Source organism: Macaca nemestrina, chromosome X, assembly GCF_043159975.1.
Source record: "Macaca nemestrina isolate mMacNem1 chromosome X, mMacNem.hap1, whole genome shotgun sequence".
In the NCBI taxonomy this organism is placed as follows: domain Eukaryota; kingdom Metazoa; phylum Chordata; class Mammalia; order Primates; family Cercopithecidae; genus Macaca; species Macaca nemestrina.
This window is the reverse complement of record NC_092145.1, coordinates 40,473,616-40,545,704: the sequence shown is the minus strand read 5'-3', so window position 1 is coordinate 40,545,704 and position 72,089 is coordinate 40,473,616. Positions and strand designations below refer to the sequence as shown.

General features: G+C 38.3%; 1 protein-coding gene and 1 non-coding gene across 10 annotated transcripts; one reads left to right on the top strand and one right to left on the bottom strand.

The window, feature by feature from the left end:
• Window positions 1–26,385: 26,385 nt before the first annotated feature.
• On the bottom strand, window positions 26,386–64,762 carry LOC105490493 (interleukin 13 receptor subunit alpha 2). Of its 9 annotated transcripts, XM_011756210.3 has the most exons (12): window positions 64,625–64,762; window positions 42,478–42,605; window positions 40,155–40,343; window positions 39,837–39,963; window positions 38,408–38,559; window positions 37,174–37,327; window positions 36,523–36,643; window positions 33,177–33,361; window positions 31,999–32,144; window positions 30,426–30,570; window positions 27,687–27,805; window positions 26,386–26,531 (listed from the first exon to the last, which is right to left on the bottom strand). In XM_011756210.3, the coding sequence occupies exons 4-12, from the start codon at window positions 39,928–39,930 to the stop codon at window positions 26,481–26,483; spliced, it is 1,167 nt and encodes a 388-aa protein (XP_011754512.1). In that variant the 5' UTR covers window positions 39,931–39,963; window positions 40,155–40,343; window positions 42,478–42,605; window positions 64,625–64,762; the 3' UTR covers window positions 26,386–26,480. The 9 variants fall into 9 exon arrangements, with proteins under 9 accessions (XP_011754512.1, XP_011754511.1, XP_070944533.1 ...); XM_011756209.3 differs by lacking the exon at window positions 42,478–42,605; XM_071088432.1 differs by lacking the exon at window positions 42,478–42,605 and having other exon boundaries at window positions 40,293–40,343.
• Window positions 54,842–54,950, top strand: LOC112428157 (U6 spliceosomal RNA). The gene has a single exon (XR_003020054.1). It is a non-coding gene; the product is annotated as a U6 spliceosomal RNA (small nuclear RNA).
• Window positions 64,763–72,089: the final 7,327 nt, after the last annotated feature.

Below are 72,089 nucleotides of genomic sequence, written 5' to 3'. Positions count from 1 at the left end.
AGGATTTGGGTCAGTGCTAAAGATCCTGAAAATGATAAAAATGCAATAATTAATCTCACTGATTCAGACAATTTATCTCTGATTTCAAGACACTGAAAAATAAAAGTCACTTCCATGGAAAAATAGAACTCATTTTAGGTGTTTCAACATGGAGTCTAATACAAGGAGTTGGTTAAACGGGCAGTGGACAATTCAAAAAGCAAAAAGAGGAACACAGAGGTGGCAGAAGATTGGCAGAGCTGGGCCTCAGACCTCTGAGGAGGGAACACTGCCCAAATGAGTACATCTAAGGGACACAGGGAGGCTGGTTCTAGAGCACTCAAAGAAGGTGAAGACTGGAACCCACTGCTGCTGCTTCAGTGAAGGGTCATTCGTAGAGTAGTGTTGACAAGAACAGCAGGCAAAACTGAAAGGAGCAAGTCTGTTGTCCCTTTTCACTGTCCTTCTCTAGTTCCCTCTTTTGTCACAACCTAATAGAGAGCAAGCAAAGATAAAATGTGATTTGTAGATTTCATCTCTAGCATCACAAGGAATGTAGAAGTGTAGATCAGGGGACAGCAGCTTAATAACTGACCTACATTCCAACCGAGGGTGATAAGGAGAGGTAGGTAAAGGTCACATTCATTCTGTGATACATCTTCTGGCTCTGGACCTGGAGAGGGAGCGGAAAGGGAAGGGGGTAGAGAAATGGATTATGTGGTCTCAAAGTCACTATTATTTTACCTTGGATTGTTTCTTCTCATCATTTAATCATGAAGGTCCTCCAGCCTTAGCAAGTTTTCGGGAACACAACATGAATCCTAACTGGGAACAATGATTTCCAAAACTGTTTCCAGGAGTTTTTTTCCATGAAGGCCAGTGTAGAGAAAACCGTAGTCTTTGGAATGTGAGGAAACCAAGCATGAAGCCCTGTACCCTTCTATTCTTCCAGGATCATTCTGAGGGCAGAGGAACACTGTGAAGATAGAAGAAGAGGAAGAAGCTCCCTGCTCAGCCTCAAATAGGCAGATCTGAACCCACTGGCCTGAAGGCCCAGCAAATTTAAGGGTACCAGATACTCAGAGAACAACATATAAAGCCTGGGCATTAGAAAAATAACACTTAATTCTCCATCACTTTCCTCATGTGAATGCAATTACAAAGGGCCAATTGTTGACAAGTTTGTGTTGGTTAAGATGATTTGCCAAATGCCAGAACAAGGAAGTCTGAATTCCTTTGTGTAATCAAAAATTAGCTCTCCTCCTAAATGAATACCTTATTTGAAGCCAATAGAGAGAAACAAGAATGTTTAAGGCACAAAAGGGTAATGTCGGAAACTTCTTTCATAATTAAAAATATGCAAGGATTATTCATTTACATAAAAGAATGTATGGGTCGCTTTGCCACAAAATTGTATTATGGCAAACAAACTATACACTGGTAACTACTGGAGTTCTCAATGATATTTCACAGACTACCTACCAACTGGTCCATATCCTCACCAATTCCAGTAACTCATTTGGGAACATTTGAAAGACAGAAGGTGCTACATCTTCAGGTACTGGATTTACCACCAACACCAGCAGATACTCCCTCCCAGAGACTCTTGACATTGATTGACTCTTATATAGCTCTTGATAAGTCTAGGTCCAGTTAGCTCAATAACCCCACAGAATACACCTGGAGATGAGTTATATTGAAATGAGAATTTAAAGTACTTGAGGTCATTAAAAGTTGCTTTGAATATTTCAGTTCAGATGAGAGAGGCAAAAGGGGAATGGAGGCAAGATGGTTTTCCACGCTGGAGAGAAAAATGTGGGAAGTGTTCCCATTTTTTCTATTCAGAAGGGAAAATAAATCATTTAAAAAATGTTTTAACATTAGGTACTCATGGACATAAAGCTGACAACAATAGATATTGGGAACTAATAAAGTGGGGAGGGAGGGAGGGGGGGAGGGAGGGAGGGAGGGAGCAAATGTTGAAAAACTAACTGTTGGGTACTATGCTCACCACCTGGGTGACACAATCATTCATACCCCAAACATCAGCATCATGTAATATACCCATGTAACAAACCTCTATCGTACCCCTGAATCTAAAAAAAATGTTGAAATTATTTTTTAAACAGTGTTTTAAGTGAAGAAACTGTTTGAAGGTTAGTCCCCTTGCCAAATTGCTTTTACACTGTATTATTGATTTTATGATGATCATTTTGTCCCATTAAGCTTTTCAACTGAACATCAGGAGCCATGCTTTTCACAGGAAACCCTTCAAAGCCTATTCCAGGAAAGGTCACACTCTGTTACCTTCCCCAAAGTTGCTGTGAAAGGAGGAAAGACGAAGGAATCCACTATATACTGACCAAGAAGGGCATGTTGCAGTGCTCCGATGAGCAGCAAGAATATGATGGGCCTCAGAATAAAGCTATGGTCTGAGATTATAAACTAATAAAAACATTTAAAGCCAACAGACTCAGAGAGGTAATCTATCTTACTGGTTAAAATCATAGGTACCTGGATAGTATGGGTTGATAGGTGCAGCAAACCACCATGGCACATGTATGCCTATGTAACAAACCTGCTGGTTCTGCACATGTATCCCAGAACTTGAAGTAAAATTTTAAAAAAATTGTAATCTCCATGTGTCGAGGGAGGGACCTGGTGGGAGGTGATTGGATTATGGGGGCAGTTTCCCCCATGCAGTTTTCATGACAGTGAGTGAGTTCTCATGAGATCTGATAGTTTAAAAGCGTGTGGTGGTCCCCCCACCTCCTGCCACCGTGTAAAATGTACCTTGCTTCCCCCTTCGACATCTGTCATAATTGTAAGTTTCCTGAGGCCTCCCCGGCCATGCAGAACTGTGAGTTAATTATACCTCTTTTATTTATAAATTAAAAAAAAAAAGAACAGAGCTTAAATCATAGCTTAAATCTTAAATCTTATCCCCTTCACTTTTTTCTGAATGACCTTCTTAAGCTCTCTAACCTTCAGTTTCTCTATTTGTGAAATGGTATAATCCATATGCTGGCACTATCTATGTACAACATCTCTTTTTTCCCCCTGTTCCAACTCTAAAGCAGGACACAGATTTGAGGCAAGATGGAGTAAGTTTGCAAAATAAAATATTCCCCCCCCAAACTCCATTAGATGTCTTTTTCCAAGTCTAACATCTCACAGCCAGTAGGTCTTCTTTTATGCTTATCCTTCCCAGTTTTGACTTCTCTTTCCAGCATCATTATTATTCTCTTTCTATCCTTTTCTTAGGCAGAGTGAAGTATCTCTGTCTAGGGTCTTCCAAACTCTCATACCCACACTTTGTTTGCTACTGAGCAAACAAAGCACCTATCAGTTATTAGTAGGCCCCTTTATTAAAGGGCAGCAACAGATAATACTTCACATTTTTGCAGTCACATGTGGATAATTAGAGTAACTAACTAAAAAGAGTTATTGTGGGATTAAATGTGATAATGAATCTAAAGTGATTTGCACAGTGGCATTTAAGTGTTAACCAAATGTTACCTGTTGCTGTGGTTATTATTTTGGTCATTATTATTTAGTTTATGGACTCTTTCATTGAGCATACTTCTCCTTTGTTAGTGCAAATGATATGCGTCACAAATTTGTTTAATATTGTTGCTGCCTTGGCATTCATTTTTAGGTCTGACGTAGGTTGTTCAAACCTGGTAGTACTCTGTCACCTCTGGCCTAGTTAAAATTCCCCGTCTCCGTGTGGTTGTTTGCAATACAACTCAATATTTCCTCATGTCATGAATGCCAAACAACATACCTCACAGTTGTTGACCACAGTAAGATCTAATGGTCAACATCAGAGTCTTGTAAATAAGTTCCTCCTTCCATGAGTGTTTTCCTTAAACTTGCCAACGCACGACCTCCGCAGCAAAGCCTGCTAGATTACAGCCAAGGACCTTAATAAAGACCCAGTCCCACAGGTTCTCTGTCACTCTCTTTCACTCCTCACCCATTGGTTGCGCTCACTGCTGCCTCAGGACTTCCTGTCCACTTCCTGTAGGTACCCCTCATCTTTCTGGGATGTGTGAATAATAAATTTCTTCGGTGCCATCCATTTTGGTTGCACTTCCTTATTCTCTCCCAACTGACAAACCCCCTGAACCCAACACCCTCCTTCACCACTATCAGGGCTTTCCTAGAGAGTGACACTCTCAAGAGAGAGACCTCAAGACCAAATTAGAAAAGAAATTTTAAAAGTATGATGGAAAGAAAGTACTTAAGTTTTAGTAAAAAAAAATATTTTTTTAAGAAAAACACAAACTCAACAAATGTGATCCTGTATTTTTAAGGGAGGTCCACTTGGCCTGGACATTTGTGTTTTCTTTCCTTCCTAAATATTTGCAATTCAGTGGTAATCAAGTAGCAAAGTGGCTCAAGCACCATTCCCTATCTAGTGTTCTGGGGGAAAGGACATCATTATACATTTTTTGAGAGAAATAAAATGAAAGAATACTTATTGGGCTCTTACATTGTGATGAATAAAGTACTAAATACTATGATTGTTTAATACTCGAGAAAACTCTATGAAGTAAGTGGTATTATTCTCCCATTTGAAATCGTAGTCTCCAAGATAATAATAAATCCTAAGTTTGTTCCTTGGTTTGGATAAAACACCACCAAACCCAGACCAGCCACAAAATCCCAACTATGACCAAATATCTCAAACTAGAAGAAAGAGAAAAAACTTTTCAAGGGTATATACAGTGTTTCAAAACATCTTGAAATCTGAAGTCTTTATAAAGCAATTTTCCTCATTTGTCAAAGGTTTTGCTTTGTCATAGACACCTTGTCACGGCTGTCATATTGTCAAAAATAAATAAAAGAACATCCTAGATGCTATCGTTGCCTCCCTTGATCTTTATCTATTTGCATCCATGGAAAATAGAGGGGCTGAGTGACTGAAGCCCCTCTGCCAGGAGTGCACAATTGTTAGTAAAACGATGTCTGTATCTCAGCCAGATTTCTCATTCTTCATCGCTTTTCTCTCCAACTAACTACCCCGCACCCTAGGCTTTGCCTGGTCAGGGACTTACAGTTCGCTACTTTCTTTTTAAACCAGCATGAAGAAAGGTGCCTAGAGAGGGTTGCTTTCACACTCTCACTCAGACCATTTTCTCAGCACCAATCCATTCCAACGTATGCCCAGGAGCACCTCTTTCACACAGCTCTTAGGAGAAGTAGAAGCATCAGGTTTTAAGTATGAAGGAGAGGGGAGTTAGATTTTGGAGTGGATGAATTTGGGGTACCTGTGAGGCATGTTTGGACTCGGGTCAGAGCTCTGGGTCAAAGACACAGTAATGAAAGGTGGTACCCAAAGCCAAAACAGAATGGATGAGGATATAAACGAAGAAAGGGAAGCATAAAAATTAAGACAAAGGGAGAGGAGGGAAGGGGTGTTGTTCATAACAGACCTCTGGGGTCTGACTACTTAGCAACAGCAAGGGTAAGAGAAGATTTGTTAGGGAAGTAAGCAAAGAACAAACTGCCCATCTATTTATTTAGCTCTGTGTCTGCAAGCTGTTGGTTTGTCAGTACTTGAGGAGGTAGGCATATGAACTCTACCATCAATGGTATATTTTGTATTGTTTCATATACTGACTGTTGTCTCACTTCTAAATACTTTTTTTTAATGCTTGGGGACTCCGAAGGACAGCTTTTCATTCAGCTTCAGATTGAATCACAAATTTTTGGTTAAGCAGGCAGTAAACGAATCTAAGCCTTCATGTGCCCAGGACACACAAATGCCTCCCGTTAATGCCTATATCCTGCTAAGTGATAATTCAGTCCTCAGAGTTAACATAACCTCATTTGAACAGGGCTTGCGAGCCATTCATATATCTCATACTGTTTTGTTCCTGGAATAGTCTCTTGAGAGATGTAACTAACTGTGGTCTAAAAGAGTGGTTCAAATAAATTTGGAAAGGTTGAATTCTGTAATCTGAGAGTCACAAAACATTAGTATAATAATGGCTCTGCCAAGTCCACAGTTAAAAAATAAAAATAAATAAATAAATATAATAAATAAATATAAATATAAAAATAGAAATAAAATAAAAAATGTAACTTCACTTAACTCAGAATTTTCCCTGGTTTTTTGATCCCAGAACCCTTTCCCCATGGAATACTTACATCTGGAGGAACAAAGTTCTATAGACCACATGTAGGTGTTTTATTAATCCAAAGACCCCTTTCTAACATGGACTACAAAATCCATCTTACAACTGGGGAAAGTAGTCTGCATTTAAAACTGTTCTCGTTTTTGTGGGAATTGCTACATGGTACATCCCATTAAATAATATGGTCAGTGGTATATACTGGCCAGAGAACTGAGGAGGGGTGGAGGAAAGTTCGTGTTATGGAAGAGAGCAAACTTCACTGGCCCATATTGGAATACGGCCTTTGCCTTTGGCCTCATTAACACTGTGCTCTCCCCAAATAGCCAAAGCAGTCATAAGCAAAATGAAAAAATCTGGAGGCATCATATTGCTGGACTTCAAGTTATACTACAAGGTTATAATTACCAAAGTAGTGTGGAACTGGTATAAAAGTAGTCACATAGACCAATGGAACAGAATAGAGAATCAGAAGTAAAGACAAATATAGATAACCAATTAACCCTTGACAAAGCATACAAAAACATAAATTGGAAGAAAAACACCATATTTAATAAATGGTGCTGGGAAAATTGGCCAGTGACATGTAGAAGAATGAAACTGGATCCCTATCTCCCACCATATACCAAAATCAACTCAAGATGAATCAAAGACTTAAATCTAAGACCTGAAACCATAACAATTCTGGAAGAGAGTCTAGGAAAAACTCTTCTGGGCATTGTCCTAAACAAAGAATTCATGACTAAGACCCCAAAAGACCCCAAAAGTAAAGACAACAGAAACAAAAATAAATAAATGGGACCTGGTAAAATTAAAAAGATTCTGCACAGCAAAAGAAATAATCATCAGAGTAAAGAGACAACCCACAGAATGTGAGAAAATATTTGCAAACTATGCTTTCAACAAAGGACCAGTATCTGGAATCTACGAGGAACACAAAGAATTCAGCAAGAAAAAAAAAACAAATAATCCCATCAAAAAGTGGGCAAAAGACATGAATGGACATTTATCAGAAGAAGATAGACGGTCAACCAACAAACATTTGAAAAAATGTTCAATGTTACTAATCATCAGGGAAATGTAAATTAAAACCACAATGACATACCACCTTACTCCTGCAAGAATGGGCATAATTAAAATGTCAGAAAACAAGAGATGTTGGCATGGATGTGGCGAAAAGGGAAGACTTTTACACTGCGGGTAGGAATGTAAATTAGCACAACCTCTATGCAAAACAGTATGGAGATTCCTTAAAGAACTAAAAGTAGAACTATCATTCCATCCAGCAATCCCACTACTGGGTATCTGCTTAAAGAAAGTCATTAAATGAAAAAGACACACGGATACATATGTTTATTTGCAGCCCAGTTCAGAATTGCAAAGGTACAGAACAAACCTAAGGGCCCAACAAACACTATGGAATACTACTCTGCTATAAAAAAGGAATGAAGTTGTGTCTTTTGCAGCAACTTGGATGGAGATGGAAGCCATTATTCTAAGTGAAGTAACTCAGGAATGGAAAACGAAGTGCCATTTTTCTCACTTATAAGTGAGAGCTAAGCTATGAGGACACAAAGGCATACAGTGTGATATAATGAACTTTGGAGACTCAAAGCGGGGAGCATGAGAGGAGGGTGTGGGATGAGAAACTACATATTGGGTAAAATGTACACTACTCAGGTGATGGGTGCTCTAAAACCCCAGAATTCCACCACTATATAATTCATGCATGTAACCAACAACACTTGTACCACAAAAGTTATTGAAATAATAAAATATTTTTTAAATGCCTTTCTTCAGAGGAGTTGGGGGAATGGAGAGCATAAGGAAGAATAGATAATGCATGCTGGGCTTAATACCTAGGTGACAGGTAGATCCATGCAGCAAACCATCATAGCACATGTTCACCTATGCAACAAACCTGCACATCCTGCACAGGTACCCTGGAACTTAAAATAAAAGCTGAAGAAATAAAAAACCACTATATGTTCTCAATAGCTGAATGAATTAACTTCAGAGAGAACATGTATCAGCAACATGAAATTTTTCAGTGACCTCCCCTATTCTTTCAACATGGACTTATTATTACATAGTGGAGCACTTTTGATTCTGGAAAATCACTTTTCAAACTAATGGTGCTTGCTACAGAAAATATTTCACAAATCCCTTTTAATTTAGCACTTGAGAAAGTACAAATGTGCACTTCAGCTATCTTTCTTAGCTGGTGCTATGATCTGGTGATTAGGGCATGAAGGCCTAATCACAAATGAGATTAGTGCCTTTATAAAAGAGGCCCATGGGAGACTGTTTGCACCATCCATTCAGTGAGGACACAGCAAGAAGTCCCCATCTGTGAACCGGGAAAATGGTCCTCACCAGACACTGAATCTGTTGGCACCTTGATCTTGGACATCCCAGCTTCCAGAACTGTAAGAAATAAATTTTGTTGTTTATAAGCCACCCAGTCCATGTGATTTTGTTCAGTAGCCTGGATGAACTAAAATAGCTAGTATCATATTTTAAGCAATATTTTGCCTTAAACATCTTTTTTGCTTCATTAGTTTCAAATTCTAATTACCTACAGCAAACGTGAGTTGCAGACCAAGTTTCTTTAAAATCGGCAGCTCAGGCAATTGTTCAATGTAAGATATTTTGTTAATACCACAAGAATTATTTCTGTACCTTAAATGATCAAATAGCATAGGCTAATTTTCTGATCAGTGGAGGAAATGAATGTAAAGCATTTCATTCATGTTTATACATCTTCCTTTATAGATCAAAGGTTTTAACTCTTTCTAGACACTATGGGAACATTTACTGAGCACTTACTTGTTTGCTGTAGGATAGTATAGTGAATACAGCTCTAAAGTAAACGACTGGTATCTAGTGCCCACTAATACTGACTTACTAGGTAATTCTCCCAGTCACACAATTTTGCTGTTTTCCAACTTCCTCCCCAATTGCTATGTTATATATAAGTTTCCCAGAACAGTTTAAATCCTACAACTCACTCTTCCAACTACTTTACTTAACTGTAAGAATGAGTTCTCATGGAGATGACCAAAGCCTAGAATCTTCTTGGGCATTCTACAAAAGACTGTAGCTCTCCTTATGATGAGAAAAAAAGACTTAAATTTTCTGCTTCTCAAAGTATAATCTTTTTGGATTTGACTCTGCTAATTTACCCTTTTTGGCAATGCTCTCCATACAGTCTACACAACAAGAAGCACCAAGAACATCCACCTGTTTGGCAGAAGACAACTTCCACCTAATCATCCCTCAATAAATATACAAAAAACTACATGAAACTAAAAAATAAACCTCATACTTCATGCAAAATTTCACTCAAAGATGGATCATAGGCTTAAATTTTAATGTAAAACTATAAACTTTGAGAAGGTAAAATAAGAGAAAATCTTCTCCACCAAGAGCTTGGCTAGGAGTTCTCAAACATTACACCATAAGCACAATCTACAAAGGGAAAAATTGATAGGTTAGACCTCATCAAAATTAAAATGTTCTGCTTTATGAAAAGCCCTGTGAAGAAGAGGAAAAGACACCCTACAGGTTTGGAGAAAATGTTTGCAAACCATATATATCTGAAAAAGGCAGGATGTCTGGAGAAAAAACTATCAACAGTCAACCATAAGAAAACAACCAAATTAAAAAATAGGCCAGAAATGAAGAGACATTTAAGCAAATAAGATCTAAAGATGTCCAATAAGGACATGAAAAGATGTTCAACATCACTAGACAATAGGGGAATACAAATAGAAACCACAATGAGATGTCACAACACACCTATTTGAACGGCTGAAATAAAAAATAGTGATAACACCAAATTCTGGAGAAGATACAAAGAAACTGCATAACCCATACATTGCTGGTAGGAATGAAAAATGATACAAGAATTCTGGAAAATAATCTGGCAGTTCATTATAAAGCTACATATGCAATATGATCTAGCAATTGCACTCTTGGACATTAATCCCAGAGAAATGAAAACTACATTGAAAAACCTATATATGGATATTTATAGCAGCTTTATTCATAATAACCCAAAACTAGAATCAGTCCAGATGCTTTTTAGTGGGAAAATGGATAAAACAACTGTGGCACATCTATACTATGGCATTTATCAGCAATAAAAAAGAACAAGCTATTGACACACACAACTTGGTTGGACCTCTGGCTAATTATGCAGAATGCAAAAAGCCAACATTAAAAGTTACATAGTATGTAAATTTATTTATATGATATTCTCAAAATGATAAAATTATAGGGAGAGAAAATAAATTAGTAGTTTGCCAGGGAATAAGGGTCTGCCTTTCCCAGTTCATGGACTCAAATATTAATTTCCTTTGGCTCACAGACACACCCAGGATCAATGCTTTGCATCCTTCAATTCAATCAAGTTGACACTCAATTCAATTCAATTCAATCAAGTTGACACTCAATTCAGTCAGGCTGACACTCAATCAAATGTCCATACACATCTCAATCAAGAACCCATACACATCTCCTGAGATCATACATAATCTTCAAATAAAGACAAAAATAAGGTCATAATTATGCCTAACATGTAAATACTACTATCCTTCATGCAACCAGAAATGCATCAATATCCACCCAAATGCCATTACACAAAGTTAACAATACTTAAATGCTGATATGAAGTCAAAAAATCATATTTCACATGGTAAAGGAAAAAGGAAATAAAATGAAGTTTTTTTAGTACAACTGTATACATGCACAAAAATGTTTATAACAAAAGAAGGGGGAAATACTCATGATAATTACATTCCTCATTACTGAAACTGGTCAAATGGTCATAGCTGGTATTGATGACTACCTTCTTCTACCACCCATTCTGTATTTCCTTTGCCTTCAGCAAGCACCTCTGCAGGTTTTGGTTTATTTCCTGGTGGAGTGACCCAAATCTTCATTCCTGACTGGTCTGGGCCATTTGTAGTCCTGCCTGGTTTGGGCTGTTGTAGTTTCCCATTGACTTTAATTACAGAGCATGGTAGTACTAAGAGATGCCCTAATGGATCTCCTGTATTCTATGCATACTCTTGCTTACCTCCATTATTGAGTAGTAGACTGATTTCATCTTGCTACTCCAGGTCAATCACCCCAGCCAACACTGTAACTCCCTTCTTAGCCTTTTGACTTAAAGGTAATGTCGTGGGAACAGGAAGGAAAGATTTTGCTAGTGGATCACTGAGGGTGATGGTGGGTGGTGCCACTTCTACTTCCATCCCTTGATTCCTGGACCCGTGAATCCTGGCTATGAGAGAAACAGTACCATATATTGGACGCTGATTCGTAGCCTACATAGCCTTCTGGAGAACTTCGCCCTAGGTGTGCAAAGTATTGCAACCTAGTTAGTGTCATAATTGTTACTTCAAAAGACCATTCCACCATTCTATCAATCCAGCATGAGCCCAGGGACCTACTGGACTCAATGTAAGTTAGACATGAGCTAAAACTCCATTAATTGCCTGACCTCCATAAGCCCATACTTTAACTGGAGGACCACAGTGATGTTTTGCGTCCCCTGGAATCAACATCAGCTCAGAGCCTGTGTCCGTAGTCCCTGAAATGTCTAATCATTTCCCTTTCCCAAGGCATAGTTACCTGGGTAAAATGTCAGAGGTCTCCTCAAAGAAAGATGGGAGAAAGATTAATTGCATAAATTGTTGGTAGTGTAGTGGGTTCCTTCCTTCCCAACTGCCTTCATTCAAGGGATTCTGGGTCTGTAAACTGACTGAACTCTGTTGATTGAGGGGCCATTATTGTCTGTTTTTATAATTCAAATTAGTCTTTTGTCCATTCGACCTGGAAGTTTTCTGCTTATATAAGTTAAGTAGGAATGCAGTAGGCTTCCTATCAATTTCACTTCTAGGAACACTGTGTTAAATTAGTGAATGCCAGAGATCTACATGAGTCTGACTATTCTGATTGCTGCTCTGCCTTTGCTGTCCATTAAGTAGCTACAGCAACCTTGCCTTTGACAGTAAGTGCCAATACTTGGCCCCTGTCACCTCAGGATCCAATTATTCCCATTGTATTTAAATTTTGTAGTTGAGTGACTGTGATTCCTACTGTTAGGTCTCACATACAAAGAAGAGCAATTACAGGGTCTTCAATGATGCACTTGCTGCCCTCACAAACCTATTTTACGAGGCATTGGTGAAGGATGTATCTTCTGGACCTTCCCAGCTGGGATGAGTAGGTCTAAAGTAACTCATCCACTCCACCATCCCAATCTTCATAAGCCTTTGGATCCCTTCCTCTACATTAAATGCAGGTAGATCAGGCATTTCCAGTTCCCTCACAATGGGCCATCTTTTAACCCCTCTTTCAGTTAACCAAGCAAATAAACTATTATTACCTTTTTCAACTCCCCAATCTGCAACATTAAATGCGGAATCCTTACTTAGTAGGCCCAAATCAATAAATTCATCCTGATCCAACTCTATGTTCCTTCCACTATTTTTCCACACCCTTAATATTCATTCCCATGCCTGCTCTTCAGATTTCTGCTTATATAAATTAGAAAACTCAAGCAGTTATTTTTGAGTGTAGTGCACCTCCTCATGGGTCACACTCTGAATCTCACCTCTAGGGGCCCACTGGGAATTTAGTCTGGTTATAGGTCTAGAAAGCAAACAGGGGTGTTGGGGGGTGGCTCCTGAAGAGAATCAACATTATCTTACCTGGCAACTGCCTCAGGGGAAGCCATCACTATAGCCTCAGGCAACACAGGGATTATCTCCTCAGACAAAGATGGAAAGGCTGATGGCAGCATGGGTTGGAGAGAGGATGTTTCCACTAGTGGAGATGGGGAAGCTGTTTCTTCTGGCAAAAAAAAGTTCATCAGAGTTTACAAGTTCAGTGTCCTCAGCTTCGTCAGGGTCCTCCCACACGTCCCCATTCCAAGATGTAGGGTCCCATTCTTTTCCAATTAATGCCCTCACTTTAACAGTAGACACCTGGCAAGGCTGTACATGCACCTTTCATTGTAGGTCAGCTACTCACATGATAAGAACTTATGTCTAATTTTCCACAATTTCAGCTCTTTCTCTACAGGAGATAAGACTCTCGCTCAGAGCAATCTTAGAATATTTGAAGCTCAGGGGGGTTGTTCCAAGATGGCCAAATAAGAACAGCTCCAGTCTACAGCTCCCAGCATGAGCAACGCAGAATATGGGTGATTTCTGCATTTCCAACTGAGGTACCAGGTTCATCTCACTGGAGTTTGTCAGACCCTGGGGGTAGGACAGTGGGTGCAGCCCACTGAGCATGAGCTGAAGCAAGGTGAGGCATCACCTCACCCAGGAAGTGCAAGGGGTCAGGGAATTATCTTTCGTAGCCAAAGGAAGCGGTGACAGGCAGCACCTGGAAAATGGAGTCACTCCCAACCTAATACTGCGCTTTTCCAACAGTCTTAGCAAATGGCACACCAGGAGATTATATCCCTTGCATGGCTCGGAGGGTCCCATGCCCATGGGGCCTTGCTCATTGCTAGCACAGCAGTCTGAGATCGAACTGCAAGGCAGCAGCAAGGCTGGGGGAGGGGCGCCCACCATTGCTGATGCTTGAGTAGGTAAACAAAGCAGCCGGGAAGCTCAAACTGGGTGAAGCCCACCGCAGCTCAAGGAGGCCTGCCTGCCTCTGTAGACCCCACCTCTGGGGGCAGGGCAAAGCTGAACAAAAGGCAGCAGAAACCTCTGCAAACTTAAATGTCCCTGTCTGACAGCTTTGAAGAGAGTAGTGATTCTCCCAGCATGGAGTTTGAGATTTGAGAATGGACAGACTGCCTCCTCAAATGGTTCCCTGACCTCCAAGTAGCCTAACTGGGAGGCACCCTCTGGTAGGGGCAGACTGACACCTCACTTGGCCAGGTACCCCTCTGAGACGAAGCTTCCAGAGCAAGAATCAGACAGGAACACTCGCTGTTCAGCAATATTCTATCTTCTGCAGCCTCTGCTGCTGATACCCAGGCAAACAGGGTCTGGAGTGGACCTCCAACAAACTCCAATAGACCTGTAGCTGAGGGTCCTGACTGTTAGAAGGAAAATTAACAAACAGAAAGGACATCCACACCAAAACCCCATCTGTACGTCACCATCATCAAAGACCAAAGGTAGATAAAACCACAAAGATGGGGAAAAAACAAAGCAGAAAAGCTGAAAATTCTAAAAATCAGAGTGCCTCTCCACCTCCAAAGGAACGCAGCTCTTCACCAGCAATGGAACAAAGCTGGATGGAGAATGACTAAGCTGGACAGAGAATGACTTTGACGAGTTGAGAGAAAAAGGCTTCAGACGATCAAAGTTCTCCGAGCTAAAGGAGGAAGTTCAAACCCATCACAAAGAAACTAAAAACCTTGAAAAAAGATTAGATGAATGGCTAACTAGAATAACTGGTGTAGAGAAGTCCTTAAATGACCTGATGGAGCTGAAAACCATGGCACGAGAACTACTTGACAAATGCACAAGCTTCAGTAGCCAATTCGATCAACTGGAAGAAAGGGTATCAGTGATTGAAGATCAAATGAATGAAATGAAGTGAGAAGATAAGTTTAGAGAAAAAGAGAAATGAACAAAGCCTCCAAGAAATATGGGACTATGTGAAAAGACCAAATCTATGTCTGATTGCTGTGCCTGAAAGTGACAGGGAGAATGGAACCAAGTTGGAAAACACTCTGCAGGATATTATCCAGGAGAATGTCCCCAACCTAGCAAGGCAGGCCAACATTCAAATTCAGGAAATACAGAGAATGCCACAAAGATACTCCTCAAGAAGAGCAACTCCAAGACACGTAATTGTCAGATTCACCAAAGTTGAAATGAAGGAAAAAATGTTAAGGGCAGCCAGAGAGAAAGGTTGGGTTACCCATAAAGGGAAGCCCATCAGACTAACAGCAGATCTCTCAGCAGAAACTCTCCAAGCCAGAAGAGAGTGGGGGCTGATATTCAACATTCTTAAGGAAAAGAATTTTCGACCCAGAATTTCATATCCAGCCAAACTAAGTTTCAGAAGTGAAGGAGAAATAAAATCCTTTACAGACAAGCAAATGCTGAGAGAGTTTGTCACCACCAGGCCTGCCCTACAAGAGATCCTGAAGGAAGCACCAAACATGGAAAGGAACAACCAGAACCAGCCACTGCAAAAACATGTCAAATTGTAAAGACCATCAAGGCTAGGAAAAAAACTGCGTGAACTAATGAGCAAAATAACCAGCTAACATAATACGACAGGATCAAATTCAAACATAACAATATTAACCTTAAATGTAAATGGACTAAATGCTCCAATTAAAAGACACAGATGGGCAAATTGGATAAAGAGTCAAGACCCATCAGTGTGCTGTACTCAGGAGACCCATCTCACATGCAGAGAGACACACATAGGCTCAAAATAAAGGGATGGAGGAAGATCTACCAAGCAAATGGAAAACAAAAAAAGACAGGGGTTGCAATCCTAGTCTCTGATAAAACAGACTTTAAACCAACAAAGATCAAAAGAGACAAGGAAGGCCAATATATAATGGTAAAGGGATCAATCCAACAAGTAGAGCTAACTATCCTAAATAAATATGCACCCAACACAGGAACACCCAGATTCATAAAGCAAGTCCTTGGAGGCCTACAAAGAGACTTAGACTCCCACACAATAATAATGGGAGACTTTAACACCCCACTGTCAACGTTAGATCAACGAGACAGAAAGTTAACAAGGATATCCAGGAATTGAACTCAGCTCTGCAGGAAGCAGACCTAATAGACATCTACAGAACTCTCCACCCCAAATCAAGAGAATATACATTCTTCTCAGCACCACATCACACTTATTCCAAAATTGACCATGTAACTGGAAGTAAAGCACTCCTCAGCAAATGTAAAAGAATAGAAATTGTAACAAACTGTCTCTCAGATCACAGTGCAATCAAACTAGAACTCAGGATTAAGAAACTCACTCAAAACCACTCAACTACATGGAAACTGAACAACCTGCTCCTGAATGACTACTGGGTACATAAAGAAATGAAGGCAGATATAAAGATGTTCTTTGAAATCAATGAGAACAAAGACACAACATACCAGATTCTCTGGTACACATTTAAAGCAGTGTGTAGAGGGAAATTTGTAGCACTAAATGCCCACAAGAGAAAGGAGGAAAGACTTAAAATGACACCCTAACATCACAATTAAAAGAACTAGAGAAGCAAGAGCAAACACATTCAAAAGCTAGCAGAAGGCAAGAAATAACTAAGATCAGAGCAGAACTGAAGGAGATAGAGACACAAAAAAAACCCTTCAAAAAATCACTGAATCCAGGAGCTGGTTTTTTGAAAAGATCAACAAAATTGATAGACCGCTAGCAAGACAAATAAAGAAGAAAAGAGAGAAGAATCAAATAGACACAATAAAAAATGATAAAGGGGATATCACCACCAATCCCACAGAAAAACAAACTACCAGCAGAGAAAACTATAAACACCTCTATGCAAATAAACCAGAAAATCTAGAAGAAATGGATGAATTCCTGGACACATACACCCTCCCAAAACTACACCAGGAAGAAGTTGAATCCCTGAATAGACCAATAACAGGCTCTGAAATTGAGGTAATATTTAATAGCCTACCAACCAAAAAAAGTCCAGGACCAGACGGATTCACAGTCAAATTCTACCAAAGGTACAAGGAGGAGCTGGTACCATTCCTTCTGAAACTATTCCAATCAATAGAAAAAGAGGGAATCCTCCCTAACTCATTTTATGAGGCCAACACCATCCTGATACTAAAGCATGGCAGAGACACATACACAAAAAAAGAGAATTTTAAACCAATATCCCTGATGAACATTGATGCAAAAATCCTCAATAAAATACTGGCAAACCGAATCTAGCAGCACATCAAAAAGTTTATCTACCATGATCAAGTGGGCTTCATCCCTGGGATGCAAGGCTGGTTCAACATATGCAAATCAATAAATGTAATCCAGCATATAAACAGAACCAAAGACAAAAACCTCATGATTATCTCAATACATGCAGAAAAGGCCTTTGACAAAATTCAACAGCCTTTATGCTAAAAACTCTCAATAAATTCAGTATTGAAGGGATGTATGTCAAAATAATAAGAGCTATTTATGAGAAACCCACAGCCAATATCATACTGAATGGGCAAAAACTGGAAGTATTCCCTTTGAAAACTGGCACAAGACAGGGATGCCCTCTCTCACCACTCCTATTCAACATAGTGTTGGAAGTTCTGGCCAGGGCAATCAGGCAGGAGAAAGAAATAAAGGGTATTTAATTAGGGAAAGAGGAAGTCAGATTGTCCCTGTTTGCAGATGACATGATTTTCTATTTAGAATACCCCATCGTTTCAGCCCAAAATCTCCTTAAGCTGATAAGCAACTTCAACAAAGTCTCAGGATACAAAATCCATGTGCAAAAATCACAAGTATTCTTATACACCAATAACAGACAGAGAGCCATATCATGAGTGAACTCCCATTCACAATTGCTTTAAAGAGAATAAAATACCTAGGAATCCAACTTGCAAGGGATGTAAAGGACCTCTTCAAGGAGAACTACAAACCACTGCTCAGTGAAATAAAAGAGGACACGAACAAATGGAAGAACATACCATGCTCATGGATAGGAAGAATCAATATTGTGAAAATGACCATACTGGCCCAGGTAATTTATAGATTCAATGCCACCCCCATCAAGCTACCAATGACTTTCTTCACAGAATTAGAAAAAACTACTTTAAAGTTCATATGGAACCAAAAAAGAGCCCACATTGCCAAGACAATCCTAAGCCAAAAGAACAAAGCTGGAGGCATCACACTACCTGACTTCAAACTATACTTCAAGGCTACAGTAACTAAAATAGCATGGTACTGGTACCAAAACAGAGATATAGACCAATGGAACAGAACAGAGCCCTCAGAAATAATACCACACATCTACAGCCATCTGATCTTTGACAAACCTGACACAAACAAGAAATGGGGAAAGGATTCCCTATTTAATAAATGGTGCTGGGAAAACTGGCTAGCCATATGTAGAAAGCTGAAATTGGATCCCTTCCTTACATCTTATACAAAAATTAATTCAAGATGGATTAAGACTTAAATGTTAGACCTAAAACCATAAAAACGCTGGAAGAAAATCTAGGTAATACCATTCAGGATATAGGCCTGGGCAAGGACTTCATGTCTAAAACACCAAAAGCAATGGCAACAAAAGCCAAAATTCACTAATGGGATCTAATTAAACTGAAGAGCTTCTGCACAGCAAAAGAAACTACCATCAGAATGAACAGGCAACCTACAGAATGGGAGAAAATTTTTGCAATCTATTCATCTGACAAAGGGCTAATAACCAGAATCTACAAAGAATTCAAACAAATTTACAAGAAAAAAAACAAAAACCCCATCAAAAAGTGGGCAAAGAATATGAACAGACACTTCTCAAAGAAGACATTTATGCAGCCAACAGACACAGGAAAAAATGCTCATCATCACTGGCCATCAGAGAAATGCAAATCAAAACCACAATGAGATACCATCTCACACCAGTTAGAACGGCGATCATTAAAAAGTCAGGAAACAACAGATGCTGGAGAGGATGTGGAGAAATAGGAACACTTTTACACTGTTGGTGGGACTGTAAATTAGTTCAACCATTGTGGAAGACAGTGTGGCAATTCCTCAAGGATCTAGAACTAGAAATACCATTTGACCCAGCCATCCCATTACTGGGTATACACCCAAAGGATTATAAATCTTGCTGCTATAAAGACATATACACATGTATGTTTATTGCAGCACTATTCACAATAGCAAAGACTTGGAACCAACCCAAATGTCCATCAATGATAGACTGGATTAGGAAAATGTGGCACATATACACCATGGAATACTATGCAGCCATAAAAAAGGATGAGTTCATGTCCTTTGCAAGGACATGGATGCAGCTGGAAACCATCATTCTCAGCAAACTATCCCAATGACAAAAAACCAATCACTGCATATTCTCACTCATAGGTGGGAATTGAACAATGAGAACACTTGGACAAAGGAAGGGGAACATCACACACTGGGGCCTGTCATGGGGTGGGGGGAGGGGGGAGCAATAGCATTAGGAGATATACCTAACATAAATGATGCATTAATGGGTGCAGCACACCACCATGGCACGTGTATACATATGTAACAAACCTGCACGCTGTGCACATGTACCCTAGAACTTAAAGTATAATAAATAAATAAATAAGAATATTTGAGGCTCAGTATCTGCTTCTGAAGCTGGGAATTATAATCCCTGACTTAATCAGTTTCTTTCATCACTTTGTCCACTGAACTTAGGAGCAACCAACCAGCTTCATTATGTTCCTTGGTTCTCCACATATGGTCAAAAGTATTATGTATAGAGTCACTAAACTTGCCTCTCACAAGCAGTGAATCAGATGTGTCAAATGCACTTCTTTTGCATAACTCTCTAAACGTTCATGGTAAAGACTCTCAGTGTTCCCCATACTATTAGAAGTAGAGTCCTTAGCATTTTGGGGTCTAACCATATTAAGCAGCCAACTCCAGAAATCCCCAAATCAATGAAAGAACTCCATTCTTAATATTCTCTTCCTCTAGAACCAGTTCTGGTACCAAAATCTGTATCAGTCAGAATTCTCTAGAGGGACAGAACTAATAGGATAGATATACATATGTAAAGAGGAGTTTGTTAAGAAGTATTAAACTCAAACAATCTTACAAAGTCCCACAATAGGCCATCTGCAAGCTGAGGAGCAAGGGGAAGACAGTCTGAGTCCTGAAGCTGAAGAACTTGAAGTCCAGTGTTTGATGGCAGGAAGCATCCAGTATGGGAGAAAGATGTAGGCTGGGAGGCTAAGCCAGTCTAGCTTTTTCATGTTTTTCTGCCTGCTTAAATCTTGGCCATGCTGGCAGCTGATTAGATGGTGCCTACCCAGATTAAGAGTAGGTCTGCCTTTCCCAGTTCACCGATTCAAATGTTAATCTTCTTTTGCCACATGATTGCAGACACACTCAGGATCAAACTTTGCCTCCTTCAGTACAATCAAGTTGACATTCAGTATTAACCATCACCCACTTAGAACATTAAAACACTTCTTCATGGAATACAAGGCCCTCCGATACCTGATTCCTACCTTTAAATCACATCACAGTATTCTCTGCCATGAATAACACTCCAACAACATTGATGTATTTTTAGTTCTAAAGTACCAGCAATTTCCCACAATAGTTACCCCATATTTGCTTTGCTCTCAGATTAGTACCTTTTTCCTGCTACTCCTTCCATGTCTCACTTCTTTTTATTTTTCAAGTTTCCTCTGAGAGATTTTTCCTAGGCACTTTAAAAAACTACTACTTGTTTTGTTGTATTATTTTTTCACAATGACTGACTAGGGGCATTGGATGCCAGTTTTTCTCAGAAAGAATATCAAAGGTACTGGTGAACGGGCAAGTTCAGAATAAAAAGATGAGGAAAGAGGGTCACAAGCTGTTGAAAACCCATGGGAAGAAGTTGGGATGCCGAAAAGGAAAGCAGCAACAGTCTGGCAGAGATCAACCCCCAAAGAACTTGGAGACACATGGAAAGGGTGGATGGGGCTGCCTCTCTGCTCCCCTCACCCCTGTGACAGTCTGATGACCACCAAACTGTTGGAGAGCCCCTGTGCCCTTGTGACCATGGGCAACACTGTCAGTGGCAATTTGGAAACTTCCTGCAGACAGAAAACTGGGTGGACAGCTCATGCAAGCATGCCCACACTTCCCTCAGACCTGTGCTGAGATGGGAGGTATCACACTGGCTGTGCACCCATGGTGGGCCACTGCTCTGCACAGGGATTCTCTGCCCTTGAATCACCACACCCCCACATCCCCCACAAATATGCCCCACAATCCACTCTGACTCTGGCAAGCACGGGAGACCAATAGGTCCCTGGGGAGTTGCAGGTCCCACTGGAGATCTAATTTTAGGTAGGGGCCACCCATAAGGGAGAGTAGCAGAGCACACCAAAGTCCCCGTTGGGACAAAGGAAACACAGATGTGGCACCAGTCTCAAGAGGAGAGGAGTTTACTCAACTCACAGGTATTCGAGGATACAAACCCATGGCTTGGCTCAGCTTAAAAAAGTTTTATTTAAGATTCCTTTTATGGAAAAAAGTTCCATCAAAGCCAATTTTTGAAAGCCTATATGAAGTCTGGGCATGGTGGCTCATGCCTGTAATCCCAGCACTTTGGGATGCCAAGGTGGGTAGATCACCTGAAGTCAGGAGTTAGAGACCAGGTTGGCCAACATGGTGAAACCATGTCTCTACTAAAAACACAAAATTAACAGGGCATGTTGGCACATGCCTGTAATCCCAGCTTCTTGGGAGACTGAAGCAAGAGAATTGCTTGAACCTGGGAAGCAGAGGTTGCAGTGAACTGAGACTGTGCCATTGCACTCCAGCCTGGGCAACAAGAGCAAAATTCTGTCTCAAAAAAAAATTTTTTTTTAAAACCTATATAAAAAAAGAATTATTCTTGCTGCACTTTATACAAATAATCAGGCCAAGCATAATACAGCAAATCAGTCTTATCACGATTTGTCTTTAGTAAAATTCAGAGACTGGAGAGAGAAAAAATTATGCTTCAAAAATTATGGTACACTTGGTATTAGACTCTATTCTTATCAGTTGTTTTTAAGGTTTTTGTTTCTGCAGCTTTGACTATTTATTCTTGTGAACCAATCAGTGATCTCCGCAGCTCAGAAGAAACAAGAGGGATGGATAATGTAAAAGTCCAGATCAGTATTCTAATCCTGCACATGTATTATAATCAGCTAGCAACTCCATATCAGCTTGGTACTAACAGTTGCCCAATTCATTGAAAGCTTTTTAACTTGGGCTAATGCCATTTATTTTGCTTTACCTTGTGAAATATATTACTGTTGTACTCTTTGTGTAGGAATACAGGATAAGCTTCCTCAATGTTTTCTTACATTAAACACTTACTAATCTTTCAGATATCACCTTTTGTCGGAACTCAGAGTTATGAATGGCCCTCACCGTACTGACTCTTTCTGACTGAGCTCCTCTCTACCCCAAATACAAGAGATCCTAATAATTAGGCAGAAATATCATTGCCCCATTCAGCCTGAGGAAGTTGCAGAAGAAGGATCTTCATCCGTCTACAACCCTCAGGATTGAGGTTTTCCTTGTAAAATGCAGGGGGAAATATGTTAGAGGTGTTTAAAGCAGAGTGACTCCATATTGAATAGGGACTGGATAAAATAAGGCTGAGACCAATGGGTTGCATTCCAAGGATTAGGCATTCTTAGTCATAGCATGAGATAGGAGGCAGGCACAAGATACAGTTCACAAAGACCTTGCGGATAAAACAGGTTGCAATAAAGAAGCTGACCAAAACCTGCCAAAACCAAGATGGCGACTAAAGTAACCTCTGGTCATCCTCACTGCTCATTGTACACTGATTCTAATGTATTAGCATGCTCAGAGACATTCCCACCAGCAGTTTTCTCCTCTATTCTAATGTCACAATCTCCAAAGTGATTAGAAACCTGCATTGCAGAACACCTGTTAGAGTTGTATAGCTGACAATAAAACCACCTTCTAAAGAGGCCCAAAACAAGACAATTGTCCAGGGATGACAAACAGTTTTAGTTAGGACAGCCACTATTAAAGCCACAATTGACAGGGAAATTTTGGTTACTTCTGTGGCATAAGACAATTTTACATAACAATAATAACCATTGATAGCGTACACTAAGTCATATGGTTTTTATACCAAATAAACCAAATATGTTATTTTTGGACTTTAGGGGACCTAACGTCTAAAAGATTAATTAGGTCAGAAAAAGGCATAATTTATAATTTAATTTTGGAAAGTTCACCAGATATCAAATTCCAGGTTACCAGTGTAAGTCATTCATTTAGCCAAAGTAACTCAAACATTTTAAAAAGGCAAAAACCTTTACTCATTAATTGAGGGAAGGCTTAGCTTTCCAAACAATTTGTCTCTTTTCTTTCCTTTCTTTTTCCTGTGCTGCCTATTGTAGCCATGTACTGAACATATGAGCCAAAACCCTATCTCCTGCAGGGCTGATGGTGTGGAGGTCTCAGGAAGCTTATGTTGTGCACTAGCACTATGCCCTCCTAGAAGCAGGTTATTTAGTGGTGCATTTCAGGCTTCATTCCAGTATGTGGCTCTTAAGAGTAAGAGCCAGCTTTTCCTTAGGTAAGCTAACTAATGGAAACATCTGCCTTGATGGAGGGGGCAGGTGGTGGTGGTGGGGCGATTATGCCAGGGTGTGCTGAGGTCCCGGTTTTAGGGGCAGGAAGGTGGGAGTGCACCAGCTGTTCATCCTGAGCAGGCAAGAAAGTGATCTTCCTATCATGCCACTGTTTCAGGGCTCATGACCTTCAGTTTGAATAGACTTTGTCCTTTGGTTTCTGGCCTAAGGCTATGAGGCACAGATAGACCCCTCTGGCAGCTACTGTTACCAGTGGTGAACCCATATGGGTCTGCAGCAACCTCAATTCTTGCCTCTTCAGAAGAAAAAATTGGACTGAGGGACATAGGCCGAAGAAGAGACTGAGGCAAGTTTTAGAGCAGGAATGAGCGTTTATTAAAAAGTTTAGAGCAGGAATAAAAAGAAAGTAAAACATACTTGGAAGAGGGCCAAGCAGCCAACTTGGAGGTCAAGTGTCCTGTTGGACCTTGGACTTAGGATTTTCTATGCTGGCTTACTTCTGGTATCTTGCATCCCTTTTCTGGTGCAACGCCCCAGAAGGTCATATACCAGTTAAATTCTGCCATTTTGCTCTTAATGTGCATGTGTAAGCCCATGCGCTCAACTCCTGAAGGTCTTATCAAAAGGGGGCTGATCACCAGCTTCATGTGTTTCCTATCTGTAGGGAGATTGCCTTTCCCCGGTGCAGGCTGTGACCAATTATTATTTTAGAGGGACAGTTAACAACTGCCTGACCATCAGCTGATGGTCACCTGACTTTTCTGGGGGGAGTAGAGGGGGAGCACTCTCTTGCCCTTCTCATGCCTGACTAGCTACCTACTGTAACACTATCACCAAAATGAACTTGGAGCAGAGCTTCCTCCTCCAGTCTGACAATTCTTGTGGTTTGTTTGCCTTCCATTGCCAAGCCTCTGCCATTCAGTGTAGAGAGGGTGAGTTGGGCCCCATCCTTCATGCAAGCCCAAGTTGTGTGGGCTCATTTTCAGTGGGGATGGAGCTACCATGTGAAGTACAAAAAGCACTTTCTTCAAGTCCATATGCTCTGGCGCCCAGTTCAGAGAACCTCTGTTGTGTCCAAAATAGTGGACTGGGGGAGTGGCAGTTGACCCCCCTCTCCAAATTCATTTCTGGGTGCTTTGTGCAGGGCCCAACTCTATCCACATTTGGTGCCACTTGATTCCCTTTTGTTGGGGCAATTCTGATTGGGGCTTCTAGGTTGATGGTAGAGAGTCCAGAATTCCTTTAATTAGTAGAGCTTGTTGTGCATGCACTAAACAAGGGAATTGGAAAAGTAGGTTGCCAAGATGCATGTAGCCTCCCAGGATGAGGTTGCCTGCCGTATCTCTACCTCACCTTGACCTCTCCACATCACGTTCCTCCTTCCTCCCCTACACCCTTCAACTCACTAAGAACAATTTTAGCAAGATCTAGTTTGACAGCAATTGCCAATCATATTGCATCTTAATTTACACTATCACAGGAGTTTTAGTGTTTAACAAGGACAAGTCTACTTAGGGAAATGGTGGTACATCCTACCATTGATTACAAGTGACAGTTAAGGATGGTATTCTGGTTTACACTTCAGTTTTAGCTTTTTTTCGTCTTTTAGAGATGATCAGTGGCAATGATGAGCACAGCTGTGGCTACCCTGCCCATGAGCTTTCCTCTGCATTATATTATTTTAGCATTTTTTATTCTAAAATACTGCTATAAATCAGTACTTTTCAAATTGAAAGTGCAAATGAATCATCTGGGAATGTTCTTAAAATGCAAATTGCTAACTGAGTAGGTCGGGGTTGGAGCAGTTCTCATAAGCTCCCAGGTTATGGCCACTCTACTATGAATAGTACTGAACGGAAACTAGTCTGAACTGAAGCTTGGCTCTTGATTGTAATCTATAATCCTGATTGGAGGTCATTATTCCCTAAGTTTTAAAGCAATTATCGACACCTAGATTGTCATATACCCTGAAGGTGGGTTGTCCTTTTAAAAAGGTTCTTACTAATTTCAGAGGTTTGTGCCTTTTGATCTGTGAACCAAAAACATGTACCATCAGAAAGTATAGGGAAACTCTCAAGTTTTACTGTGTAGTTTGTGACTTCCAGTTTTTTCAAATATGATTCCTAATCATTTTATTACTTTCTGTGTAGTTTGTGACTTCCAATTTTTTCAAATATGATTCCTAATCATTTTATTACTTTTAGGCTTTTAAGCACTGCATTCCTCACACATTTCTCTTCATTAAAAGCAAAGAATATACTTAGGATATGAATGTATTTAAAACTTCTTGCTTCCTAATACTTTCACAGGTTACTTTTAAAGCAAAACACTTTTTTTTTTTTTTTTTTTTTTTTTTTTTTTGAGATGGAGTTTCACTCTTATTGCCCAAGCTGGAATGCACGATCTTGGCTCACTGCAGCCTCCGCCTCCCAGGTTGAAGCGATTCTCCTGCCTCAGCCTCCAAAGTAGCTGGGATTACAGGCACATGCCACCACACCTGGCTAATTTATTGTGTTTTTAGTAGAAACAGGGTTTTACCATGTTAGTCAGGCTGGTCTGGATCTCTTGACCTCAGGAGATCCGCCTTCCTTGGCCTCTCTAAGTGCTGGGATTACAGGCATGAGCCACCACGCCTGGCCTAAAGCCAAACAGTTTTATTCATACTGTGTACTTTCATCCCAAGTGCAGTTTAAAACAAACAACAACAAAAACTAGAATCTCATTTTCCAAGATTTGACAATATCTCTGTGGCTTAGTGCAATCTGTGAAGTCACATTGTTTTATTAATACATCATAAATATAAAACCTGACTCATACCTTGATTTCTCTACATGCAGCACTCTCACTATGAATTTATAAGAAAAGAAACTGTTAATAGAATCCAGAAAATGTACTACTAGTTGAGGCTTTGAGTACTCGAAAGCCTATTTAAATACAACAACATTTTAAAATAAGACGTATTTAACATTTGCAAGAAAAATTCAGTTTATTGAGACTCATATTGAACATTTGGCCATGACTGGAAGCTGGTGAGTCAATACCATGTCTCTTGATATGGAAAGTCTTCATCTATCACAGAAAAATTCTGGAATATAGAAAGAACTCTGTTATTAACAAATCATCATTAATAACACAAACTATTTCACTGAAGATTAACAACTCAGAGAATAAGCACAAGAGCATTCAGCAAACAAAGTGAAACATTCTATACACATTCACTTTTCTCTCTATCTTGAAAAGATATGGCATTGAGATATTTTTCTCAGCCAGGCACAGTTGCTGGCACCTGTAATCCCAGCACTTTGGGAGGCCAAGGTGGGAGGAATTGTTTGGGCCCAGGAGTTCGAGACCAGCCTGGGCAACATAGCGGGACTCTATCTCTATAAAAAATGTAAACATTAGCCAGGCATAGTGGCTAACATTAGCCACTATGAATTTTCTTATGAATTTATAAGAAAAGAAAACTATGCCTGGCTAATGTTTACATTTTTTATAGAAATGGAGTCCCACTATGGTGGTGCAAGCCTGTAGTCCCAGCTACCCAGGAGGCTGAGGCAGGAGGATTGCTTGAGCCCCAGATACCAAGGCTGCAGTGAACCATGACTGCACCACTCCCCTCCAGCCTGACTGACAGAATGAGACCCTGTCCCAAAAAGATATTTTTCTCCAGGTTACAACTCCTTCTTAAAGCCCCCCAACCCACAGTGGTCTTACTGTTTTCTGAAATTCTATAGCATTATCTGCAAGACTCAAATGGCAATCATCTAAAATCATCTCAAAGGTTGTATTTTTTCATATGGATCCTGTCTCCCTTGACTTGAGTGTGTGCTCCAAAGGCAGGCACCATGTTTTATCATTTGTATGTGTTCTTGTGCCTGTGGCACACTGGTAATATGTGTTTCAGTCTATGACCATTTTCATTCACTCCTCTCTTTCTCCCAATCCTGCTTTTCTCTTGTAACTCTTTCTGTATACCATTGTCTAGTCTAGAGTCAAATAGTATTTCATGTTCTAAAGTTTGATTTTGACAAAAGTAAATCCACCTCAAAATGTAGTCTTGTAAGGTTAATTTTTTAAAATTACTGTATTTTCTGAAGATAACATCATAATCCATATGGAATCAATTGTATACCCACAGTGAATAAGCAAAATTATAAAATGTCACTCCATCAGTTCTAAGTGCAGAAAATTTAAAAAATCTCCCATCTCAGGCTAAACATCATAATGTTACACATCTTACCATTTTCGGGTAGCTGTCTCTCTTACACAAAAGCAGACCGGTTACAAATATAACTAATATTAATATGAAACCAAATGGTAACAAGAAAAGTAGCAAAGTTTTCTTCAATAGTTCTTCAACTAGGATTAAAAATCACACAAAAAGAGGAAGTGTTATACATTTATCACTATTTTTGAAACTGAATTATTTTATAAATAGTTAAGGACTGAGTTAAGCTTGGAAACCCCTGTCATATTTGCCAGTGCATAAATACCACAACTGTGTTTGAGTATAGCATTCCTTTCATTTGTGCACTTTTTATACAGAAAAGTACTTTACTGAACTGTGACATGTCTTATTTTCACTTAAAAAATAACTTCTCAAAACACAATTCTTATTTCCTGATAGGATTTGTTTATATTTGACCTTGTGAATTCTCCATTTAAAAATGACAAAATATTAGCCAAGTGATTAAACAAACATGTCGTGTGTGTCTCTTAACTCTCAGTAAGTCAAACGTGTACTTAGATATTAGGATACTGTACCGAGCAAGAGGTATCCTTCAATACAAATTCCTGTGTGAGTAATGGAAATCATCTTTTAAGGTTACCTTTTTAAAGTTGTGTCATATTTTAAAGACCAAAGGGAGGGATAAGGTTTTTCTTTTCTTTTTTATTTTGCTTTTTTATTTTAGGGATGGAGTTTTAATGGTTCTTATGCATAGTAAGAAATGAGCGATCACTAGGCAAACTTAAAAAGCAGATGAAGTTTGATCTCCCCAAACTAGTACCTCTCGCTTGTTTTGGAGTAATATAAAAGATCTTTAATCTTAGCCAGACATCTACAAACCTCCCTTGATTCCACCTTTTTCTTTGTCCTATTTCCTCACAATCTTGTTTTCTGCTAGAAAATTATCAGTCACATTCACATGTTCAGAGAATATTTACAAGAATATAATCCAGAGAAATTACTGCTGTAAGTTATCTGTCATGCAAAATTAACAGTGGGAAGGCAGGAAGCTCCTTTGCCGAAGTTCTACTGCCTTTCCCCATACAGAGTCAATCCTGAAGAGGACATACTCTAATTTCCAAAAATACTATTGTCCTATTTTTCTATAACTTGAAACATCCAATAAGAAATGTCCTAAAGAACCGAGACCATATGGAACTCAAGAAATTCCTTGTTTCTAATTTCAAAGTCATTAAGATTCTATGAAGAGAGCCGGGCATGGTGGCTGATGCCTGTAATCTCAACACTTCGGGAGACAGAGGTGGGCAGATCACTTAAGGCCAGGAGTTCAAGACCAGCCTAGTTGACATGGTGAAACTCCGTCACTACTAAAAATATAGAAATTAGCCAGGCGTGGTGGTGCATGCCTGTAATCCCAACTACTCAGGAGGCTAAGGCATGAGAATTGCTTGAACCCAGGAGGCAGAGGTGGCAGAGAGCCAACATCACACCACAGCACTCCAGCCTGGGTGATGGAGCAAGACTCCATACCAAAAAAAAAAAAAAAAAGGAAAAGATTTCCCTCAAAGCAAGAGAAATCTTAGGCATCACTATCACTGATAAGATTGCATGTAAAATACAGAAGATAATATATTTTTTGAGGATATGGCTAAAATCTTGCCATATCCACTTTATACAATGCATTGACTAATGACAAGATATAGTTCAGGACATAACTTTAGAGTTTCCTGATTTTTTAAAACAGTGACAAAAATGAAAAATATGAAACTAGTAAGTCTTCTTTCTGATTCTGTATAGCTCTTGGTTGAGTTTTCCACTGTCTTGCTATTTTTTCTCCATAATCCTTAATGATTATATAATATTTTAGGCTTCTCGTTTATTCCCTACATCTACCCAATTGGAAATAAAATATAAGTTCCCTGAGGGTAGAGATTTATTTACTGCCATATCTCCAATGCTTGAAAAGAGTCTGAAACATAGTAGGTGCTTAATAAATATTTGATGAATGAAAGGGATCAATGATACCACTATATTCGTAGGGAGATAATAGAGATTCCACTATAGTAGAACAACTTGAAAGGAGATGAATGACTGATAGATATGCCAGTATCCATCTGTATCAACATCAGTATATGTATTAATAGCTGCATCTCTATCTATGTACCTGAAAGAGCAATGCTGAGTTTATTTCCTTCAATTTTGAACATTTATTGGTAATTTCTACTCTTAAAGCTAGTATATTGTGAAGCACAATCATATTTTATCTCATTGTTTAGGCTTTTTAGTTTATATTGCTATGGAATTTTAATGCCCTTATCATAAATCACTTTAAATCAGTGTTGGAAGTGAATGGAATGAATATGTATATTACTAATCATGGCCTCTGAAATAGAAAAGTAGTCCTTCAGAATAGTATTAGACACTCAGAAACAAATGTATGCTAATCTATACTTGCTTTAAGATTTCTGTTCTCTTGAATACTGAAAGCATAAGAAAATATTGATTAAAATACGCTCATGCCAATCCCTCAAAAGAATGAGCATATTATCTATATTGACAGAAAAACAGGAATGTTGATAATAGAGGTATAACAATATTCCTAGTCCTAACTGAATTAATATTAGACTTTTAATAAATCTTTGTTCAATTGAAGCGCTTGCTAAATTATCCTCTCTGTTCATAGACTATATGGGAAAGTCTTTCACTTTCGTAATTACAAAATATACTGAAAGAAAATTAATTTTGTTAGCAAATAGCTCATTATTTAGTTACTGTCCTTTTAGCTCATACCTTCCCAACATTGTTTATCACTCCACTCACTCCAAATTCCATCATCTGAGCAATAAATATTCACTTTGCTTCTTACTACAAAGCATAACTGTCGGGTTTCATTTGTTATTTTCAAGGTGTACGTTTCATTTTCAACTGTGGTAGTCTGAAAGCCAAGGACAAAATCAGATGCCATTATTTGATCTAGTTGCAACTAGACAGATTCCATATCTGTCCCTTTCAAAGTGGGTTTTATTACATAAAATCTATGCATCAAAAGACTAGAAATGCATATTCTCAGCAGTAATTAGCTCTCTGTATAGTGGGGGTTTTCAAATCATTGTTTCTTCCCTTCTTTATCTATATTTTATTTCTATGGTGATAATGGATCACTTACAGTGAAGGACAGCATGTGTGAGAGGGCAAAATTCCTAGGTAGCTTTGGTGTATATAACACCCAGTATGTGGACTAGTGTCAAATTTCCCAGATTCTATGAACTGGAAGATGCTACATACACTCAGTTACCAAAACACAGAGCCAGCATGTGAATGTTATTACTATGGAAACTATAGAGTTCATATATTAATGTATAGCTTTTTCTTTTTTCCTTATTCTTATTTCCTTATTCTGATTGTTAATAAGAATAAGGAAAACTTACATAACAATGCTCAGGGCTTGGAATAAGAATAAGGAAACAAAACCTGTACAACAGTGCTCATGGCTTGGTATGAAACTATTGCTACAGTTATGAGACTCTCAAGGCTGAGTGATCTCAGAGTAAAAAAATCACTGAAGCAATGATTTCAATTTTGCATTTCAAAGAGCTCAATAATTTTTCTCATTCAATATAATTGCTTTTCCTTTGGCATAACTTATCTTAGGAATCAGCATAATGTAGTGTAGACTTAAGTGGACTGGGAATCAGATCTGAAATCTAGTTCTAACTGCATAATTTGATTGTAAGTGAATTTACATACCTGGGATCTATATGTCAATTCAACAATGAGTTTTCTTATCTGTATATGAAAGGAATGAATTAGAACTACCGGCTCACTAACTTCTCTCTACCACTCTCTAAACTGGAAACTAATAAGGAAAAATAATACATAACAACATATGATTAAAGGCATCACCACATTGTTGGTGCTGGTGGCAGTAATTAGTCTTGCAACCATTGCCTAATTCCCCAGCCAGCCCTTCTTGCCTGGTACAAGCAATTCTCTTGTAAGCCTGCCATACTGGAATTTTGACCTGATGGTTGTTCCTCCATAAGTAGTTTTTGTGGCTTTTTTTTTTTTTTTTTTTTGCTTTTACTTGAGGCCTCTCCACAATCCATCTTAAGCCTTCAGTAACTTTATTGACACAAAATTGAAAACAAGTGACTAGATAATCTCTAAGTTCCTATGTAACTTTAAAATTGGTATCATTCATTATACTTTTGTCCATTCGTTTATTTGGCTTTCTGGAGATTGAACCAAAATACATGTCATGTTCTTTCCCTCACGTGAATGCAACTGATTTTGGTTCTCACATTTGCTATTTTATTTAAAAGGCTGCAGTTATGATTTTCCCAAATAAATGCAATATTCATACCACCAAGGTAGTATCATCTTCTCTGATCTCAATTTCATAAACAAAACACCTTGCTGGAATAGGTCCCAAAGGTATGCTCCATTTCAGCTTAATTTCATATAAACTCTCCTGAGTACAAGTAAGACAGACTGGCGGCAAAGGTTTAACTGAAAAGCAAAAGAGAACCATTTCAACACGGAGATTGTTGAAGTTTAGCAGTAGCCTTTATCCAAAGCTAGGGACATCTGGTAACAGAAACCTCTAGGGATAAACCAAGTGGCTTGGTAATATTCCCTATGATGTGTATTAAAATCAAAGTTGCTTACCAACCAAGATGAGTTTCTTAACCAACTTGGTTATTTTGGAAACTCATTTTTGACAAGTCACTCACTGACAAATATATAAGTCCAAGAGAAAAGTTTGAAGACCCAAATCATTACAACCATTTTCCATTTTGTAACATTAGAAATAACAACCACAATCAGTAATACTACTACTTTTACAGATAGATAACCCTTATTTAATGCTTATGCTATTTCAGACACTGTAAGTACCAAGGATGTTGCATCATAATCTCATTTATGTCTCACTAAATTTTTACTGTGTTTTTTTTGTTCATTTATGTTTATTGAGACATAAATATTTATGTCTCAATAAACCTATGAGGTGGTCCTCTATTATCCTCATGATACTAATAAGGAAATTGAAACAGAGTAACTTGCCCAAAGTCACACAACGGGAAAAATGGTAGATCTAAGATTTAAAGCCAGGTCTGGAAGACTCTAGAACTCATCACTCTCATAACTATTAGAACTGAAAATATAGACTCAATAAATATCCAGTCATTTGTCTATTGAGGCCTGGGAAGAAGTGTCTTCATAATTACTCCATCACTAACACTAGACAAAATTACTGTATAGCAGACAAACTGAAGATGGAAAATAACATTGTGAGTTCTAAATGAAAATGATACTTTAACCTTTATTCAATTCCTTATCTTTCATCCTTATATATTTAATAAGAGCTTCCTCATACACTCTGCTGACTCTCGTTTTTCTGTCTTTGCATTTCCATAGGTCTGTCTCTCTGTCGATGTCTCTCTCTCCTTCCTTCCCTTTTTCTCTTTCCCCCTCTCAAGTGATTGTAAACGGCCTAAACTAGAAACAATGAATTTGAAGTTGTTTGTTGGTTTACATCACCTATATTTTGAAGCTGAAAAGTGAAATAACTGGATCTGATAGGCTTGGTTTCTGATGATCCATTAACACAAATGTAGAAATCTTTATAGTCTGATGACTCCAAATAGGGAAATCTGCATCCAATATTTTGTCCATCAACCTTGATGTAATCAACACACTGTAATGCACGATCCAAGCCCTCATACCTGTAAAATGAGTGTTGTGAGAATTGTGTTCAATTAACAATCTCTTCCAGTATCGAGGTGCTTCATTTTCAATTATATTAGGATACCATGTCAGTTTAAAAATCATTTAATAATGTACAACATTTATTAAGCACCTACTATATGCCAGACACCATGATAAGAACTAGGGAAAAAACAGGAGGGAAAGCAGACATAGTCCCTGATTTCATGGAGCTTACAATCTGTTGGGAGTCTTCACAAAATCTCAAAGACAAAGACTCTTACTTGTGTACTTAGGTTATATTGATTCATTAACAAGGTTTGTGAATCAAAGAATAAGATTCCTAGTAAGAAAACCTGTGATTTATACAAATAATCCTGTATGATATTGCCTTTTAAATTATTTTACTGGAGAAGTTATTTTAAAAGAAAGCAAATTTTAAAGCAGACTTAGAAAATATTATGTTTAATAAAATAAATGAAAATCTAGAGGATACAATACACATCAAGAGATAAACGTCAGAAAAGCTACCCGTAGGAGGGCAAAAAGAAAAGAAGGAGTTGTTTGGCAAGTAACTGTTCAATTTTCTCATCTATTAAATGAGAAATGTTACCATATCCTTTAAAGTTAACCTTATTCCAGTAATAAAGCTAAAAAGAACTAGCGGTGATTCCCTACTAAATTTGAAAGCAACAAATGCTTGCTATTTTCCTAAAGAATAGCTTGCAATGCAAACCATGACATTATCTGTAAAAGACGCCAAAATCCCTGTTGAAATGAGGCCAATGTGACAGCTGATACGGTGCCGGTACACGTATCTGGACTCTACTAAATTAACTTTATGCCAACTATTTACTTTAGGGAGAGTTTGCAAAATTGTTGTCTCCTGGTTAGCTCACTTGATTAGATTTGGGAGACTTCAGTTCCAGGCTTAACTTCATACAGACTTACTTGATGCCAGCAGGGAAGCCTTTACTTTCCAATCTCTAAAATGTTAATGTTTATTCCTATTTCATTAAGATGAGGATCAAATTATATCAAATATGAACTACAATGTACAGGAGGGCAGAGACTTTCTCTGATTCATGCTTTTGTTCTTTTTATCTAGAATACTGCCTGGCATTTAAAAGATGCTTAATATGTATTGAATCAATGAACAAATAATTTCGATATTTGAAATTTACCTATTCAATTCCAGATGAGGAAACAAAAACTCTAAAAGAAAAAATTACTTGCCCAAGGCCTCCAAGTTAAATGATGCTAGAGCAGGGATTAGAACCCAGATCTAAGGATTGTTAAATAGTTTATAGTTTATCATTTATCTCTTATTATTTTCTAAAGAAAGATGCCATGATAATTTGGAACTAGAACTCACCAGTAGTAATGCTTAGTCCTCTCTTGGTTTGTCCATTGTTTAGTAAATGCATACATTTAGATAATTACCTATCAGTTTATCAGTGCTATCACTTGTTTCATCCATGTAATAAATATTTAGTGGTAATCCACTTTCAGTATAGTACTTTGGAGGTAGTCAAGAGAAATATAATAAACAATTCATGCCCACCAATCCCTTAAAAGTTTAACAGGAGACAAGGCACACATATATGAGAAAAAATTTAAATGCCATCTGGACAATAAATAATTACAGGCTATAAAAAAAAAATAATAGTTCGAGCCAGTCGCAGTGGCTCATGCCTGTAATCTCAGCACTTTGGGAGGCTGAGGTGGGCAGATCACTTGAGGTAAGGAGCTTAAGACCCGCCTGGGAGACATGGTGAAACCCCATCTCTACTAAAAATGCACAAATTAGTCAGGTGTGATGGCACACGCCTGTAATCCCAGCTGCTCAGGAGGCTGAGGCATGAGACTCGCTTGAACCCAGGAGGTGGAGGCTGCAGTGAGCCGAGATCGCACCACTACACTCCAGCCTGTGTGATAGAGGGAGACTCTGTTTCAGGAAAGAAAGAGAAAAGAAAAGAAAAGAAAAGAAAAGAAAAGAAAAGAAAAGAAAAGAAAAGAAAGAAGGAAGGAAGGAAGGAAGGAAGGAAGGAAGGAAGGAAGGAAGGAAGGAAGGAAGGAAAAAGAAGGAAGGAAGGAAGGGAGGGAGGGAGGGAGGGGGGAGGGGGGAGGAAAGAAAGAAAGAAAGAAAGAAAGAAAGAAAGAAAGAAAGAAAGAAAGAAAGAAAGAAAGAAAGAGAAAGAAAGAAAGAAAGAAAAGAGTAATAGCTCAAGAAAAATGAAACAGAAGCTGACAGGATCAGTTAAAGGTTAATGAAACTCGGGAGCAGATGAGCCTTGGAAAAAATGGATAAAAATTGGTGAAAGAAAGATAGAGCCAGAGGGCATTCCAGAAGGTAATGCAAACAAAGGTATAAAAGGCAATAACATGGGTGAGAAAAAAAATGTAGAGATGGATCTAAATGGATTGGAGCATTCACACTGGTAATAGTAGAGAGTATGGCAGCCCAGATTTTATCCTGGGGCAATGAGTAGACACAGGAGGTTTTTGAACAAGAGCGTGGTATATGAAGATGGCAGTATAGGAAGATAAAGCTGGCTACAGTGTGCAGAATGAATAAAAAGGGGAGAGATTGGAATCAGAGCGACTGTCATTTGGGAAGCAATGGCAATCATCCAGGTGTTGAATGAAGGAAGCCTAAAGTAGAGCTCTTACAGTCGAGATGGTAGGTACTTAACAGATGTGCAACCTTGCAAAGAAGCATCAGAACATGGTGATCATGTTACCCTGAAACAATTAAGAAACTAAGGAGATACATGAGTCACAATGGCCAAGTTTAAAAGCTTCAGTGACAGTTAACAAAGGTAGGGAGTCAGAAAAAAGATCCAGTTTAATAGATAACCCATTTTTATTTAAAGACAAGAATACAAAATGTGTCGAAATTGTTTAGGTTCCAATTTCATCTATCTAAAGGATACAAAATTAACCCAGTATAGAAACAATTATTGCATTCCTTATATCACCCATAGAATACCTTCCAGTATCTACATCCTAAAACCACTTACACCCATTGAAATCCTCAAATAATTGTAAACAATTTTCATCATAAATACAACTCTGACGAGTATAATGAATTTAACTTAGTGAAAATATAGTTACTCATACTATCGATTAATTTGAGTAGACATTTTTAATATTGAAGTCTAATTATAAAAATACTTACCAGTAAAACAAGTTGTAATTGGTATCAAGAAGTACACCTATGCCAGGTTTCCAAGAACAGAGTAAATATTGCCAATTGTAATATACACAATCCATATCCTGAACTTTAGTTTCTGGAATTCCTAAGGAACAAATCAATTGTGAATGCTTCAAAGGCTTGGTGATGAATCATTTGTGAAATCATTTCACAATTTTACTTCATTTCCTATGACCTCTCCATTTTATTTTGCAATCAACATATCAAGATTATTTCAAAAGGAATTTACTGGAAATCACTTCACGATAAGAGGGATGTGCAAAATCAAAAAACATTTGATGGCTCATTTACTCATATTAGTATAAGCATACGCAAGAGTAGTAAAATTATTCTAGGATGCTCTGAGCAGATGAACAAATACTCAGGAATGTTTACTAATATGACCCCAAAACTGGGAACTAAATCAATAAAATAATATGCAGGTTTTGCCAAAGGTATTTGCTGATTTAAAGAATTTTTAAAAAACTAATCATCATCTACAAGAATGATTCTATTTTGTGCCACACTGTCACAGGTTCTATTGTGCCTACAGCCTGGTACATAAAAATTAAGGGACTTATTCCCAAATGAATAGTTCTGATAGTATTAAATATGAAAAGAGAACTTTGTTTTAACCTTGTGGCGATATCCAATAAGTAGCTTCTGCCCAGGAACTTTGAACTTCTGATCCATTTGTGCATTGCCATGGTAAAAGTGTGTGTATCTTCGCTTCAATGCCCTTGTTAAGATCAAACCCATCTTTGTAATGTAGATTCTTAGTAATGATGGTCTGTTTGACAAAAAGATGAGACAAAGTCAAGCTTAGAAGCCTCCATGGTATAGTGAGCTATGTTAATAAGACTAATAAATCATTAACACCCTGGAGAGTTCCCAAAAATCTAAGACAGTCCTAGTGACTATTTGATACAATGCCACAGATACATTTCCAGCAGAGCTCACCTCAGTATGTCATATCATTTGATGACATCATTTGAATGTTAACATCTAATTCCAAATAAAAACAAAAACTTTTGGAAGGAAAAAAACTTTATGGCAGGAACTTGAGCTATATCCACTTGGAATCAAATAGATAATTTTCATATTCCATATGCACATTACTTGGTAAATTATGTCACACTTAAAAATATAATATGAAACCTTCAGGAAATACGTAAAGTAAAACTCTGGAAGTAACCAGAGAAATCCAGACAAATCATGAGCTTCTGGAGGACAAAAATCATTTATTGTTTATTCATATATTCCTGATACCTAGTAGAGTGTCCAGCACAAACTTGATCAATAAATGCTCGATTTGAATTGTCTCTTGAAACTACCTAGCTGAATTAGAGAGGTAACAGAATGCCATCTACAACAGAAATATTTGAATATACATACTTGTTGAGTATATAAGTAATTAATAATTCAAAACATTTTCATTGAGCTCTTACTACAATATATACAACGAACCACAATCCTGTGACCCTCTGTGGGAAGGGTACAAACATAAATAAGCGTTGTCTCCTACAGTAGAAAAGGTCACAGTTCAGTAGCATGTATAAGGCCCATATCCAAGAATATAAGCAATTGTAAAATACAGTGAAATGCTCTTCTAGTGAAGTACTCTTCAAGTTCATATTGCTTGAGACCGAGTTTTTTTTTTTTTTTTCTTGTTCTTCCAATGGCAATCTTAACACTGGATGAGGTGAAAACAGATATAGCAGGATGCATAGGAGACAGAGGCAGATGTGGAAGCTTTTTATATCCTAATTAGAACTATTGAGATATAGGAATTGGAGTGGACACTAAAGTCAGGAATCACAAAATAACACCTGATGATCACTCTGATGCCTCAAATGCATGCTTTACTTACCGTCCATGTTTCACTACCAATGTTTCGGTATTTTAGTTCATATTCCACTGTGCATTCCTTAAAATTATCCAGAGACAGTGGGGGTTGCCATTGCAAATAGAGATAACCTAAATATCCGGGATCCACTATCTCAAAATCCTGAGGAGGGTTAACTGAAATAAATCAATAAAACACTTTTATTTTTTCTGTATTTTATGACAAATATTGCTGAATCTAGATGGATTCCAAATGTCCACCAATCGATTAACAGATAAACAAAATGTGCTACATGCATACAATCAAATATAATTCAGTCATAAAAAGGCATGAAGTACTGATTCATGCTACAACATGGATGAACCTTGAGAACATTATACTAACTGAAATAAGCCAGACACAAAAGACCACATATTGACATAGTTCCATTTCTATGAAATTTCAAAATAGACAAATCCATAGAGAGAGAAAGTAGATTTGTGGTTGGTAGGGGCCGGAGGGAGAAGCAATGCAGTGTGACTGCTTAATGAGTTTAGGGGCTGTTTTACGGGTGATGCAACTATTCTGGACTTTGATAGTGGTGATTGTTGCACAACTTTGTGAATGTACTGAAAACCAATGTATAGTACCTTTTTAAAGAGTTGGTTTTCTGTAAATTATATCTCAGTAAGGCTGTTAAAAAATCTAGACTACTGCTATATAGTTGTTCCTTCTTTGAGAAACCACATATGCAAAATGTGACTTTGCCTCACTAGGTATTAATTTTTAGAGTAGTAAAAAATTCAATGTGGCTTTATCTCTGTGGTCATGTATGCCAGAATTTGGTCTAAGACGGGAACATTTTATTACAAAAATCTGTCTAACAGCAATAACAAATCAATATAATATAAATATATGTATTTTAATTGTATTAAATATAATATAACATATAATAATAGGCTATAAATAATTTTAATTAATTAATAAATCATTAACATTATATTACATAATATAATAAAATAAGATAATTGAATAATTAAATAATTCCATAATTATTTTTAAATTTCATATTAAATTTCTGTACCTTTTTAATTTATCTAATTGTCATAAAAGCTAAGGATAGTAACTAAGGATAGTAATTAAGGAACTGTTCCAGTTAGTTTAGTACCGGGCAATGAAGTTTCAGATACTTAATCTGTTAAAAAAGACTATACAAAAAGGTATGGACAGTGTCTTTTAATTTGTCATTTATCACACAAAATGTGTGTCAACATCAGTTACCTTATACAAGAAAGTGACTAGTAAGAACATAGCTTTTGTTCATGGACTTCCTGAAATAGTTTCAATAACAATTCATCTACTAGTTAGTTACACACTTCCATAAGGTAGGTAAAAAAGACAGTTAATTTTCCATTAAAATCCATTTAATTTTACTTTTCCTAATTTAAAAACGATTCCATTAAAATCCATTTACCTTTTATCTCGGTGTCTGAAGATGAAGTATAGCCGAATGTTGTGCTTATCAGAAAGGTACATAAGCATCTGATAGCCAAGTAGACGAAAGCCATTTCTCCAAGATTTAAAACCTCGATATTGTCCCCCTATGAAAGAAAAATATAACATTTTAACTTTCTCTTACATCAAATAATCAAACTAAACGTGATTAAAAATACTTTTGTGCTTTCTACCAAGATTGGGAAAACTATGTCCACCTCAGACCATGGAAATAGAAATAATCAAGTTAGGAACCAATATAATTGGAAAGAAAGGATTCTAGTCTCAACCTACTTACAAGAATAAAAACAAAGCAAAACAAAAACCCTTGTAGCTCCTCACTTCCCCGCCGACAGGCACACTTCTCCTGACCAGGTTATGGTGACTTCAAATAGCCTTCATCCGGAAGACGTTAGACCCACGAGAGTGTTCTTACTGGTTCACAATGGAGTTACGATATCATCCCTCTCCATAGCAACCGTCTCCCCTAGCAACACATAAAACACTGTCAAATACACTTTTCAGAGGGAGAAAAGAAAAAAGAAAAAGAAAAAAGTATTTGAAAGTTATTTCGGCCGGGCGTGGTGGCTCATGCCTCTAAGCCAGCACTTTCAGAGGCCGAGGCGGGTGGATCACCTGAGGTCAGGAGTTTGAGACCAGCCTGGCCAACATAGTGAAACCCTTTCTCTACTGAAAATACAAAATTAGCGGGGTGTGGTGGCGGGCGCCTGTAATCCCAGCTACTCGGGAGCCTGAAGCAGGAGAATGGATTGAACCCGGGAGGCAGAGATTGCAGTGAGCCGAGATCCTACCATCGCACTCCAGCCTGGGCAATGGAGCCAGACTGTGTCTCTAAGTAAATAAAATAAAAAAATAAAATAAAATAATAAAATAAAAGTTAGTTGACCACTGAGAAAGCTCAGAACCTAAACCGAAGACTCAGAGAGTTCAAAATTTTGCTGTTTCCTCATAAATATTTTTTTTAGTTAAAAAAAGTGTTTATTTAGCTCTTTCGCCCCCTACTGGACGATTGATTTTCTTCTTTGCTTCTTTTTTCTTTTCACTACTTTTTTAAATTAAAATGTGTTATTTCCATCTACTCTCATTGTTGTTCCGCTTTTTCCTGTGTTTCCTGTATTAGCAAATGGCATTGCCATCCTTCCAGCTGCCCAAACCAGAAACCTGGGAGTCTTCCTCAACTCCTCTCCCATCCAATCTCTCCATTACCACTACCACTTCCTAAGTGGAGGATCTTAGCAGGGATTTCCTTATTCAGTCTTTCCTGCCTCTGATCCATTTTCCACACCATGGTACAGCAAGAGTGACCTTTCTAAAGGGTAAATCTGAACTTTTCATCTCTTACTTAAACTAGAACTGCATTTCATTGCCACAGAATACAATTTAGTCATCTTTCTATTCTTGAGGGATATTGGTTTTATGATCAAAATTTAAAGGATTCATGCCTTCAAATACCTACTCAATTTAAAATACTTTACTTTTAAGGAAAAATTACTACTCCCAGTTCCATACACTTCTCTTCGAATCTATATTCTGGAACCAACAATTTCACAGAAAGTAAAGGATTAAAAGTCACTTACCCGAACTTTCAGGGACTGCCCTTCTTTTCCTGTGCATAGATTAATTCAGTAGGACAGACCCTCTCTTCCACACCCCCTCTTCCTACTACCTGATCCATCTGTAATATTGTAACTTAGATAAGCTTCAATGGCTACTTTATAGAATCTTAGGATCAAATTTTTAGAGCCAGTATGTATATTAGAGACTATGCTAGTCAAATTCTCTTTTATAAATTGGGAAGTAAAACTCAGACTTGCCCCGACCAAGATTACACAGCAAATTAGTAACAAAGCTGGAAGTAGAACAGAGATCATGATTCCCAGTCCTGTGCACTTTCACCCTATTCTGCTGTGTCCCACAGACTGGACTCAGGATTATGAATGCTTTTCCTCTGGGACCCCAGTGTTTTAAGTCTTCCTTTAATTAGCTAACCAAGCTGAATCAACACCATGTTATTTTTAAAATTCTGCGTCTCATAAAATCAGGAAAGAATGTCATTTCTCTCACTGAGGCCCAACAAATCTCTCTTTCTCCCCAATTCCTCTCCCTCTACTTGCCAGCCAATGGCTGCCCACTAATGCATCTGTAAGTACTAGGTAGATTTGGCTAACAGAAGGTTACAGATCTTCCACAGAGATTAAGATGAACACACTGGTTACTACTGGGATCAAGGCAATAGGTCTGACAAAGAGAAAACCTTCCATATTACCTTGGACTAAGGCAATCAGGCTGCCCTTACAATGCTCTCAGAGAGATCCTAACAAAATTCTCTCTCCCCTATCGATCTGTTCTTTAAAATTTAGTAGCATTGTGTCATGTACAGCATAAATGCTAAGTAAAGAGTTAAAAATCATTTGCTTCTATTCCATTTATAGGCTACTGAAATCTGACTCAGGCTATCAAATAGCATTTCATGGATCAGACCAATCAATATACCTAAGCAAAGGTGGAAAATAAGATAGCTAGCTTCTAGCATCACTTATGGATAAACCCAGAAAAGGAGTTGCTGAATTACACCTAGGGCCCAACCAAGACTTTCTTACCCAAATGAACACAAAGACAATTCTCTCCTTTGCTTCTGGGTCACAGGATTGTCACTATCACAATAAGGGACTTTATACACTATCTGGTTACCAGGAACACCTGAGTTTCTCACAAGGAAGAGGGGGACCTGAAGACAAAGGGAAGATTAGAAAAGCAAATGCAGACATATTAGATCTGAAGAAGTTGTTTTTACATATTTCAGACCCCCAGACCACAGTTCATAACCACTCATCTGGTCTTAGTGCCTCATTTTTAAAAATAAGGAAATAACAGCCAGAGAGGAAGGTCAGTAGGCCAAGTGTATACAACTTATTGGTGGCAGAGCTGGGACTGAAAACCACATCTCCTGAACCCTTTCCACTAACTAGCAAATAAATGTTCTTATCATAATGAATCTATCCTGCACCTATTTTACTAGAAGCCTCTTCCTGACTCCCAACCTTCCTCTACCTACTGTCACCACCCAAACCATCCAGCGCACCACACAGTTTTATCATTATGACATTTCTGACAGAGCAATAATTCAATAAACATTTATTGAGCATCTTTAGAATTTTTTTGCCAGATAACTACCCCAGCTAAATCTTGCAGAAGATACAAAGTGAAAGTGGCAACATCATAGTATCTGTCATAATAATAATACCTTCTAGTATTTATTCATCATCTCAGGCACTGCTCTGTGCCATGCAATTATATGCATTATCTCATATAATCCTCACAATCAGACTTGGACATATATACTATTTTTAGTTCTATGTTATTTGTTTAAATTTTCTTTTTATGTTTAATTTAATTTTAATTGATACATAATGATTATACATATTTATGGGGTAGAGTCTAATGTTTTGTTACATGGATAACGTTGTGTAATGATCAAATCACGGTAATTTACATATACATCACCTCAAACATTTATCAGTTCTTGGTGGTAAGAACATTCAGATTCCTTTCTTCTAGCTTTTGAAAAATACAATTCATTGTTGTTAGCTATACTCACCTTACTGTGCAATAGAAAGCAGAATGTATTCCTCTTATCTAACTGTAACATTGTACCCGTTCACCAACCTCTCCCCATCCTTGCTCCCTTATTCCCCACCCAGCCTCTGTTAACTTCTATTCTACTCTTTACTCTATGAGATTAACTTTTCGAAGAACAGAAACTAAGACATTCAGAAGTCAAATGGCTTCCCTCAAGTCACACAGGCCATAAATGATGAAACCTGGATTTAAATCTAGACAATCTAGTACCAGAGCCCTTGATGGTAATCACTATACTAGGTAATATTTCCATGCTGAAGATCAATGTGGAGGGTAGCTTTCTCTTTCTACCCACTCAGTTTTACACAACACTATTGCTGGGATAGTTTCTCACTGAGAATCTCCTTTGGAATGGCAAACCTAAAGTGATTGCCTCTTCTCAATCTCGCTTCCCCACCACTTCAAAGTCATGCAACATAATACTCTCACTTTAAGAGCTGGCTGCAATCTTTGCATTATTGGAGAAATTCCAGGTACTTACCAATCATATGGTTTCTCAAGAAATAGATTAACTTAGGCAGTTATCACAGGTCCTCTTTTGTTCTCCTCTCTACTTTAGAGACATTAATTAGAATCTCTAATACTTTCTTGCCTGTCTGATAATCAAGCACGTAGAAAACATTAGTTAGGTATTCCTGAAACAGTCACAGAGCCAGGACACAGATTCTACAAGTCACAAGATGGGGAGGTTATGGGTGGGGCCAAAAGCCATCTAAAGCAAATTTGGAATTATACCAAGGTGCTATAAAAGCCGGGAGGACCAATTATTCTTTGGATAAAGTAACAGATATATAGTCGAGGAGCTTGTTATAATAAAAGGTACAGCGGTGTAAGTATCAATCTGGATTTCACTCCTGCCTCAACCACTGTTGTAAGAGGTAAATTATATCTCAATTTGTATCTATAAAATGGAGGTAATGATACAAGCCTGGCAGGGGTGTCTTGAAGATTAAATACGATAATGTATGTGAAAGTGCTAGGAGGATAGTAAATTGCTCTATATACTTGAGAGGGGTTTGCTTCTGAGGACATTGCCACTAAGCAACACTTGAAAATAACTTGCCACAACCTACACATTTGCCTTTATTAATTCAGCAAAATAGACTTGTACACAGTAGATAATTAGACACTTATTGTTAATTTCCAATTTATACCACCCTTGTTGATCCAATGTGCTGCCTTTACTGATCTTTGCCATAATAACAGTAATTACTTTCATTTGTTTAGCTTTTTGTAGTTTGTAAAGAATTTGTATTGATTTTTTAACAGGTCTGTAAGTGTATAAGGTTTGTACTGCATATTTACAAACAGTAAAACTGGGGCTTAGAGAAGTAATATGACTAGCACAGGGCCCCACAGCTGATACAATCTATACAGAAAGGATAGGAAAAGGAAGGAAAAGACAGAAAAACATTGCTAGGCTAATATACATAACATGGTTTTTTAGAAATGTTCTTTCTCTATGTTGACGAAGGAAAAAAAAAAGATTCTTCTAAAGTGTCCAAAATGACCATATGTTTTTTGTTTTATTTTATTGTAAAGGCAGTGACCAATTTGCAAAGACAATTATTTATTAAAAAATGATAAATGGAATTTTGCAATGTCACTAAAATGATTTCTTTAAAACAACACATAAAAACTATAGGCATGTTATTTCTGTTGCCTTTGTGTAAAAAAAAAATCAATTATAAAATTTGATACTTCCTATTCACATTGTTTAAGCTATCTAAAAATACTGGTCAAAGGTTTTAGAATGGGGCTTGAGGAGAAAGAAAATGGAAAAATAGAGAAATAGACACTGAGGAGAGAAAAAATGGAAATGTAGCATGATTGCAAACTTTAATGTCATTTGCAGATGAAATGATAAATTGATATAGTCTTACATGAGAAGGCATTGACTAGGAGATTTGGGCTTTCTCACCAGCTTTGCCAGGTGACCTCAGAAAACAATAATAATAATAACAGGGATTATAGTTTATTTTGCCTTTACTAGGTGTCAAGCTCCGTGTCAGATGCTTATATGGATTACCTCACTTAAGCCTTACAAACTTTTATGACTACTATTATTATCATCCCAATATTACAAATGAGGCATTTGGGGCTCAGGTTTCTCAAGGTTATACAATTTAAGCAATAAAGGATGCCAATATCTGATTCTAAAAATCACACTCCTTTTAAAATATAATACTCTCTTTCAAGTAATCTCACCCTGTGAAAGGCAGTTTTCTCTCACACAAGTTATCCCTAGGCTATAATTCTCAGTTCCAATAGTTAATCTGCCATATAGCCATCCGTGGTTTCAGGATGAGACTCAAGAGCACTGGCTTCCTGGATAACTAATCTTATTTCAAGAAGGCCATCCAACATGTATAAATGCCTATTCACAGCTTCTGGAGTATAGTCATGACTCAGCACCATATACAGAATCTCTGGAACCTGCCAGGTTTTGAGGCCTGATAACACACTGAGATTAATACATGGCTCAATGATAGTACAATCAGCCTATGACCTGGTGGTGAATCAAATCTAATTTAGGTAATAGCTGACAAATAACATGTCCTGCAGTGAAGTAGTTTATAAAGAATGCTGAAGATGACTTTGTACTATCAAACACAAAAAGGCTTTGAATCACACAGATGCATCATGTTTGCCAGTAATAAAGTGGTGTCAGTCATGTCTTATACATATACACAAGGAACTTAGGAAGATGCTGAATTATGAAAATTATTGTATGAAATTGAAATACATGTAGGACTTATTTTTAACAAATATCACTTTAACATCCAGCTCTATATAGCATGATTATATTTCCATCCCTGATAAGATTACATACTAACATTATTTGATATTTATAAAATATGGTCAATAAATCCACAGTTCTTATAAAACCATGGGTAGTCATTCTAGGCCATAACTATTTTCATTTTTTAAAATTTATTTATTTATTTATTTATTTGTTTATTTATTTATTTATTTATTTATTTTGTAGAGACAGGGATCTCATTATATTGACTAGGCTGGTCTCGAACTCCTGGGCTCAAGTCATCCTCCTGTCTCGGCCTACCAAAGTGCTGGGATTACAGGCCTGAGCCATAGCGCCAGGCCTCATAATGCTTTTCTAGATGCTTTTCCTGTATGACATCTTGAGTTCATCTGGCTAACAAGTTTCCTGCAACACTGTCAAAGATAGACAATTCAGTTTTGAGCCACCATAGCAACATCTAGGTTTACAGTGTTAATTCATGAAGCAGTTTACAAATTTCAGAATTTGTCCCCAAGCTGAGATCACAGCTTTATTGGTGTATAATTCTATCCAACAAACCACCAACATGCTTTTTAAAAGCAACTCACTAAAATTTTTTTTTTGCAACCCTCTAAATAAAATCCCCCAGGTCATCAATTAGTAAATATTTCTTAAAACAGGTCAAATAGTTCTTACTAAATATACCTTATATTCTACTCCAATGAAGTCATAACTGAAGAGCAATGCACTGCCTTGAAAGGCACTACTGCTCTGGAACTAGCAAAACAATCTCTTTTGTTCAACACTGTTCTCTGTACTCCCAGATGGTCCCAAATACTTGTTTGCAAACAGGCAGGGAATACCCAAAACATCCATGTCATGTAACACCTTCAAAAGTAAATAATAGGATATACTCTACCCACTCAATACTCAGTAAAAATAGAATACAAAATGTACAATAGCAATTTTTATATTCCTTCCAGGTTATCTACCAGTATGTTATTTATAGACTGTAAACACATGGAAATGTGGTATTATATTACATATAGTACCATTAATTATAGAAAAGAATGTTAAAAACAATTAAATATTAATATTTCTATTACATATTAACTATTCAATTATTTCAGGAAGCCTACTACATGCTAGGCACTGTTATAGGTACTGGGGATACAGCAGTGAACAAGACAAAGTAGCTACCCTCATTTCTGGTGTGGGAGACAGACAATAAACATATCAGATAATCACAAGTTGTATAAAGAAAAATAAAGCAGGATAACATGAAAGAATAATGGGTGATTCATTTTAGGTAAGGGTAGTCAGGGAATGACTCTCTGAGAAAGTAGCATCAAGGACTTCAGTGATGTGAGGAAATAAACCAGGTAAAGATACAGGGAAAGAATGTTTCAGATAGAAGGAAGAGCACATTCAAAAGCCCTGTGGCAGGAATCAGCTTAGTAGTTTCAGGAATAGGAAGACCAACAGGATAGGGAACAGAAAAAGTTAGATGATCTCACAAATATAGGAGTGGGTAGGCCATGGTGATGAATTTGCCATTTATTTTTAGTAAAATGGGAAGCAACTGGACAGTTGTGAGCAGTGACTTTGATATGGACAGGAGACAGGGAAATACTGGGTAGAAGAGGGCATTTCCCAAGCAAAGGCCCCACCCTCAAGCCTGGAAACCCATGGCCCTAAATGGGAACAGGCTTTCCTGTTTTCACGTTCAAAATGCTGCTTTTTGCCCACCATGCACCCTTATCCTGTACACATATAAACTCCAAACCCTAGCCTCCATGAGGGGACAAACAGAAGCATGGAAGAATGGCAGAAAGGCACAGCAGAGAGAAGAGAAGGAGCGTCTGAATGCTGAGAGGAGTTCAGCTGGAGACAGTCAAAGAGGAGATCAGCTGCTGAATGGCCAAACTCCAGGGGAAGACGATCCTCCCACTCCACCTTCCAGTTCCACATCCATCCCGCAGAGAGACACCTCTACCACTCAGTAAAACCCCTGCATTCATCCTTCAAGTTCGTGTGTGACCTGATTTTTCCTGGATGCTGGACAAGAACTCAACATACAGAAAGCTGCCACACTGGCCCTCTGCCCTTGCAAAAAGGCAGAGTCCACTGAACTGTTTAACACTTAAGCCATCCACAGATGACAAAGCTAAAAGAGCACACTGTAATACATGCCCACTTGGGCTTCAAGAGTCGCAGACACCCACCCCTAGATACTGCTGTGGATCCAGAGTCCAAAGCATTCACCCTGGCTCCTGCACCTGCCCCTCTGCATGCTCCCCCTCCCACAACCCCCTGTTGCCAGAGAGCCACATACCCCTGTCACAGGTTCTGCACAGGGGGCCAGGGAACTCTCCCACCTCAACATGATGTAGATTACATTTTAAAGGGCTATTGTATGCAATGGAAAGGTAGAAACAATGACCCGGGCTAGAGATGATGGTGACTTTGACCAGGTTGATAGCAGTGCTGATAGAATATACTGGTGGATTGAGTGTGCAGTATCAGAAGATGATGGCTTTATTTTGGCATGGCCATCTGGATAATTGTTTATGGGGCCTAGGGATGATGGTCAAGAGTTCAATTTTGGATGTTTAAGTTTGAGCTGACTAACTAACTAACATCCAAGAAGAGATGAGTAGGCAGTTGAATATTCAACTCTGGAGATGGGGGAAAGACCAGAGCTGTAAATATAAATTTGGGAACCATCAGGATATAGACAACATTTAGAGCCATGTGATTGATTGGAGTCACCTAAGGTAGAGTGTAGATGAGATAAAGACAAGAGGGCCAATGACTGGGACCTTCAATATATAAAAGGCTAAATAGATCTTGCTACCAACAAAGGAGACAAAAGAGAGGCCATATAAGTGAAAGGAAAATCAAGTGGGGAAAACGTTTCAAGGATAAAGTGATAGGTAGACAATATCAAAAGCTGCAGATAAGTGGAGTAAAACGAGGCCTGAGAACGGGCTAATGGTTTAAGCAAAGTGGAAATCGTTGCTAATATTGCTAAGGGAATTCAGTCAGTGGCACGTTGGGGGAAAAACCTAGATTAAAATGAGTTCAAGAAAGAATGGAAGGGTAAATTTTGACACAGTGAGTATAGATAACTATTAGGGATAGGAAAAAAACAGCGTTTGTCCTATTCTCACGCAGGCAAAACAACACAGAATTCTTCGTCTCTGGTCACCGAAACGTATGGAGATGTCTCCTTCACCAACAACCAATCACTTCTCCACTAATTCAAGTCAATTCTAAGACTATCTACCAGGAGATAGTATCGGATCCCTCAAGTTAAGAGTTCAATCCCTCAAGACTGCCCCTACTTCAGATGCCAATAGCAATCCCTGGGTTGTGACTTGTGTTTCTGACTTCTGGGTATGGTTAATTTGCTAGGATAGCTCACAACTCAGGGAAACACTTTACTTACTTTTACCCATTTATTATAAATGGTATTACAAAGGATACAAATGAACAGCCAGATGGAAGAGATGCATTAGCAAAACATGAGAGAGAAGGCACAAAGCTTCCATGCCTTCTCCAGGTATCTCCATATGTTTAGCTCTCCAGAAGCTCCCCAAACCCAGTCCTTCTGGGTTTTTATGGAGACTTCATTATTTAGGTATAATTGATTACAACGTTGGTCATTGGTGATCAATTCAACATTCAGCCCCTCTCTCTTCCCTGGATGAGGGCGGTGAGGAGATTGAAGGTGAGGAGATCATGTGGTTGGTTCCCCTGGCAAACAGCCCCCATCCTGAAACTATCCAGGAGCCCCCAGCCAACAGTTATCTCACTAGCATACAAAAAGACATTTACCACTTAAAAGATTCCAGGAGTTTTAGGAGCTATGTGCCTGGAAACTAGCCAAAAACCAAATCTACATATATCCTATAAATCACGATAACACAGTCCACCTCCCCTTTTTCAAACACAGATTCTTTACATCAAAATGATCATATAAGTCAGAAGATACTGGCACATTCAGTCCCATTCAGTCATTAATACAGTCATGCACTGCCTAATGATGTTTTGGTCAACAAGGAACAACATATACAACAATGGTCCCCTAAGATTATAGGTGAGCTGAAAAATTCTTATCATCTAGTGACACTGCAGCCATTATAATGTCCTAGTGCAATTACTTTATTTTTTATAAATGTAATGTGGCCTAACTGGACAGTGTTTCTGAAGTCTACAGGAGTGTACAGTAATGTCCTAGGCCTTCACATTCACTCACTTCTCACTCACTGACTCGCCCAGAGCAACTTCCAGTCCTGCAACCTCGATTCATGTCAAGTGCCCAGTACAGGGATACCATTTTTAAACCTTTTATACCATAATTTTTACTGTATTTTTTCTATTTTTAGATATATTTAAAACACAAATACTTAGCATTATGTTATAATTACCTAAAGTATTCAGTACAGTCATATGCTGCACAGGTTTATAACCTAGGAGCGATAAGCTATACCATATAGCCTAGGTGTGTAGTAGGCTATACCACATAGGTTTGTGTAAGTATGCTCTAGGGTGTTCGCACGAGGGTGAAATGGCCTAATGACACATTTGTCAGAAATTATCCCCATCATTAAATGACACATGACTCTAATTAGTCCAGTCCATTATCACGTCTATGAAAATGTCTCCCAGGGTGGGGCCACTCAGGTTTGCAGGCTTCCAAACCTCACAATAACTCCTTTGAGAGGTTTGCAATGAAGGAACATAAGGAGCTATGGCTGGGAGGAAATCTCTTTTCTTCCCTCTTTAAAACATGGATGGAGAACATCGCACATGAAGGTTTAATCCTGCTCTTCCTTAGATTCTTGTCACACCTATTTAGCAATGATGCTGTTCTTATTTTATGGATACAGGTCAGAGTACTTTAGGATATACTTATCAAAAGGTACCCATATTAAGGCAGGGCATTTTTTCTGAGGCATTTAGAAACTACCAAAGTTTAGTTTCACCAACGATTACATTAACAAGTACTTTCCATCTGCTAAAATAGTTTTGCAGGCTGGCAAGGTGGCTCACGCCTGTAATCCCAGCACTTTGGGAGGCCGAGGCAGGCGGATCACGAGGTCAGGAGTTTGAGACCAACCTGGCCAACATGGTGAAACCCCATGCTACTAAAGATATAAAAATATTAGCCGGGTGTGGTGACACGCACCTGTAATCCCAGCTACTCAGGAGGCTGAGGCAGGAGAATCACTTGAACCTGGGAGGCAGAAGTTGCAGTGAGCCAAGATCCTGCCATTGCATTCCAACCTGGGTGACAGGGCAAGACTCCATCTCAAAAAATAAAACTTTGCAAAGCTATCTCCAACTTCTGGCATTTCTAATAGAATATTATTTTTTTTAAAACCTGCCCTTTTTCCAGACTATAGAACATGTCTACTTCCTATGTGCAATCTGAGGTTTCATTTGTTTTCTTCTAAATTTGTTTTCTGCAGCAAAACTCATCATAAAGAAAACTTACTATTGTATATTTTTGTAAGGCAGTTTTAAATTGTGGTTGTTAGTCTTTGGCTTAAATGATTCAAACCAAAGATCTGAATCAAGAGAGTGGCAGAAATTCTGGTTCTAGTCCTAATTTCAAAATGCAGAATAGGAACACATAGACTTTATTGTATTTTGAAAACTTTGCAACTAAGGGATCAAACAATATAGCTGTGCATCTTCCCAAAGAGTTTTAGTAAGTGCATATCTCTAGGCAAAATTCTGTTTATTCTGGCTTAGCTAAGCAGGCTATTTGGAATGCAGAACATGGAGGGCAGCTAGTTCATCATTTCAGGCTCTTGCCATCTGCTTCTTCCTCATGTCCCCCTCTCTCCTGGCCCTCTCCTCTTCTTTTCTTCTTTCTACTTTTCTTTTTTTCTTTTTTCCCTCTTTTCCTCTCTCCTACTGATGTTCCTCTTTTCCATTAGTGCAAATTAATATATTTTTGCATCACTGGCTGTCCTTATTTTTAAAATACTGGGGCATCCTCTCTTCACAGTACATTTTTCATTAGTTTTTTGGCTTCAGAATAATATTTTCCATTATGTCACTTGTAGATTAAATCTGCAACTTTGTAAGCTTACTTTTTAAAAGTGCTTATGACTAAAAAAAAATGTCACTGTTCAGTTGCCTGTAGGCAGAGCTTTATTGTTTTGCAGCACACAGATTGCCCCTCATAGAAATGGATTTCCAGCTTTAAGACGACTGGTTCCTTATACTCGTCGGCTTAAAGATTAAATCCACCTCATAATCCTAAGTGGCAGGTCTACTTACTTCTCCCAATTTCTCGTTGTTTTGATAACTGCTTTCGAGCCTAGGCTAGACAACATTTTTTTAGGTTCCTTAGAGTCTATTTTTATAACCTGTGTTTAATTTATACCTTTGCTTGCTATATTGGTGCTGACATGGCCACAGGCATCCATCCAGATCTTTATTTCACAGGCATTTCCTGAGCATTCATTTTGTACTCAACGCTGCAGATATGAAAACAAACAAGACACAGTGTTTCCTCCCCTCAAGTCTATTGACAGGGCAGACCAAAAAAATTAAAAATAGTCATAAAGTGTGGGCTTTCTCTCAGACTACTGGTAGAAATGTGAATTGATGCAATCCTTTTTGGAGGTGATGTGGCTGAGATTACTAGCTGTCTCCTAATATTCACTGTCCCCTCCTTCAGTGGTAACGGAACCCCCAAGTTGTAGCTGGGCACGTGGTCACACAAAACAAATACTACAGTTCTGAGTGCCCTTTCAGCTATATGTGACAGGTGATTAAGTTCTGGCCTAAGAGATGTAAATGGAAGTGTTATCTCCAATCTCTTGAGTCAGGCCTTTAAAGAGAATAGACCTTTTCTCCCCTTACCTGTTCTTCCTTTCCTCCAGCCTGCTTGTTAGAATGTGATCTTGGCATTGAGCCACCTTGGATCAAACAAATGAGGGAAACACCCTAGGCATGGCAGAACAAGTTGAGAGTAGCCCAAGGCCCTTGTTGGCCTCATGCAATAAAGCTGCATACTTTTCATGCAGCCCTGGCTGGATTAGCTATCCCCAGACAGTCATGTCAACATAAACCACTGTTTTTTTAAAGCAGAACCTGTGATCTAAAACTAATTAGAGGAATCTTGAAAAATGCGTATCAAAACACTTCAAAAGTTCATATCCTTTTAGGCCAGCCATAGTGGCTCACGCCTGTAATCCCAGCACTTTGGGAGGCCGAGGCGGGCAGATCACTTGAGGTCAGGAGTTTGAGACCAGCCTGGCCAACACAGTGAAATCCTGTCTCTACAAAAACACAAAAATTAGTCAGGCTTGGTGGTGCACGCTTGTAGTCCCAGCTACTTGGGAGGTGAGAGAATTACTTGAACCTGGGAGGCGGAGGCTGCTGTGAGCTGAGAGCACGCCACTGCACTCCAGCCTGGGTAATAGAGCCAGATCTTGTTTAAGAAAAAAAAAAAAAAGTTAATATCCTTTTAACCCCAAATTTCCAGGTTATCAAAGAAGTATGTGCTTCTGTAGTGAGATACCTCTTTTCCACATAACCTTTGAGTCTGAAGCTCCTGCAGAATTCTTATGAAGGGCCACATTTAGCTTATATAGCACTTCCTTTAGCTAAAGCCTCTGACCAAGTACCTGGGAAATAAACCACACTCAGCCACCCCACTTGCAAATATTACAACCACAAAATGCTGAAGTAGAAATTTTTCACAGGGACAAAAATACAGTATGACAATTTTTCAATGTCCCCCTTTGAGGTTTTCAAAGTCCTGAATGTTGTAAACAGGAAGATATAAGTGGGCCAGGCACTGTGGCTCACGCCTGTGATCCCAGCACTTTGGGGGGCCAAGGTGGGCAATCACTTGAGGTCAGGAGTTCGAGACCAGCCTGGCCAACATGGTGAAACCCTGTCTCTGCAGGCGGGTGCCTGTAATCCCAACTACTCAGGAGGCTGAGGCAGGAAAATTACTTGAATCGGGAGGCGAGGTTGCAGTGAGCCAAGGTTGCACCACTGCACTTCAGCCTGGGAGACAGAGCGAGATTCTGTCTCAAGAAAAAAAAATAAGCTGTAAGTGCTGGAGGACGCTCTATGGCTTTCTGGTAATTCTGTTGCTATGAACTGCTCACACGTGCCGTAGCACTTCTTCCAGCATCATGAGTTGTTGCCATAATTTTCCGAAGGCTGTTCTGGCAGTGCACTCACACAATTTTAATCTTTTTTTGTCTCCACGTTTTCTAATGACTGGCAGCTCACTCCACATGCTTTGGTTATTATCAGAATATCCTGAAATTCAAGTTTTCTCTCAATGAATCAGTGTTATTTCTATCAACAGTGTACATGTTCTTCCTGCAAAAGTGCCAGATAAAGAAGATAGCTGATTCTATAACCAGAGATTAATTACTGCTGGAAGAGCAAAGGCAAGCATGCCAGGGAAAGAGAACTATGTGGAGTACAATCATCCCAAAGAGCATGGCCTTGTCTTCCATTTTAAAGCATCAATGGAGGGTTAGAATGACTAGCACCTCTTACCCTCTAGCCCCCGCTTTACTTCTTAGAAGAGGATGGGGTTCTCACTTTAGCCACACATATACTAAAACTGGGATGATACAGATAAGATTAGCATAGCCCTTGGACAAGGATGACAAATAAATTCTTGAAGCATTCCATTAAAAAAAAGAATTTTTAAAAAGGTGGGGCACTCTTAGGGAGGTCCTAAGCCCTCCTTATTTTCTGATACTTACAACCAGAATACAATGAAGTGTATGTACAAATTTTCACATGCAAACACATTCTTGGCTTCCACTATCTATGACCATGGCTTAAATACTGCTTAAATCACTGCTGGGTGCTGATGAAAGAACTCCCACTACAGATTAGTTCCATGATAATTGCATAACATTTCATGTTAAATAAGCCCACGGTACTACTCAGGAGCCCTATTACTTGTCTCTGTTCAACATCATTCCATTACTGACCATTACAAACCTTTTCCATTCTCTTAAATCATTTCATCCCTTCTCCCTTGATCTCAGCACATGAGCTTGCCTCATACTTTGGAAAACAAAATTGAAACCATCAGACAGAAATTCCCTCATCTTTCTGATATGATACAAGAATCTTTCCACATTATCTCTTCTTTCCCTCCTGCTCCTCATATCTGTTTTGAATTCTAACCCTGCTCACACTTTCAAAAATGTTACAGTCATTTTTTTCATCTCTCATATATTTTCCACATACATAAGATGTATGTATGGATACACACATCTCAGCTAAATGCATCTCATTCGCTTTTAAACCTGTTCGTTTCTCCCGACCGTAAATATAAAAACAAATTACCTTGCCTACATATTTGTCTGTAGCTACTGCCCCAATACTCCCATCTTCTTCACAGCCAAATTTCCAGAAACTTCCCCTCTCGCTCTTCATCACTCCATTTCCTTCTGGATTCTTCCTTCACCTCACCACCAATCCATAGCTCTACTGAAACAGGTCCCACTAGAATAACTAATGACCTCCATGTTACTGAATCTAATTAATATTTTAATCCCAATCTTATTTATGTTTCAGCAGCATTCACCTGTTTATCATCATCCTTCTTGAAACACTTTTCCCTTGGCTTTTCTGACACCCATTTCCCAGTTTTCTTTCTACCTCTCTGGTCACTTTTTCATTTCATTTTCAGGCTTATCCATTACTTATCCTAATAGTAAATGTCAGAGTTCTTTGAGGTTTGGCCCAAGGCCTTCACCTCTTTCGATTCTATATTCTCCCTAGGTAATTTTTTCTGCCCCCACAGCTTCCATTATCATCTATATACCAATGACTTCCAAAATATATCTCTGATATACTTTGGATATTGTCCCCTCCTAATCTCATGTTGAAATCTGATCCCCAGTGTTGAAAGTGGGGCCTAGTGAGAGGTCTTTGGGTCATAAAGGCAGACCCTCATGAATGGCTTGGTGCTGTTCCCTTGGTAATGAGTCAGTTCTTGCTCTATTATTAGTTCATGTAGATCTGATTGTTAAAAAGAGCCTGGCACGTTCCTCCCCACTCTCTCTTCTTCCCTCTCTTGCATGTGACACACCTGCTCCCACTTTGCCTTCCACCATGATTGAAAGCTTCTTGAGGTCCTTACCAGAATCTGACGCCAGAACCATGCTTCTTGTACAGCCTGCGGAAACATGAACCAAATAAACTCTTTTATCTATAAACTACCCAGCCTTAGGTTTTCCTTTATAGCAACACAAAACAGACTGAGACAATCTCCCATGTGAACTATTCTTCTGAGCTCCAGGGATGTATATCTAATTGCTTTCTAAATATCTTCACATGGAAGTCTCAAGCATACATCAAATGCAAAATGTCAAATGCCAGAATCATGATCTCCCACTTGAAAACAAGTGTTCTTGCAGTATCCATTCAACAGTAGAAGCCAGAGAGTTACCCTAGACATCTACACACCACCATAGTCAATCCATAGTCAAGTCCTGTCCATTTCTCAAATATCACTCATCAGTCACCAAAGGATTTTTCTCAACAATATTTTTAAACTATATAATTAACAAACTTATCAAAGAAAAGCATGGAGAAGAAAGTATATCTTCCTTGGAACAGTATTAAATTTCTCCTTAGTCAGATTATCTTAAAGTATCTAGAAAATCCTTCAATACATGATTTCAAATTACTGATGGATGATATCATTCAGTTATCTCTGCTTCAGAGAACATGAAATCCATGAAGATTACAAATACCCAAAACATTAACACAACTTTTTTTTTTTTTTTTGAGAAGGGTCTCATTCTGTCACCGAGGCTGGAGTGCAGTGGCACAATCTTGGCTCACTGCAACATCCATCTCCCGGGTTCAAGCGATTCTCCTGCTTCAACCTCCCGAGTAGTTGGGATTGCAGACACCTGTCACTATGCCTGGCTAGTTTTTGTATTTTTAGTAGACACAGAGTTTCACCATGTTGGCCACGCTAGTCTCAAACTCCTGACCTCAGGTGATCTGCCAGCACCTCCCAAAGTGCTGGGATTACAGGTGTGAGCCACCATGCTCAGCCAACACAGCTGATCATCTTCCTTTTCTTTATTTCCTTTATCAAATGCTAGGATGACTTCCCAAGCCAGAAACCTAGAAGTCATCTTAGATTCCTTTCTCTCATTTATCCTCAACCACCATTTCATGCACATACACAATATCCTAAAGATTCAATTCTCTAAGCATCTTTGCAGTCCATCTGTATCACTCCTTCTTCACTGCCACGACAGATTCTAGCCATTACCATCTCTTGACTAATCAACAGCAATAACCTCCCCATGCATTTTCCATCTTACAATAAGTCGGGTTCTGGTCATTCTCACACTGTAGCTAGCACGACCTTCTAAAAACTCAAATATGTTCAAACTTTTTCATTGGTTTCCCACTGCTCTGCAGAACAATTTATAATAACTCACAATTCAATGTGCTTCTGGTGTGACAGTGTTTTTCTAAGCACTTCACTGTATTAATTCACTTAGTCCTTACTATGGTATTATGAAGTAGGTACTGATGTTATCACATTTTACTAATATAGAAACTGTAACACAGAGAAGCTACATGATTCCCTTGGGGTCTCATAGCTATCAAGTGATGGAGCCAAAATTCAAAGCCCGGCAATGCCATTTCAGAGTTTGTGCCTTTAACCTCTATATTGTGTTGTCTTATAAAACAACATACAAAATGTTTAGCATGGCAAGCAATACTTTTCCACTTTTAGACTCATCTTCTACTTATAGGTCTTGAAAAGTCGGGTCTTATTTTATCTCTAAGCCTTTTCCCACTGATATCAATACTGCTTTACCTAGTCTAGTCATTTAGATTTAGCTCAGGTACTACTTCATTCGATAAGCTTTCTCTATTCTCTCCCCCTGATTGGATTGCGAGTCTCCTCTGTACTCTCTACTAAAATATAAGTGAATAAAATTCTGCAATATTTTAAAAGGCACTCACCATTTAGTGAAGAGGACAGTCTTCTAACCAGACAAGTATGTGGCTACGTTATTTTGAGACGATCATTTGTGTTTTGCCCTGTTTTTTCTCTTTTTCATCCCATTTCTAGAAGATAAATGGGCCATTTTATTGTTTCTTACCCATGGAAATTCCTCCTCCCCTGTTGCCACTTGTCTACACTTGCCTTCCTGGCTTTAATTTTCCCAAAACCCAGACTCATGGGAGAGATTATTCTCTCTAATATCAGTGAGGATCTCAAGACAACAGATGAAATTCCTTTTAGAGCCCTGAGAGATGGAAAAGGGACACAGACTTTAGACAAAAAGAAGTCAGGAGTCTGATAGGAGTTGGTGGTGGCAGGGAAACAGCTCAACATTTGATGGCAGCAGCCTAAAACAGGGGCAAAAGCTCAGAAAAGTTTCAATGAGTATGCCGAGCCTGAAATACAGGGGACCCAAACTCAGCAGTGATCCAGTTCCCCAAGCCCCCAGGCATAGTATAGGAGCAGCAGCAGCAAACATGAAAGGACCATTCCAGGTGGAGACAAAATGGGGTATCAGAGAGTACATCAGGGAGTTGACAGAAGATTAATGATCAATAGCTAAAAGGGCCTCCCCAGTACGGATGGTGTCCAACTTACAATGGTTCAATTTACAATTTTTTGACTTTACGATGGTGCAAAACCATCACAATTTTGATATACGTTGAATTTTTATTGTTTCCCAGGCTAGTGATATGCAGTTACATGAGATAGTCGACACTTTATTGTAAAATAGGCTTTCCGTTAGATGATTTTGCCAAACTGTAGGCTAATGTAAGGGTTCTGAGCACGTTTATGGGAGGCTAGGCTAAACTATGACGTTGGTAGGTTAGGTGTATTAAATGCATTTTCAATTTATATTTTCAACTTACAATGGGTTTATTATAACCTCATCATAAGTTGAGGAGTATCTGTGTTTTGGTGTAGCCTAAGGCCTCAAAATATTTGTATAACTCAGCAGGAGGCTTGAGTATTGACTAAAATTGTGTGTCTTACTTTCCTGGCAGAATGTTGAATACAGGAGAGCTTATAAGAACATTTTAAAATGTGAAATTTCTTGCATATCCATTTGTGGACTAGATTCTTACTAATGTCACTTATAATAAAATGTAGTAAGTTCCAGGAAAGAGGCAAGCATTTAGAAGCACAGAGGACAGGTACTCAATCTGGTCTTGGGAATGGTGGTCAGGTAATTAAATAAATACAGGGAGTTGATAAAGTTTAATGAATTCAGGGATCTACAAATAGTTTGTTTTTGGCTGCAGTATAAGATGTACATAGGCATGCCTTTTGAGCCACATTGAAAGACTTTGGACTTAATCCTGAGGGCTATCAGATACTACTGAAGGATTTCTGAACCTGAGGGATATATCCAATTGACAGCTCAGTTTAACACATGTAAACTGCAGGAATACGGCTTTTGCCACCCTTGAAAGAACAGATCTGAGGGGGACAAGAAAGGAGACAGAAACAACAAGTTAGGAGACTTTTAAATAGTTCAGGATAGAGATAATGAAGACCTATAGTACGAAAATAATAATGCTCTAAAAAAGATGGAACACATAACGTATATTAAAGAGGTAAAATGGACAGGCTTTAGTGATCAGTTGAAAACAGAGAATAAACTGGAGAGATTGTAGAGATATTTGGACCACTGAATTTGCAGGTAGCATTTGCAATAGAGTAGTTCACAAATGAGACTACAGAGTGACCAGAAAAGAAGGAGGAAGGAAAGGAGAAAGTGGTATCACAGAAACTAATGAAGCAGAAGATTTCAAAGAGAGTATTAAAAAGCAAAGTGCCTCACATGTCAAAAAATTCGGGGACTTGAGAAAGTAGGACAAGAATTGAAATGTGTCTGTTGCATTTGGAAATAAGAAGTAATTAGTCTTTTTTTTTTTTTTTTTTTTTGAGATGGAGTCTCGCTCTGTCACCCAGGCTGGAGTGCAGTGGCGTGATCTTGGCTCACTGCAAGCTCCGCCTCTCAGGTTCAGGCCATTCTCCTGCCTCAGCCTCCCGAGTAGCTGGGACTACAGGCGCCCGCCACCACGCCTGGCTAATTTTTTGTATTTTTAGTAGAGACAGGGTTTCACCGAGTTAGCCAGGATTGTCTCTATCTCCTGACCTTGTGATCCATGCCCGCTTCGACCTCCCAAAGTGCTGGGATTACAGGCATAAGCCACCTTAGTAAAGGCAGTTATATGTGTGGACCACTTTTATTGAAGCCTTGTTATACAGGTTGTACACAACTTGGTTATACAGGGAATGGTCAAGAAAAGATGTCTCTTTTATTTACTTTTTATTTTTATTTTTGTCATGAAAAGAACTCAATGGGAGGAAAAGGTTAAAAACACAGAGAAGAAAGAGGATAATTATGAAAAGGGGCCCTGAGAAAGCAAGAGGACAGCATGTGCTCTAAATCACAGACAAATTGAACTTGGACAGATAGAGGGCTAGTTTTTCCTCTCAGACAGGACAAAAGCATGGGTGAAGGTACAACTCAATGTGTGTGTAAAAAACAGGAAAGTGGGTGGATAAGTGGTTCAAGCAGATCTGATGGCTTTTATTTTCTGTGTGAAATAGCAGGCAAGCCCATCTCCTGAGAATAAATGCATAATAACTGAGTTGGAGGCTTAAAAAGAGAGGAAAAGGTTTGCAATAGCCACTAAAGAGGATGTAAAAGAGCCAAGGGAATTCCAGAAGAATCTGAGTAAGGACATGGAGAAGGATGATCTGGTTAGCACTGATTCATTCTGCAGTTCTCAGCTATGACGTCAACTGCTCAAAGATGAAGTCCCTGTTACGTGTTTTCAGAGAATTGACTACCTGTCTTTTAGAGACTTATCACGGTTTAAATCTTATATTAATTTGTGAGATTATCTGATTAATTTATGTTTCATTGGACTGCAATCATGAGGTCAGGGATATTAATTTTGCTCATCATTGTATCATTTAACCTTTAGTTTCCCATCTCTAAAATATGGAGAACAATAATTCCTTTCTACATGATCAGGAAATGGATATAGTTAGGTTAGCATGAAACTGGAATTTAAGATATAAGAAGACAGGGACTTCTGATTGTTCATTGATGTATCCCCGGTGCCTAGCACAGTGCATGACACATTGTAGAAGCTCAATAAGTATTTACTTGAATGAATGAAACAAATATAGCTTCATATTTGGTGTCATAGGACACCAAGTCTCTAGACTTCCATTCTAGTGCTCTTCCCATTCTCCTACAGCTATCTACAGCAGATGATTGATGCATTATGTTTATTATGCTAAGGGTCAATGCATATGCATTATTATCTTTGTTTTGCTCAAGAAGAAAGTGAAGCTCTGAAAGATGAAGTATCATGTGCAAATTAAACAGCTAGTAAGTGGTGGATCGAAATTCAATCCTAGGTCTGTGTCACTCCAAAATTTGATCCCTTTCTAGTATTCCATAATACCTACTCAGGTATTAGACAATAAAAGGTTTCATACATGAACCTTTCTAGGAGTATGCATAGTTGAAATTGAAACTTTCCCATCAACCTCCCCACTGGCAAAGAAAAATAAACAAATAAAAAAGCATTACTTTAGTGGTAAAAAATCTCAGGAAAAGTAACTATGACAGGCCAATGAAGATAACATTTATGGGCATTCATCTACCACTGCCTCCCACATCACACCATGGAAGCACCTACCAATCTACTCTATGTGACCCTATATATTATCCATCTCCCCAGAATAAATTTTTACCCCACAGGCACAATGGAAGACCCAATTCTAAAGAGTTTATCTTCTCAGAATTGTCTCAGAGTGACCACAGAAGTAGCATGGGGTAATGGAAAAAGCCACATAGATCTTGGCATGACAGTGATACGGGAGGGGGGCAGGAAAGTGCTGGGTAGAGAAGGACAGAGTCCCTGGTAAGGGCTCCACCCTAGGGACTGTGCCCATGGACCTAAGTGGGGACAGGCACTCCTGTTTTCACGCCCAAATGTTGCATTTTCCATGACCACTCTGGCTCACCATGTTCCCCATCCTGTGCCCATAAAAACTTGAGACCACAGCGGGCATGGACACAAGTGGTTGGACATCAAGAAGAGCAGAGGAACACACCAGCAGACATCAGCAGACATTAGCAGACCAACATGGACACTGAGGGGAGTTTGACCAGGGGCGGTTGGAGGAGTATCCAGGGGAAGATCACCTTCGCACTCCATCCTCCTTCTGGCTCCTCATCCATCTCACCGAGAGCCACCTCCACCACTCAATAAAACCTTGCATTCATCCTCCAAGCCAATGTGTGATCTGATTTTTCTGGTATACTGGGCAAGAACTCAGGATACAGAAAGCCCTCTGTTCTTGCAGTAAGGCAGAGTCTAATTGAGCTGATTAATACAAGCCATCGGCAGACAGCAAAGCTGAAAGAGCACACTGTAACACACACCCACTGGGTTTCAGGAATCATAAACACTCACCTCTAGGTGCTGCCATGGGGTTGAAGCCAAAAGCACTTCCCACGACCTCTGGACCTGTCTGTCTGCGTGCTCCCATAGGGGTTTCAGCAGCCTGACACCGAAGAACTGACCCTTGTGGCATGCCCTGTGAGGGGCATAAGGGAACTCTCCCGTTTCAATACTTGAGCTATCTCTATCCCAATGTTCTTATCTATGAAATGAAGGCAATATTACTTGCCTACATAAGGCTTAGGAAATGATTAAATGGAATAGTGTATATAAAATGTCTGTAGCACAGTGGGCATAATAATTCAATTGTTAGCTGTCTAGTGCTTCCCTCATATCCAGAAGCCACCTCCTACTGATTCCTTGAAGACACTGAAAAAATATATCAAAAGGAACAAGCAACCCACCCCACCCTGACTTCTCCAAGTTGTAGCAAAATACATATGATACATTTCTTTGATTAAAAAAAAAAATGCCTTGGAAGCAGCAACTAATCATTTACAGGTGAGATCTCAGCACCAAAAAATAAAAACAATCCAATAGGCATTCTGCCTCTCCTTTGTCTTATCCTACCGTTCAAATAGTTATTTCTAACATTTTATTGCCTTTCATAACATTAGGTAGAGTCAGGACATCTGGTTCATTTTACAGATGAGGAAAGTAAGATAGGGAGGGTGGGGTGTCCATTCCAAGGTCACACAGCTATGCAAGGAAGATCTAGAATTGGAAATCAGATTTCTTGGTCCTTAGTTTAGTACTCTCCCCACTTAGTAATAATAAAGATAATAATAGATCTGTGCAATTTATTTGAGTCACAAACTCTCTAAAACATTATAGAATTTATTAAAATTTCAGTCAAAAATAGCTGAAATATTTTATTGTCTAATATCTTAGAAGGCAGTGTGGAATAGGAGAAAGAGCTCAGATTTTGAAGTAAGGCAGACTTGGGATTGAATTCTAATTCCACTCTAAAGCATTCCAGAGTTTTAAAAATTTCAATAAAAAATAGCTGATGCGTGCTTGTAGTACCAGCTACTTGAGAGGCTATAGAGGGAGGATTGCTTGAACCCAGGAATTCAAGCCCAGCCTGGGCAACAGAGTGAGAACCAATCTCTTTAAAAAGTTGTTTTTAAAGAGCTCATTAATGATTGGTGTTCATGTCCTGCTTTTATGTATCGTCTTACATATTTAAAGAAGAAAACTAATCTGGAAGCACCCAAAATAGGTACAGTTTGTAAAAGTGATGTTCATTATTTAAGTGTTAACTATAGAGGAAAACAAGCATCAGAAGTATGAGATGATAGTTCATTTCAGAGCAAAAGCTGTGAAAATTGGAAATTTTATATGAATAACTCTACTGTATATGAAATCATAATATAGGAGCAAATTATGCATAAAAGGACACGCATATTCTATAACTTAATTCAAAACATCATACAAAGATAATGAAATCATTCATTTTAGAGAAGTTCTATGATTGTCTGTGAGCTTAAGAGATAAAAGTTGCTGCAAAGTCAAGGATTCTGACTCATAGAAAAAAATCACATAGAAATTAATCTCAGAGAACATCCTAACTCTAAAATGCAACTACCTTACCACCACCAAAAAAAAAAAAAAAAACAGGTTTGCTTTAAAGAAGTATGAATTTTATAGAAAATAAAGGCTAATAAGAAAACAACAATAAAAATTAAAGCAATAGTGCTATCCATACTGATGATCCAGCACCCATAAGCTTCATGTGGGAAAAAAATGCAGTACTCCCCAAATTATTGTTGTATCAAATCAAACTATTTTTGCCCCAAAAAGATTCAAGATCCCATTAGGAAAAAGTGAAGAAAGTGAAACAAATATTCAAAACTTACCTCTTACCTGCAAACTTTCTCCCCTAAAGTATCAGACTTACTCTATATGAATAATGTGTCCAGTTGTAATCAAATTCTGTAATACCACTGAAGACTGTCTCAATGAACAGCTCCTTAGTTTAAATGGATTTTAAAGGATCTTAGAACTAAAGCCTTTCTTTTAAAAACGTAGGAGGAGCTCTTGCTTTATCCATGAAAAATACCAACTGTCATTAGAAAATTTGCATTCAAAACAGGTCAGCATTTAAGGTTACATTTGTCAAAAGATTCAGAGGAAATTACAAAGTTCATCTGAGTGTTTTCTTCCCCCTTTTAATTAGCTCCTGATACAGCATCTTAGTATGCCAGTGTTTTCTTTTTTCTTTTTTTCTTTTTTTTTGTTTTGTTTCAGCTGTGTGACTCATGACATTGGGAATTAAAAGATAATCCAAAGGTAAGCATTTGATTGCCAGGTTTATGTTGTTTCCTCAAAGTGTACTACCCAAAGGCATTATTATTTTGAGTTTCAAATACTTTAAGTACAAAAGCAGTCATAAATAGATAAGGAATCCAGAAACCTGGATTCTACTCTAGGCTTTCCCTCCCAGTCAGCTCTGTGACCTTGGGCAATTTCCTTAACCTCTTTGGGCCTCAGTTTCAAAAACTTATTGAATGGGATCTCAGAATTAATCTGGTCTAACCTCCTATTCCCAAACAAAAATTGCCCCTGTACTTTCCCTAAGCAATTGTCAGTTTCTCATGTGTAAAAGGAGCCAATAGAACTATATCATTGTCTAAAGCTTCCTTGATTTCTAAAATTCTTGATGTTGTAATTAAAATTCAGTAAGTGTTATGTATATATGTTGTTTCCCATTGGAAATTTATCAAATCATTCTTTACACAACCAAACAGGAGTTTATTTTTGTAAATTCAGGCCACCACCAAATTGTCCCTTATCCTTCAAGTCTCCAAAGAGGTTTTGTCTGCCCCTGGTTTAATCTCCATGTCCAGGAACCACGCAAAGCCATAAGAAGCCAGAATACTTTTGATGCTTTTCTGGAGCAGATGAGATGCCAGTCATTTATTCCCAAAAGGGAATGAATTGAGGCTGTATCCAATCTGTACACTATCCGATAGATACAAATTATCTTCCTTGCTTTGGAACACAGGTTCAGACTTGATAACTTCTCTCAGATTCTAAAGATAGGTTTTACACTAAATACGTGAATAAACAAATAAAAGGCAAGAGTGTGAATGAAGAGTGGGCCACGTGTGCAATCCTCTCTCCACCATTAGCTTTATGTTGTACCCCAAGATGTTTTTTACCCCTAGATGTCTTTCTTTTTTATTCATTTCCATAGCTGATGTTTCTCCCTAAATTAAAGTTAGGAGGGTGGGAAGAAACTGGGAATTGTTTAGGGAGTTTTGTATTTACTTTTCAGATGTCAGCTGATTTGGCTCTCTCACAATAATTTTTAGCAGAAATTATTTATCAGGCCTACAGGAGGAATTTTCTAATCAGAATTTGCTGACATGACGGTAAGAAAAAGAAGATCTAGATTCAAAATCTTCTTTCTTTTTCCTGAGATTGCATTTTCAATTAACTAATTTGTCTTCTTCTATTTAAAGAAAAAAAAAAAAACACCTCCAGGAAGTTTTCTTCAAGCTTCCTGTTTCCCCTGAATCCTCTAGCTCTTGCCAATATTTCACTACGCTATAACTTATCTTTCAATGCCACTAGCCCAACTTCGTGATATTCTTATTCTATACTATGATATTGGAGTACAATTCAAAGAAATGGAAGCATAATAATATCTTGGAATAATAAAGTACATTTATTTGTAGATATGCAAACCACAAGTTAAATTTAGTTAATCAAATACAGTTAGAAACAATAATGCACCATGCCTCAGTTGTTAAAGTCCATTAGATATTCCCTTCCACCTTGATTTGATAGCTTAATCAGTGAAAGCATAAGGTAAGCTTTGCTTCTTGGTGTGAAAAAAAACACACTAAAAAGATAATTCATTTTAATCTACTAAAAGTCCCATTTGAATGCTTTCTAATGGCATCAATACAAATAAATATATTCTTAGCTTTGAATAAATATATTCTTTGTCACTGATACTTGTATACTTGTACCTTAGCAATCATTAATCTCTGCTCCAGACACAAGGCATGTTTCAGGTCCTAAGAAAAGAAGATTTGGGAGTAAACTTGAATGGTGCAGAGAAAGGAGGATGGGTAAGACTACTTGGGGCAACCCCTCTCTAGCTGCAAGATGGTCTACCCCAAATTGAAGAGAAGGTGTAAACCCAAATTTGATGCAGACGTTGGGTAAGTGTTACCCAACGGGTGTGGAGTGAAAGGTACAACAAAGCCTAAGAATGGGGAAATTTTTCAGGACAGTTGAGGTTAAGTCATTGTGACACAATTAGGTGCAGCTAGAATGGAGCTAGGCTAGACAAGGACGTTCCATAGCCTCTCCAGCAGGAATATATACACTACTTTATTTTATCTAGTATCCCCCTCAGACAAGCAAGTGGGTATTATTTTAGTTTTACAAATGACTATTAAGTTACTTTCCATAAGTCAAAAATTCAGGAGAAATCAAACCTAGGTCACCTAGATTTGACACCTAAGCTTATGCTCTTCCCATAGAGTCATTCCACTGCTGGAATGTTTTGTTTTGTTTTGTTTTGTTTTGTTTTGTTTGATACCTCAGTAGCTAAAATGGTCAACTGGCAGATGTCATTCTGTAAAGCTTTATAATCCCAAGTATTCTGTTAATTATCAAAACAGGAAATGAGTATTCCTAAACTGCTATACAAATGAGGTAATCGGCAAAGGCAGCATCTAATGTCTCAAGTATTTAATGGCCTTGGTAAGGTTAAAGGGCATTAAATAGGCAAAAACAAGAAAAATAAACAATGCTTTGACATTTAGGTTATATATATATGCACATGTACACACATGGTTTAAACAAAATTCCCTGAATTTGGTAACAGTTTTTAAACATTCATGCAAATGTCACTTCTAAGGTTCTAAAGGCATTTTTAAAAAATCAAACCATCCCCACGAGACTGACTTGAAAAGTTATTTGGTAAAGTTGGCATATTGCATAGAACATTGGTCTCCTATAAAGAACACACTCTGTCAGATAGAGGGCATCAAGATTGCCTGCTTTCCCCCAAATCCAGTTAGTTTGATAAAACTAATTTATGAACTCTGAATTCACCCTCTAGACTACCACAGATTCAACAGTAGGAAACCAGACCTGAGATTCTCAGGAAACCCACAAGATTTGGAAAATACAATTAGCAACATCAGGGTCTAGTCCCTAGAAACTTACTGGAATTAACAATTAATACCAGTCATGAACAGAGACCACAGAGGTTAGCTGTGCCAGACTGTTTGCCATTCACTCATTCAAGAGTTACAAAGCAATAATGTGCCAAGCATTGTAGCTCACATTCTAGTTAGAAGGATAGAAACCAGAAACTATGAAATATTTATGGTACAGTGTGAGAAGAACAGGACACTATGATAGAGGTCATTGGCAGCAAAGGGAGCTCAGAGGAGAGAACAACAAACTCTACCTGTGTTGTCAAAAGGGTGAGTATCTTCACGCAGAGATGGTTTGGAGAACCACCCTGGCTCCTGATAATACCAAGTTGTAGAATAATAAAATGTATATTTGACATTTGTCCTGGGTTATCTCAACAGAGTGCCTAAAACCCTTGGAATTTCCTGAGTAATAGGAATGTCTTCTATTATTCATAATGAGCCCCTTTCAACTACACCTGAATTTATGCTAATGAAGTGACTCTTGGAGGATAGGGGCTAGTGGCCAGAGGAACCAACCACTTAGTTAGAGGGTTTGAACTTTCAGCCCCATCTCTGACCTCCAGGGATGGTAGAGGTTTCAGAGATTGAATCAATCACCAATGGCCAATGATTTGATCCATCATGCCTACATAATGGAACCTCCACTTAAAAAAACAAACATAAACCAAAGGGTTCCAAGAGCTTCCACACTGAGGTGCTGGGAGGGCGGCATGTCTGAAGAGGGCATGGAAGGTCCACAACTCCCTACCCCATACCTCACCCTATGAAGTTCTCCCATTTGACTGTTTTGAATTGTATTTTTTTATAATAAATTGATAATAGTAGTGTTTTCCTGAGTTCTGTGAATCATTCTATCAAATTATTGAAACTGAAAAGCCAGTTAGTCTGAAGCATTGGGACTTGCTAATGGCACCTGAAGTGGGGCAGTCTTGTGGGACTGAGCCCTTAACCAGCCATGTCTGTGCTAACTACAGATAGTGTCATAATTGAATTGAATTGCTGGATGCCCAGTTGCTGTCAGAGAATCAGAGATTTAGAGAATTGGTTGGTATCAGAAAATACCCCAGACAAGTCAAAATTCTGTGAAAATAAATAAAATTTAAAAGCCATGGAATCCCCAAAAACACTTTAAGCTCTGAGAGAAATGTAACTGTGATTCAAGCCACAGATGGATACAACTTCTGTTCTCAGGTTATACGTTGACTCACTTTCTTATTTTTCTTGTTCTGTACCATTACTAGAGATAATTAAACAATGTCAGGGACAAAAATCTCCTGCCTTCTTAATGAATGACTCTTGTTATAGATTAACTTCCTCTCTGGTGTCCTGCTTTGCTCAAACTAGATGACGGAAAACCCATGATGATTATACTCTCTGTAAAAAATGTTAAATATATCCTTTCCAAAAAGAAACACTGACTATAACCAATCAAATTGCTATAACTAAGCACCAGCCTTGTATGAATAATGCTGTAATCCTGCTAAAAACTCCTCTGTCTCTGCCTGTATAAATAAAACCTTACCTTCCCTACTTCAGAATGCTGACTCCATTCCCTTGGTGTTGGAGTTTCTGAGGTCTATCCTCACACATTGCACTTAAATAAACTCTCTTTCATTAGATTTTTACCTTTTTGATTATTTGAGGTTGACACTTCTTTATAACACTTTCTTTATCAAACTCACAGAGCCTAACTTTTTGTAAAGGCCTAGGTCTTTTAGGAAGCTAATCAAGATAAAATTGTTGATGAACTCTGGCAGAGACTAATTATTTCCCAGTGTCAATTCTACTATTTTTCCTTTTATTATAGTGATAGAAACTCATGAGTTTTAGCTGTGTACATGGCCTCCAGTCTAGAGACTACATTTTCCAGACTCCTTTGCTGCTTGGTATGAAAATATGACTGAAATTTAGATAATGAGATGCAAGAAGTGATGTGTGCAAACTTTGAGTCATGTTTTAACAAGAAAATCATTTCTCCTCTTCTTTCTCTCCCCCCAGCAGGCTGTAGCCCAGATGTAATAGTGGAAGCCATATTTAACCACATTGACAATGTCAACATGCACTAGGAAGTGGCAAAGAAATCAGGTAGAAGGACCCTAGGCCTTGAGTGATCTCCTGCGGCAGTGCTGTCTTCCCATCTTTTTGTCTTTTGCTTGAGCTGTCATATTTTGAAGTTTCTTGATTATAGCAGTTTGCCCTGTAGCCTAATTAATACGGAAACAAATATCCATTAAAGTGCTAATTGACATTACTTACTCTTCCAAAAGATATTTGCTCATGGAATCCAAAAATCAAAGAATGTACAAAATCCAAAGGGAAAATATGCTAATGGTGTTTCAAATCCAGTGATGGGCTGGAAATTTTTGTGTCTTGGTTTGTTTTTACTTCCCTTTAAATCCTAGCATAACAGCAATTCCCTACTCTGCCACTCCATTAGGTTCAGTCCTGACTAATGTTTCACATGTCTGTTTCTGACCTTAGCATGTGATTTCCTTAGGGGCAAAAAGTGTGCCTTACTTACCTCTGTAAATCCATTTTCTAGAATATAGCATGCATTCAATAAATATTTATTAAATGTAACCATATTTCCTCCTTTATTTTTTAAAACTTCCTCCACATATAATTTTATTCGAATAATGCAAATAACCCAATGACGAAGATAATAATGACAGTAGATATTGCTGATTTAAACTGCATGTCAGGCAGTATGTTCAATGACTACTCATGTTCTTTAGTCCTCACAATAACTCCATGATGTAGAAACTACTATTGGCATTTCCGTTTTACAGAAGAGGAAACTAAGGCTCCGAAAAGTTAAATCATTTTCCCAAGGTTTTACTTTTAGGAAGTGGCTGAAATGGGCATTTGAATCCAAGATTGCTTGACCTCAAGACATTTTCTTAGCTACAACATAGTCTGCCCCACTTTCTTCCAGAAACGGCCTGGCAATGTGTAGGATGTCAAGGAGAAAAATCATCCTGGATTTAAGAGTTAGTTACAGATAATTAAGCCAACTTAAATTATACATTGTGGGTTACCAAGTCAGTACAAATTATAATATGCTTATGAAAAGCTTTTGCTAGCTTCCTGATTAATGAATACCTTCACTTTGAAAATCTGTACACAGGGAAAGTTTGCAATCTGGTCTGAACCTTGGCATAGTTACCCAAAAACTGAAGAAAACCACCCTGGAATGAACATAAAAGGGGCTGCTATTTTGTATAAATATTTCAGAGGACAATGGAACAAAACATTGTAGACATAAAATAGACTTTGCAAGATCAGTTTGAATGTAGTAAATTATCTATCATAAAATGTAATAGTCAATTATATTTCTAAATTTGCTATTGTAAGAATATTCAAACATACACAAAAGTGAAATTAATATGATGAAATCACATGTAACATTTATCTAGCTTCAACAATTATCAATGTAACAAAATATTTATTAATTTATCCTCTCATGAAAACTGATACTTCAACACTCAAAAGGCAGGAAGTATGGAATTCACAGAACCTTAAACTGGTATGACTGAAACAAATCTAAGAACTCTAGTCTAACTCCCTCTTTTACAGACAAGGAAATCGAGGCCCTGAAAGGAAAGAAGACCTTGTCAGGGTTATTTAGTTAGCTAGTGACAAAGCCAATAATAGAATCAGTTTTCACTAGATCACACTGCCACTTAATAATAAATAATCTTTAATTCATTTGAATCATTTGAAGATAATTAATGCAATATGGTAAAAACTCCTTTCTCCATAAATGCATGAAAACAAACTAGGATATTCTTCAGCATTACCAGATATATATCTTTTTCTACCTATTTTTTCCAAGAATAGCAATTACAAAACAATTCTTTTGTATTTGTCTCCTTTAGTGTCCAAAATGTGTTATAAAATAAACAGTTCTTCAATCACAAGAGTTCAGAAAAGCAATCATATAAAATTTTGCCCTAAAATCATGATCTTTCCTGGTTGGTTCTTGATAATGCTGAGACAGGAACTAACACATAATGAACTAACACATAATGAACTCGAGTCAAGAGATGATGGTGACTTGCACTATGATGGCAAAAAGTGTCATATTCTGAATACGTTTTGAACATAGGGCTGGTATAATTTTCTAAACGATTGGATG

Bases quoted from the DNA above. Each gene is read 5' to 3' on its own strand.
- LOC105490493 (XM_011756210.3), bottom strand. From the start codon at position 39,930: ATGGCTTTCGTCTACTTGGCTATCAGATGCTTATGTACCTTTCTGATA. The intron at 38,560-39,836 runs GTAAATGGATTT...GATTTATTTCAG, and splicing joins TTCAGACACCGAGATAAAAG to TTAACCCTCCTCAGGATTTT. The intron at 33,362-36,522 runs GTAAGTATTTTT...CTCATTTTACAG, and splicing joins AATTACAACTTGTTTTACTG to GTATGAGGGCTTGGATCGTG.